This window comes from Urocampus carinirostris, chromosome 5 (assembly GCF_059441175.1).
Source record: "Urocampus carinirostris isolate Australia breed hairy pipefish chromosome 5, RoL_Ucar_1.0, whole genome shotgun sequence".
Classification (NCBI taxonomy): Eukaryota; Metazoa; Chordata; class Actinopteri; order Syngnathiformes; family Syngnathidae; genus Urocampus; species Urocampus carinirostris.
In genome coordinates, this window is record NC_142353.1 from 193,518 (window position 1) to 265,373 (window position 71,856).

The 71,856-nt window shown below is 41.8% G+C and overlaps 2 protein-coding genes and 1 pseudogene across 10 annotated transcripts; all 3 read right to left on the reverse strand.

The window, feature by feature from the left end:
• Nucleotides 1-19,381: 19,381 nt before the first annotated feature.
• Nucleotides 19,382-34,731, reverse strand: gpat4 (glycerol-3-phosphate acyltransferase 4). Of its 8 annotated transcripts, XM_088335281.1 has the most exons (15): nucleotides 34,440-34,588; nucleotides 33,786-33,929; nucleotides 33,638-33,693; nucleotides 33,392-33,530; nucleotides 32,347-32,416; nucleotides 31,965-32,265; nucleotides 29,798-29,872; nucleotides 29,531-29,620; nucleotides 24,087-24,180; nucleotides 23,853-23,968; nucleotides 23,714-23,769; nucleotides 23,502-23,587; nucleotides 23,298-23,426; nucleotides 22,866-22,945; nucleotides 19,382-20,507 (listed from the first exon to the last, which is right to left on the reverse strand). In XM_088335281.1, exons 4-15 carry the CDS (start codon nucleotides 33,416-33,418, stop codon nucleotides 20,399-20,401), a joined length of 1,233 nt encoding a protein of 410 aa, XP_088191407.1. In that variant the 5' UTR covers nucleotides 33,419-33,530; nucleotides 33,638-33,693; nucleotides 33,786-33,929; nucleotides 34,440-34,588; the 3' UTR covers nucleotides 19,382-20,398. The 8 variants fall into 8 exon arrangements, with proteins under 8 accessions (XP_088191407.1, XP_088191408.1, XP_088191404.1 ...); XM_088335282.1 differs by lacking the exon at nucleotides 33,638-33,693; XM_088335278.1 differs by having other exon boundaries at nucleotides 33,392-33,693.
• Nucleotides 34,732-38,041: 3,310 nt separating this feature from the next.
• On the reverse strand, nucleotides 38,042-42,206 carry polr3d (polymerase (RNA) III (DNA directed) polypeptide D). Of its 2 annotated transcripts, none has more exons than XM_088335284.1 (9): nucleotides 42,071-42,206; nucleotides 40,172-40,372; nucleotides 40,054-40,097; nucleotides 39,812-39,966; nucleotides 39,605-39,726; nucleotides 39,378-39,525; nucleotides 38,676-38,923; nucleotides 38,453-38,605; nucleotides 38,042-38,332 (listed from the first exon to the last, which is right to left on the reverse strand). In XM_088335284.1, exons 2-9 carry the CDS (start codon nucleotides 40,331-40,333, stop codon nucleotides 38,219-38,221), a joined length of 1,146 nt encoding a protein of 381 aa, XP_088191410.1. In that variant the 5' UTR covers nucleotides 40,334-40,372; nucleotides 42,071-42,206; the 3' UTR covers nucleotides 38,042-38,218. The 2 variants fall into 2 exon arrangements, with proteins under 2 accessions (XP_088191410.1, XP_088191411.1); XM_088335285.1 differs by having other exon boundaries at nucleotides 40,172-40,367; nucleotides 42,071-42,180.
• A 14,261-nt stretch (nucleotides 42,207-56,467) lies between these two features.
• Nucleotides 56,468-56,637, reverse strand: LOC148364919 (U2 spliceosomal RNA; annotated as a pseudogene).
• Nucleotides 56,638-71,856: the final 15,219 nt, after the last annotated feature.

Genomic DNA, 71,856 nt, shown 5'->3' on the forward strand with positions numbered 1-71,856 from the left:
AAAGTATCTATCTATCTATCTATCTATCTATCTATCTATCTATCTTCAATGTTTCCAACAACTTTCCAACCACTCCATACATTAACATCACCTGCCACAACACCTATCAACTCTGTCATACGCCTTTTCCAAGTCCATGAAAGTCAAATAAACATCCTTACCGTTTGCAAAATATTTCTCACACACCTGTCGTACTGCAAACACCTGATCCACACATGATTTTCCTCTCCTGAAACCACTCTGCTCCTCCATCACCACCCCATCCGTTCTTCCTCTCACTTTCTTAATCACGACTCTTCAATACAGCTTACCAGAAACAGACAACATACTGATACCTCTTGAATTGCTACATTCATACTTATCACCTTCCCCCTATACAATGGCACCACACATGCACTACACCAATCAACAGGAACCACATGATTTAAAAAGAATACATTCAACAAGCGTACTAACCAGTCATTCATTGCCGTGCCACCTTTCTTCAAGCATTCAGCAGTACAACCATCCAACCCAGGCGCCTTCCCCCCTTTAATTTTCTTTCACTGTCTTTTGCCCCTCCCATGTTTCCATAGGCTTCACATTTAAATCACCCAAACCCGGCCATTCTCCCCATACCACCGATCGCCTCGACTCTCACTTCTCTCCCATCCTCCACATTTAGCAACTTCTCAAAATACTATACCCATTTCTTCCTGACTGCACTACCGCGAACCAGCAATCTTCCATCCTTATCTTTCACTTTCTCTTCCTTTCCAGACTTGCTCTTTTTTACTCTTTTCAATTCTTTCCAGAATTATTTTCTCCTTTCCTCCTATCTTTCAACACCATTTATCATTTGCTTTCCTTTTGCTCACTCACAAGCACAGCCACTCCTTCTCTGACTCCAGACTCAAGACTTTCTACCATACATACATCCAAGCTGTAATTTAGCCTTTCCTTTCATCTTTCTTTCACTCAAGGCTAACACATCAACCTTCCTTTTAGTCATCATCCTTCCGATCTCTTGTTTCTTCCACTCGGTCCTTTTACTTCCACATCCTCTTACATTTAGTGACCCTATAACTAATGTTTGCAAGACCTTTCGGTCTCCCAACCCCCCTTTATTTGCCTTGCTGTCTCTTAGGGAGTAGAGGTTTTTTTTTTCAAGATGGCGTCGCATCTGTACGCAGCGGCTATACGTGTCTCTCCAGTAAATCTTTTTACTTTTAGTGTTCTTTAATCTCTCATCTTTTCTTTGATAAATACCTGCTCGGCAACTATCACCTTAAGTCGCCAGGAACTTATTAACCTGGGTCTAAGATTAGATTTCGACTCATTTCCCGACTACAACACCAACAACAACATCCCAAAGGACATACGAAGACCACCGGGATCTCCCTGGGTGATCTGCCCGCCCAACAAGCGAAGGATACGGGGGAGGGAATGTAAACAAAAACGAGGCTCTCAGGGCGGCTTAGCAGAGAAGCTAAAAAGGGGACCACACCGACAAGCGCTTCCGAGTATCTTCCTGACCAATGCCAGATCCATCGTACACAAAATCATTTAACTTGAGCTGCGTATAGCTACCAACAGCTTTGTACGGAATAGCAGTATTTTTGTGATCACGGAGTCTTGGCTTGACCCGCGGATCCCCGACGCTGCAGTCCAGCTAGCAGGACGCACGCTACACCGACACGACCGAAACAAAGACTCCGGAAAAAAAAGAGGTGGGGGACTATGCATTTACGTTCATAATGCGTGGTGCAATAACAGCAGAATCATTGATACACACTGCTCGCCCGATATAGAGTTTCTGGCGGTATCGTGTAGACCATTCTATATACCGCGAGAGCTAACTGTGCTCATTGTGATAGCTGTTTACATTACTCTGGATGCTAACGCTAGCACAGCGCTAAACCTCCTGCTCGCTGCCATCAAGAAACAACAGCTTGCACACCCCGACGGAGCTTTCATTATCGTTGGCGACTTTAATAAGGCATGTTTAAGGACTGTTCCTCCAAAATTCTTTCAACATGTGAACTGTGCAACAAGGGGGGAAAAAACTTTGGACCGCGTATACAGCAACATCAAAAACGCATACAAAGCTTCCCCCCCTCCCCCACCTAGTAAATTCCGATCACCTATGCCTATCCCTCACCCCCTCATACACCCCCATCAGGAGAAAAACAAAGCCTGTAACGAGGACAATACAAACGTGGCCTTAGGGAGCCCTCTCTAAGCTGCAGGACTGTTTTGATCAAACTTGCTGGGAGGTATTTGAACACCATGACCTCCAAAAATTCACTGACACTGTTTTATCGTACATCCGATACTGCACGGATGAAGTCACAGTAAATGGCGGCGCGTCTACTAGACGCTGCGGCTCGAGCTCCAGTTTCAGTGTCCCCTGATCCCTCTTATTTTACCTACGACTCCCTTTGCAATTAAAATAACATCCACTACATCCCGAGGGATATACAGAGACCACCGGATCTCCCTGGAAGATTGCCGCCTGCCGAAAATGACAACGACGGAGGAAAGGCTGAGCTAAGCTAAGAAGGCGACCACACAGACTTTCAGCGCTCCCAACCAACGCCAGATGCATCTGTCCACAATGAGTGAATTGAGCTGCAGATCGCCACCAACAACGCCCGGAATTGGAGGACTTTTTTGGCCAACACGGAGTCCTGGCTTTCCCGACACCGCATTACATCACCGGGTCGAACGAGACGAAGACTCCGGTAAAAACAGGGGATGGAGACTACGCGCTACAATAATAGCGGAACCATTGATACACAATGCTCACTCGATATGGAGTTCTAGCTATGTACCGGGAGAGTTAACTGTGGTCTTTGTGTTTGCTGTATAAGTTCCACCGCTAACAGTTTCACCAGATGCTAACGTTAGCATAGCGCTATATCTCCTTTCGCTGCTAAATATCAGCTTGCACTACCCCAACGGAGCTTTATCGTCGACGGCGACTTTAATCGGGAATGTTTATTGACTGTACTCCCAAATCCTTCAATTGTGGACTCGCAAATCTACTAATTGTGGACTGAGCAATTCGGAAAAACGCTGGACTGTGTCATGTAAGATCAAACATTTGGTCCGGGAACTCTGTTTGACCCTCACAACATGCCCCCCCCCCCTCCCTCTGAAGCGCGCGCCAAAGAGAACAAGGCATCTAGTACTTTGTTCCTTTGTTCTTTGTTGGAGCCGTCCAATTTCGTTGTCACAGCATATCCCATGTTGTACAATGACAATAAAGGCATATTCTATTCTATTCTATTCTAAATAAAAAAATCCAGGTCTACCCAAATCAAAAACCCTGGATGTCCAGCGAGGTGCGCACCCTCCTCAAACACCGCAACACCGCCTTCAGGTCTGGAGACAAGACTCTTTACGGGGTGGCCAGGGCTGACCTGAAGAGAGGCATCAAGAAAGCAAAAGCAGCCTACACAAGGAGGATCGAGCACCTCTTCGCTGGAAATGACCCGGGGAAAATGTGGCAGGGCCTTCAACACATCACCAACTTCAGAGGCCACAACCTGGCAACTGTTGAGGCTGAGGCTTCACTAGCTGCAAATCTTAATCAGTTCTTCGCTCGCTTTGAAGCTGAAAGGCCACAAACAGCCACATCACACCCACCAACAACCAGCAGCAACACACTCACTTTTCAGGAGCACGGAGTTAGGCGTGCGCTGAAAACCATAAACCCCAGGAAGGCAACTGGCCCGGATGGAGTATCAGGGAGGGTACTTAGCGACTGTTCCGATCCGCTGGCTGGGGTCTTCACCACCATCTTCAACCGGTCCCTGTCATAGGCGACCGTCCCACCTTGTCTCAAAACCTCCACCATCATTCCCATCCCCAAAAAGTCAGCAGTGGAAAGCCTCAACGACTAAAGGCCTGTTGCTCTTACGCCTCTGGTGATGAAATGCTTCGAGAGGTTAGTGTCCCAGCACATCAAAAACTCCCTGCCACTCACACTGGACCCCCACCAGTTTGCCTACAGGGCAAACCGCTCCACTGACGACGCCATAAACACAGCACTTCACACCGCGCTGAAACACCTGGACCACCGGGGGAGCTACGTCAGAATGCTCTTTCTGGACTTCAACACCATTATCCCGGAGATCCTGGTGGAGAAACTCGCACACCTAGGACTCTCCCCCTCCATCTTCCACTGGATAATGGACTTCCTCTCCAACCACCCACAGTCCGTGAAACTCAGTAACCACGTCCCTCCCACCCTAACACTGAACAATGGCTCCCCCCAAGGTTGCGCACTGAGCCCCCTGCTTTTCACCCTCTACAGCTCCGACTGCTCACCGACCCACCCCACAAACACTATAATTAAGTTTGCTGACGATACCACCTTGATTGGCCTCATCTCTGAAGGGGACGAGGCGGCATAGAGGGATGAGGTGGAGTCACTTTCAACGTGGTGTTCGGAAAACCACCTCATACTGAACACCACAAAAACAAAAGAACTGATTCTGGATTTCAGAAGAAATAGCAGGAATCCAGAACTACTCATCATAAAAGGAGACTGTGTAGAGAGAGTCCACTCCTTCAAATTTCTGGGCGTGCACATCTCTGACGACCTCTCCTGGTCTGCAAACACCAGAGCGGTGGTAGGGAAGGCCCAGCAGCGACTACACTTCCCGAGAGTGCTCAGGAAAAATAATCTAAAACAGCAGCTGCAGGTGTCCTTTTACAAAGCCACAGTGGAGAGCATTCTAACGTACTGCATTACGGTGTGGTATGCTGGGTGCACAGCAGCAGACAGGAAAAAGCTCCAGAGGGTCATCCAAACAGCCCGGAAAATCGTTGGTTGCTCTCTGCCCAGTCTGGAGGACTTTGCCTGCTCTCGCTATCTCAGCAGAGCAGAAAACTTCATCAAGGACTTTTCTCACCCCGGCCACCACCTCTTCGACCTGCTGCCTTCCGGCAAGCGCTACAGGTCACACAAAGCAAAAACAAACAGACTCAGAGACAGTTTCTTCCCCACAGCCATTACCACCCTAAACAGACACCGCACAAACAACTGAAAACTGTTGCAAAAAAAAAAAAAAAAAAAAACTACCTCACACGAATGTAAAATGGTACTCACGTCTATGTTCTCACACAGGCTGACTGCACTATGTTTGTTCACTGCTCAAAACAGACACCGCACAAAAAAACTGAAAACCTCTTGCCAAACACTACCTCGTACGAATATAATGGTACTCATGTCTATGTTCTTGCACATGTCGACTGCACTATGTTTACTGCTCACCTTGCACAATGTCTGACCTTTTCTTTTTTCTGCACTATGATGACTATGTTTGCACCAATGCATATGCTGACTATTTTTTATGTTTTTTGCACTATGATGGCTTTTGCACCAAATGCAATATTGCACAACCCTTACGATACCAACAGTATTACGATAACAACTGTATGTTACATCCCACATGCCGACATTTCTTGTGTAAATACCATGTAAATTATAACTATAGCCTTATCCCCCTTTTTTATAACCTTATCTTCTCTGTTCCTTTATCTTCTTGGCTCATACCTCACTGTGAATGTGTAAAACTGGAGTGTCATGCCCAATTTTGTTGTCACAATATGTTAACCCATTTTGTAACAATGACAATAAAGGTATATTCTATTCTATTCTATTCTATTCTAGAGATAGAGGAGAGGATCCCCTGTCCCCTCGCTCCCTCCACTTTAGTTGCCTCTTACGACACGCGGACCACGGTGGGAGAATTCTCACACCTCCCAGGGTGAGAGGGCCCCTAACCAGACGACAAGGTAACTGTAGGTAATACACTAAGACGTCATGATTTGAAATCATGCATGGCACGAAAGATTCCCCTGCTTAAACCAACTCATGTCAAGGCCTGTCTGAAGTTTGCAAATGACCATTTGGATTATACAGAGGAGTCATGGGTGAAGGTTTTGTGGTCAGGTGAGACCAAAATAGAACTTGTTGATCATAATTCCACTAAGCGTGTTTGGAGAAAGAAGAATGAAGTGTACAATCCGTAGAACACTATCCCTACTCTAAAGCATGGGGGTGGTATCATCATGCTTTGGAGGTTTTCTTCTGAACATGGGACAGGACGAGTGCACTGCATTAAAGAGAGAATGACTGGGGCTGTGTATTGTGAAATTTTGGGGAACAACCTCCTTTCCTCAGTCAGAGCATTGAAAATGGGTCGTGGCTGGGTATTCCAACACGACAACGACCCGAAGCACCCAAAAGCCAGGCTGTCAGACTCCGAAAGCAGGGAGCATGGACAAAGTGGGAGAACACATTAAAGCGCAAAGTGACCTGGTCAAACATCATGCAAGCAGACTTCCACTGTGTCTGAGTCCTTGTGCAGGCAGTTTTCAATGTCCTACTAAGCCCAGCAAACCATCATGTGTGGCGTAAGAGTTCCCTAAGTTCTGCAAGAGGCTCCTTGGAACACCTCCTCAGTAGCTGTCCAAAGACCCTGGCGGATGGTCACTATCGCAGGCGCCATGACCATGTTCTGAAAGCAGTTGCTGAGAGCATCGACCTAGCAATTAACACAGGCAAATACCATCAAGTTCTGAGCAAGGCAGTCAATTTCATCAAGGCAGGAGAGAAACCCAGGGCTTGTGCACACACAGCAACAGGACTCCTCCAAACTGCCTCTGATTGGCAGTTGCACGTCAACCTTGGAAAACAACTAAGGTTACCCCAGCACATATCAACATTGCTCCCACAAGACAGGTTTATCACCACTGAGGTTTCAAAAACCTGATCTTGCTAAAACTCACAGTCCGGTGGGAAGAGCCCATTGAGGAACCCGATGAAAGGAAACACGAAAAGTACCAGGAGAATGTGGGGCTGGAAATTTTTCTTCGAGCCAATAGAGGTCCGCTGCAGAGGTTATGCTGGACGATCCTACTGCAAAGTCCTAGGAGGGTTGGGTGTGACAGGGGCAGCCAAGAAGAAAGCCATTAAATCAAAAGGGCAGATCCTTGGGCTGCTACTGGGACGCAAGTTGTGGCGTGATCCATCTTGGCTGTGTCGTCTGGGCGTGAGTGTCTGATATTGCGAGACCCGAAACACTCAATGAACTCAAAAGATACTATTTTGATAGTTATTTTCGATCTTTGGCTGGCTAAAAAGCAGTACTGTATATGAATCACATTTTTAAGAGCAAATACATAACTTTTAGTACAGGCCGCGGAAATATGGTTGGCGACCGAGTATATGGCCCTAGTTTAAACACCTGTAATTTAATTAATGTAGAAGGCCAGTTTTCTATTCCTCTTTACTTTTACATTTTCATTTATTGAAGTTAACAAAAAGACTAACAAAGACAATTTGGCTCCCTAAGCGTTGCATGCTACTTCAATTTGTTCACAATTTTGGAAGGCAACAACAAACTTAAAAAACATTTGATATTCACTGTTTCAATTTGCTCCAATTCTAGTGCAACTTTACTAAGTGCAAACGCATTGACCCAAAAACAAAGGGCAAAAAGCCCCCAAAATTTTACAACTAAAAAAGCAGTAATCATCCAAAGATGACAGCTGAGCAGATTAACTCAAGACGTTTGTTTCGCAATTGTCTGACTGCCACGCGATGAGTGATCCTGGAAGTCGTTTGTTACGCTGTCAAAAATACCTACAACTTAACACAAGATACTGTAACACCCCCCACCTCTACGAGTCCACCCATACACACAATCACCCCTAACATGGTCTGCGAATTTCTAATGTTGTTTAATAACTGCCTGCTCCACTGATCTGATTAATCGTGTCCCGCAGGATCAATAAGGACAGAAGATGAAAACAATTTAAAAGGTATTAAGCAGTAGGCTTGCTGCTGTCTGCAAGGAACTGAGGCAAAAGAAGAAAATCAACCATTGCTCAAAGGGTTCGGGGCGTGACAGACCACTGTGAGAGACCCCACCACCTCCCATCCCAGAAGACATCATTACTCTTCTCAGCCAAAGTCATTGTCATTTAACAAAACAAAGGTGTTCCTTTGATTTGCGTCAGTGAGCATCTGATAGGGAGCGATTTGGCTAAACTCACCGCTGAAGCTTGGACAAATAGAAATACTGAGAAAGGAACATTTGCATTAAACAATGCAGAAAATGGATGGATGGAAATTATTGTAAAGATATTTGGGGGAAATACATGTAAAAGCAATTAAAAATCGCTTATTTGACTACAGGAGAAAGCTATCAGGATTGTGGGTAACGCTGGGTAAAAAGAATATACAAACAAACGGTTTACAAAAATCCAACAAGTGAAAATGTAAAGATATTGTGAACTCAAATCCTTACACGAGTATACAAAGGAAGTAAACACGAATTGCCGAAAAATATTCAACAGTTGTTTCTCTACAGAGTAGCCAATTATTATCTCAGGGAATCCATAACATAAAGGTCCAATATTTTTACATAACTTTGAAAAAAAACATCTTTTGAAAGGTATTTTTTATAGAATCATTTAGATGATAACCTTCAAAATTTCCCTTATTTACACGAATTTAAAAAATGTACTATACATATTTTAGATAAATAAATTAAACAATAATTAATATATGAAGAGTTTGTTTTTGTATTATACTTTATAGGAGTCAGTAGTGATAATTTTCCAAGTTTGATATTTCATTTCTGTGTTTTCTAATTTTTCTTTCTTGGGTAAAGTTCTGTTTCCTTGGTTTGATTTTAAATATGTCTTCCTTACGATGAAAAAAGGGGGGTGGGGGGAACATTGGTAGGCACTTAAAAGCTTTTGCTTCACCCTACTCCCTTTAGGCATATGTTTTAAGTATTGTATTATTGAATTATGTAGCTGTTTTACGTGCAATTAGTTTATTTTTCTCTTTTGTTAATTAATGATAGTTGTCACTTATTGTTCTGTACTGAAAAAAAAAAGTCGCAAACAAACATTTACAAAATGAGCCATTTTTTCCAAGACGTTTTGTACAATACTGTTTTGGGGGTCATTTTTAAAAAAAACTACCGTATTTTCCGCACTATAAGGCGCACCTAAAAGTCTTAATTTTTTTCAAAAGCTGACCATGCGCCTTATAACACAGTGCGCCTTATATATGGCTCAATATTAAATTCGCAAGGTCTCGCAACTTACTCAACAGCCGCCGACTCGATTTTACCCCGAACGTGGAGTAGTCCGCAGTGTATGCTGGGATTTATATACCGGCGTTTCATTGGCTAACCAATGTGTCAATCATCATTTGAATCGATCACTATTGGCTGAAGTTATTCGGAGCCTCGGATTGGCTAGATGGCCAAAACAAACCCTGCAATCGGCCGAGTTTAGCAATGGCGTAGCAAGTCCGCGGTGTATGCTGGGATTTATATACCGGCGTTTCATTGGCTAACCAATGTGTCAATCATCTGTTAAATCGATCGCTATTGGCTGAAGTTATTCGGAGCCTCGGATTGGCTAGAGGGCCAAAACAAACCCTGCAATTGGCCGAAAAAGATGTGTCAATCATCCGTTAAATCGATCGCTATTGGCTGAAGTTATTCGGAGCCTCGGATTGGCTAGATGGCCAAAACAAACCCTGCAATCGGCCGAGTTTAGCAATGGCGTAGCAAGCTCTCTAAAGTACGCCATAAAGAAACATGTTTCATTAGTCTGTATTTGTAAATATTCTACTCTCCTGGATTTACTTTACTCACGGTTGTAAGAAGACCATGATTGCGTATCATTATTGAACGTGAGAACTTAGGTGAATTATGCGGCTTTATATTTTCCCGGTATCTTGTTTTAGAACGATCTTGATGTTGCTGTGATGAGTTGAGTGAATTAAACTCAATTCCAAGTGTTTATTGTCATATGCACAGTAAAGTTGTGAGCGAAAAAGAAAATAGAAACATAGAAATGTTTGGTATTTCTTGAATCCCAAGACTTCAACCTTCCGAATGATATTTGAAATGACGCATTTAAGTGACATCGTACGGACACCGCATCCGCACGTGTCTACGACACGTATTTGAATCATCTGACTGTTTTGTCGACGTTCCCATTGTAGCGCCTTATAATCCGGTGCGCCTTATCTATGGAAGATATAGGACCAAAAACTATTTTTTGGGGGTGCGCCCTATAACCCGGTGCGCCCTATAGTGCGGAAAATACGGTACCCAGTTATGGGGGTGGGTTTGGTATGCATAAAACTGTCTGGATTGTTTTCAAATGGGTCTCTTTTTTAAGTTGTAAATAAATGAAAAATAACTTCCTTTTATAAAATATTTTTTGTGCAAGAAACCAATTTTTGGGGTAATATGAAAGATGAGCACTTTTTTGTGTTTTTTTCCCATGGATTTGGGTTGCATGGGTTAAAAAGATGCATGTTTAGGCTGGGTTCACAAATAACAATCCACTTATTGAGACTTAAACACAAAAAGATTCCAAATGTGGGTCCTTAAAGGGACATTGTGTATTATTTAGCGCCTCCCATTGGTAAAAACAAAAACATTCATTAAAAATATACAGTATATTGATTTGAATAACTAGCAAACGCACATGAACCATTATATACACATTTTATTTTAACACATTTTATTTTAAAACTCCTTTTTTTCACACGACATGAGGCTCACGTAAAGTAGACTTACATGTTTGTTTACCATCTTGTTGCGAATGTTACTCCTGAAAACCAAAATCGTAGTGACAAGCTTGGGAAAAAAGTTGAAAAGAAAAAGGGTGCAGTTTGGTATGCATTTTGTATTATAGCTTGTTCTTTAAATGCTTGTTTTTGGTTGGACTACACGATACAGCGACATCTAGTGGTTAATATAACAGGAAAAAATATCATTTTTGATTATAGAAAAATAATTTATTTTTTGTGGGGGTGGGGTTTTGTGCAAGATGACTGCACTTTGCAGCATGTTTCAAAACAAGACGACCCAAAGTTAGACCTTGTTTTGGCAAAACATCCCAAAAGCTAAGTGATCAACCTAAATAGTGCAACGTTTACACCCAGATTGTCTTATTTTTAACCCAAACTATTGTACAATGTAAGGTCAAAATTTGGTTTGGTAGAGTTTTGATACTGGTGGGGAAGCACATATTGTCCTCGATATACTCTGGCCAGCACTTTGTCCATTAATCACGGTTAAATAAAAAAATATTGACTTAAAAGTGATTTTTTTATGAAAACACCATTTGTACTGAAAATGCATGCATGTCGGCACCATTTACTTTTGCAGGTCGTCTGGACGGACTACCCCCTCCTTCTATGACACCCTAAACTCTCTCTCAGGCATGTAACTGATGATCTGAAGCCAACACAAAACAAATTGAAAATCAATACGAGTGGCACAGCTCTAATGAGAATGAGGCTGCACAGCAGTGGATGAGTTTGGGGGTGCAAAATAGTGGAGGATGAAAGTGGCGTAAACTTTGTCCTAGCTGCCACCCTGGCCCACATCTCTTTATTTATTGTGCACAAATGGGCAAAGATCAATAAGTTTAATCTTGACTCAAATGTGTTGACTCGGCCATGTTGAACGCACTTTTGGCCATTGACATTTTCATTTTGACTCTCAGTACCTCAGTCGACTATTGCTGCGACTGACCCCGCTGTCAGATTTTGGGACAAAGAGCTCACCTGGGAGGAGTATAGGTTAATAGATTAAGAAAGACGTTGCCACTTTTAGGATTAGGGCTGGAATTTACGAACAAAACGTCTTTCCTCTGGGTTACTCTGGGTAAATAATAAAAAAAAACATGGCACTATTTTTAAATCAATATGTTAATCAATTTGTTCAGTGCTGCCCTTCCCTACTTGTCGCATAATCGGCAGTAATAACTGTAAGCAGGCCAGCAGATAGATAGATCGATAGATCGATAGATCGATAGATAGATAGATAGATACTTTGTTCATCCCTGTAGGGAAATTCACACTTCCAGCAGTATCCTTTTGTTGTTTATTAACAGATTATCAGGATGGCCTCGGGGCTCTGTGTTGTAGTTTAGCAACAGCGGAGTGGATGACGTCACACGCTAGCCAAAAGTTTGACGTCCCTGCAGCAGATTGAAATCTTTGTGCCCAGAGTTACACCACCTTGTGTTCATGTAGATAGCGAGTCCACCTCCTCTCCGCTTCCTGCAGGCTTTTGTATCTCTGTCTGTCCTAACAGCGCTGAAGCTCCACGTTAGTGTTCGGGATGCTAGACGTGAGCCATGTTTCCGTAAAACACAGCAAACTGCACTCCCCGTACGCTTTAATGTTTTTCACCAGCACAGCCAGTTCGTCGCTCTTATTTGGTAGAGAGTTCACATTTACCATGATTACGGACGGTACTGAAGGCTTATAACGCCGCTAGCTGCTTTGCCTTCACCTTAGCTCCGGCTCAGCTTCCACAATAGGGCCCCCTTATCACGCCGGCACGAGAATTCTTCAGGGCAAGGAGTTGATTCCTCAAATAAACGGATAGAAAGTAATCCAAAGTGTAGTTGTCAAACGGGACGAAAAACACCGAAGATAGAAGCAGACACTTAAAACAAAAAAATCACAAAAAGAGCGAAATAACACCGAGCTGCTGGAAAGGCTGCCGCTCGCAGCGGCGCCTATGACATTGTGTCAAATATTCCCCTTGAGAGGATTTTTCCTGCACACAACATTTTGTGGTGGCCACCTAAATTGAATCACCCCGAACATTAATTATCTCTTTTTCATTTTTGGGAGGGTGGACAATAATCAGATTTCACAATCTCCTTATTGCTGTAGAGAGTGGGTTCCTTGAAGTTAATACCCTTGAATATTTAACATATAACATAACACAACATATATAACATTGTATTCTCTATTTCCATTTGCTACTTGGTCCAACAATATTTAAGAAAAAATATTTTCAGGACAGTAAATATTATACCATGATCATGTAATATTTTTGCTGATGGTCATTATACAATTGGACTTTAATATGTTTTATTTTAACGGTTCTATTTTATCTGGGGTGGTGGTCTTTATTTTAAACAGTATGTAATGTTAAATTAAAAATCGAATCTCTGGAGTAGTGAAAATACCAATAATACAATAAAAATAATAATCAACATCATCATCATCATTATCATCATCATCATCAACTTCATCATCATCATCATCATCATCATACAATAATAACAAAAATTCACACCAAATATGATGGATCCGTTTAAAAAAGACATGTATAACCTATTTTACTTTTTCCCCCTTGAAAACGGCATCCAATCAATGTTAACTTTCTACCTTTATAAATTCTGATTTCGTAATCACAAAAGCGATTGTAACACTGTAAAACTAAGGCATTTAAACTGAAGTATGATTATTATTTATAACCATATGATAATGCAGTCATGCAACTGTTAGTTAGTGTTAGGCAAGCTGACATCCAAAATTATGCAACAAGTATTGTATTAAACCAGAAGCGTTGTGTAAAATTTTTAAAATGTCGTTACAAATTACAGTATTGGTACAATTTTGGATTAATATTCAGGAGTATTAGTAGACTAACATACAATGTAAGATCATTTTACATATAATTTAAAAAGCAACAGAAGGTGGCCAGATTTTTGATCTCTTGAATGTCCTACTGAATTGAATGCAGTAAAACAACCACTTTAATAATGGTACATTAAAGTCAACAAAACTCTATTACATCAAATTATGAAACTGCATGTATTCCCTAAAAGATGCACGTCCCTCACTTATCTGGGTCCGACCTTACACATTTGTAATAAGAACTCTAGTTTCAATGCACGTCTCCTACAGACGCTGCACTTTATTTATTTTTACCCTAGGTAAGAGCGGCATCTAGCGGTAATTGCTGACAACTATTGCACTGATGCATCATCAAAACTTTTCTCACCGTGAAGCTCTTCCGCTTGAAACTGACTGTCCACATAAATGCAGCGCCTGTCAAAATCTCTGCATCGCTGGACTCAATGCTCCTAGAAATAACAGACAAAAATAGAAGCAAAAGTTAGAAACAACAACTTTTTTGTCCGGAAAAGACCATAAAAAATTATTAAAGTCTCAATGTGTAATATTTTTGACCACTAACATGCATTTCAGGTGAATTGGCCGGTCCAAATTGTCCCTAGGTGTGAATGAGCGAGTGAGTTGTCTGGCCCTGTGTGCCCTGCGGTCGGCTGGCAACCAGTTCAGGGTGTCCCCTTCCCACTGCCCGAAGATGGCTGGGATGGGCTCCAGCCCCCCACGACCCTAATGAGGATAAGCGGTACAGCTAATGAGATGAGATGAGATGAGATCGCAGTGTGTTGTCTGGTACAAGCAAGGGCCAGTAAGACATGGCACAGAGTGAAAGCAGGATGCAGGAGAAACATGGCGTCGATCTCAGTGGGGATTCCACGGTTTAAAAGAAATACAAGTTTCTCGACATATGATTTTTTTTTTAAATAACATTAGCATGATAGATAATGTATTTTTGCCTAGTTTTGAAATCAATTAGTTTTTTTACTGGATGAAAGGTACAACCACTAAGAGGCACTAAATATTCAAATCAATTATTTACCTGTAGTGAAGTCCTGGTGAGCACAAAACATCTGCAAGTCTGCAAAGTACTTGGCCACCATGCTTTTAATGCAGTCTGGCGTGCGGAAGAAGTCCAAGGCGAAGCTGATCAGCTGGTGCGGGACGGACCCGTACACATTGGCAAGATCCAGCCACACAACATGGAGGTCGCACTTCTTTCACCTTACCCTTTGTATTTGCTCCCAAATTATGGCAGAGTGCTCCACACACCCTGAAAATCCTGGGACACCAGCCTTCTGGCAGCTGGTGTCTACATAGCTATTGCTTGTGAGGTAGCTGGTCAACCTCTTGGCCATAATGGAAAAAAATATCTTTCCTTCCACGTTCAAAAGTGCAATGCCCCTGAATTGGCCAATTGTGTTAGAGTTCTGTTCCTTTGGGATGAAGATCGTAACCGCTCTCTGCCACTCTGAAGGGATGATGTTCTTCTTCCATGCCACCTGCAGGAGTTTCCATAGGATTTTCAGGACCCCTGGGCAGTACTTGTACAGCTTGTATGATATGCCATTGGGGCCGGCGGCTGAGGCTGCTCTTGATTTCCGAACAACCTCCCTAACCTCTCTCAGTTTGGGGGGAGCAGTGTTGAAGGGGATGACTGGGAGAGCTGGCCGGGGAACATACCCCGGGGATCCCAGCGGGATGGCTTTTGCTGGGTCGCTGAATTGTTCCCTTATATGCTCCTCAAGCTCTTCCTTTGAGATCTCCAGCGCTTCACTCCTTTTGTCTGCCAGCAGTTGTTTTGCATGCTTAAAGGGGGTTTTTGAAAAAGTTGATTCTCTCTTTCTCCTTCCTCTTTCTGCGGCGGCAAATCCGTTCTTCTCTTCTCAAGTTGGTAAGGCTGCCCCTCACCTCTTCCCATAGTGACTTCAAGCCCCCTTTCTCTTCTTGTCTTGCCTTCCTCCACTGCTTTCGGAGATGGTGCCGTCTCCACATCAATTGCTCAATCTCTCGTTCTCTCCTCCCTTTCTGCTTGGGCGCTTCTCGTCGCTTCTCTTCCACCACCCCAAAACGGCTACTGCATTCCTCGTACAGGATGTCTCCTAAGGTGATAAGCTTTGTCTCCACCTGGCCACGGAGAGAATGCTCCAAAAGTAGTTATGTCAGTGTCCAACTTCTCCTAGACTACAGACTGACTGGCTCTTGGCCACTGATGGCTTGCCTTCGTCCCGGTTCTTTCTTCTCCTTGCTTTTGACTGCTTGCTGGTTGTTGCTTGATGTTCCGGGTGTGTTCCTGGTTGCAAACTCCCCGGAGCCACCCTCCACAACCTGCCCTTCCCCCTTTTCTTCAGCAGCACTGGATCCTTTTGCTCTATGGTTTGAGACCTGGCTTTTGGTTCCTAGTGTCTGACCTGCAGATGCAATGCACTGTTTCTGCTGATTCCCTGATGGGCACCTCATCTTTCCTTGGTGGATTCGCAGACCCCTGAAAGATGTTACCTTTTCCCACCCACACCTGCATTTCCAGTATTATCAAATCTTTGTCAAATTCAATTCCAGTCGTTGCCGAAAGGTCTGTCTGTTTTGGCCCTTCTTCCACCCTGCCTCTCGGAGAGCTGTCGGGTTGTTTTCCTTTATTTGACTTCGTAGTGCGTTTGGGTGTCCTTTACAGAACTAGTGGGTAGGGTGACTAGCCCCCCCACTCCCGGTGCAGACTTTCCTGCAGTCATCCAGTCTTTCCTGGTTGTCCTGAATGCCAACTGCTCTTCCACAGTAGCCACTGGATCCTGTCCAGAAAAACAGATGGAAATACAGGATGGTGGTCTTCCTGCTGGGCATTTGTGTCTGACACGCCTCCTCCGGCGCCTTTAGAATGCTCATGTGGAATGTTTCGCTCCTTTAACCCCAGGACATCCGGTGGCGGAGTGATGGCCGGGAAATCTTCCTGCCCACCCAACTGATGCCCTAAGGTGCTGCTTAAAGGCCCCCAGTTCCTGTCATTCATTTGCAGCCACAGCTGCCCTTTTCCGCCTCTTCTGACAGCTCTCCGGTTTCCAGCTCCTGTGCATCCAAGGTCTCTGAGCAGGCGGGAGGTTTAGGAGCCCACAAAACCCCTGCACCCCACCTCCAAGGGGCATACTGTAGTTTTGCAGCTCGCCTCCCTGCACTCGGCTGCCAGGTCTTTGTAGTTCGCCCGTTTCCTCTTCTATGCTGCCTCTATTCCTTCCTCCCAAGGGACAGTGAGCTCAACCAGGAGGACCGCCTTGCTGGCTACAGACCACACCACAACGTCTGGCCGCAGTGATGTTTCGGCGATCTCCCTGGGGGAACTGCAACTGCCTTTTGAGGTCAACTTTCATTCAATTTCCATTGGGGGGCGCTTGGGTTGAATTCGCGAGTGATTGTGCACCCCCAAAAACAGGCTGGTTACGCCTATGCTTTGCATTCCTGGATTAGTTACTCCTTCCAAAAAGATACTCAAGTAACATATAATTATTTAATATCGTCCTAGTGCAGAGGTTTGACGCAATCGTGTGAAACCCCAGGAGAAAGTAAAATCAATCCAAAAAACGTAATTTATTGTGACGTAAATGTTGATAACAGCTTGGAATGTGTGCATGAAATTAAAGTCGTGACGTATCGACGAAATGGCGCTTATTCGAAGTACAGTACAAGTAGGACGTGTAGTTCTGATAGCTAAATCGTTTAAAAAAACATGTTTTGGTAGTTTTGTAATGTTTTAGATTTACATGAACAACAGGCAGTTTACTTACGTTGTCAAAGAATGAGCCGACATTTGCAGTGACCAGAAGCACTTCGGTGTGCAACTCCATCGGTCGGTCACATAAAACACACACTCACACACTCACAACGCGATCAGGCCTATTAAGAAACCTCCTTGGCAGCTTGGAAAGGCTTATTGTGAGAAGCAAAATAGTTAGCGTTTAAAATAAACTAGCAATAAAATATAAAGGTCCTGGGCCGTTTTCTGGTCCAACTTGTTTGCTGAGAGCGGTCTTCGGTTGTCAAACGCAGCAGATCTTCTCACTGCGATCGTCGAGAACATTTTTAATATTCCAAATTGTTCTAGCGGAAATCTACACCTATTCTAGGGTAGACTATGCCAAAACTCAACTTAGTTGCTGCGAGTCTAATGGGGGGGAACTACAGACAGCAAAATCGAGTCATTGGCGCTCCGCCCATTGCTATCGGGGAATCTTCAAGGAGTCTTGGTGTCACTAAGAAAAATTTAACTATGCAAATACGATATACTAATAAAAACATGTCAGTGTATCTTAACAATGCAACAGAAGCACCAAAATGTAAAAGTATCCAAAATGTAAAAGTATCCAAAACGTCGTCGGTTTTGTGCTGATACACAAACGGAACATTTTGAACATATCGCTCCAAGTAGTGTCAGTGTAGTAAACATGCCGCTGGTTTGAAAAATCAGGTATTTTTTATTTTCCTGGACATTATTTGGATGGAGTCTTGTTTGAAATGAATATATATTTAAACAAATATTTGAATTAGTGGTATTTTTTTACATACTTGCAGACTCATCTTCCCCCTATTTTACACGCATTTTGTTCATTTCGGCTGGAAAAATCGATTGGTCTCTCAGGAACAGTGTTCCCTCTAAGCTGCGCGCGTGTGCAATTGCGCACGGCTCGCACATTTTTAGCGCACAAAAAATCTAGCCAGCGTACAAGGGTCCTAAACGGTTCTTCAGGTGGTTTTTGCTTCTTTAATCCCAACATGACCAAATATTATGTAAAATTATGCATAAAATGATTTGAAGGAAGGGGGGAATAGAACAAAAAAGAAAAAAAAATACCAAAATGAAAATGTAATGAAAAGCTGAGAAAAAAGGAAGAGAAAAAAGAAGGAAAAATTTAGAAAAAAAGCCAGAAAAAAAGAAATGTAGGAAAAAAAGTGAAGAACAAAAAGAAAAAAAGTAACAGCTCGAAAAAAAAAAAATTTAAAGGAATTTTTAAAAAGTAGAAAAAAAACACAGAAAAAAGAAGTAACGTTTGTGTTGCATTCAAATAATTTCCAATTATATCAAGTGAATCTTGTTGCCAACATTGTATTCCACTAAAAATGTGATTAAGTACAGTTCTGTATCTTACAACTGACTATAAGCCCCCAAAAATGTTAATATTATGCGACAAAGTATATCAGGAAATAAAGAGAAATGGATATCTTGTGAAAGAAGTGTAAGAACAACGTTTGAAGTCCGTACAACCTTTGCAATAGTACATGAGTCAATTCATTCAAAAGAGAAATATAATTTTGCATAGCTGGAAACCTCAGCAAAATGTAACTTGATGTCAAGTTTTGGACATGTTTGATAATTAATTATCTTGCCACACTTGGGATTATGGTTGCTCACTGTTGTTTCAAGCGTTGCTCACCGACTCTGTGTGAACGCTCAGACCCGTGGAAAATTAGAGGGAACATTGCTCAGGAACCGTCCTTTTGTGGTTCACATCCTACCTCTCAGATAGGACGCATAGTGGTAGATGGTGAAACTTCATCTCAGCCTTCTATTGTTACCTGTGGTGTTACACAGGGTTCAGTGAGTGAGTTGTCAGTCTGTGTGTGCTCTGCGACTTGCTAGCAACCAGTTCAGGGTGTCCACTGCCCACTGCGTGAATATAATTAGGATGGGCACCCGCAACCATACGGAGGATAAGCGGTGTAGATAATGGATGGTTGTGAGAACCCTCGTTTTAGATTTGTGCAGTTTTTACTTCCAACAGGCAATTTCCGGTTTCCATCGCGCTGTTGGAGAGCAGTTCAACTACGACCATTACTCTAGTGCATACAGAGTGCACTGTTTTCTCTACAAGACAGAAAATGTGTTGAGAAATGTGTTATTTGAACAATAGTCAAACACACACGACATTCTTAAAAGGTTTTTTTTAGCAAAAACTGCATGGTGAAAAACTTAAATCCAAAGTTTATCTTAACTCACACCTGACAGAAATCAATGGCAACAACTTTTGAGGAATGTCAGATAGGACATTGATCGACAAATAATGGGACTTATTACAATAGCTTCTTAAGAGTTATGGTATAATGAATTAAATACACGCGCTGCTGTGGTAACATAATAGAGAACCAAGAAGTTTTGTTAGATTGTGGATTACTAGCTGCGCTTTAGCCCAGTGTTTTTCCAGACCTGTGACCTGAATCAGCTGTTCACAAAGAGCTATGATTTAAGCTTTATGCATCACAGTTTTGTTATTTCAATTCATATATGCTAATAGTTGCAGTATTTCTACTCCATAGTGTGAGCATTAACACACTCAGTGGAAAAAGAACCGGGCAGCAACACCCTTCTCTTTGAGACTACTTGTGATTAAGGGCCATACAAATAAACACAGATTGGCTTGATTTGCGGTTGTAACAAATAGTTAATATAAATCCACATAAAACACAGAACTTCAAATTTGGACAGAAACACTCCCAAAAAAATGTTTTAAATGTAACAAACTCGCATCATATCAGCCCAAAGGAAAAAAAACATGCAAAGTCTATAAACATTTGCCTTTTACCCCCCAAATTATAACTATGTTAAATCCCTGTTTAACACAAGAGAAGGGTTAACTTAAAACATGACTGAAATACAAACATGAAAAAATAAACTTACAAGAAAACATACTGACAGATATAATACAGGTGTTTCCTCCACCGCATGGAAGACATTGCTCAATCTCAGAGCACTTGAACATTTATCATTCTAATGCAAGTGAGGCTTTTTCATGTGATTCTGAAGGATCCAAGAACGTTGCAGCAGCATACGTCTGTGTACGACCGAAAAGTTGGGGAACACCAACTCGAGAGGGCACACAACTGACTCCATTAACAGTCAGCGCTTGGCTTAAGGGATTTAAACCAATTTGCCTTCTTGCAAGTCTTTCACGAACGACTGCGATCTTCATGGTTGCCCACCAACATTTTACTGTATAGCTTCTGCTGCTCTTCTTTGAAAGTGTTTTTTACTTTTCCTCTCTTCAGCCCTCCGTCCCTGCAAAGAAAGTTCTTTTCAATCTCTGTAATTTTTGCAGGGTGTACAATTTAACTCCTGTTTGTTTTCTTTAAACTGAAACAGTACATGCCAGCCATTTTAAAAGCAAATCATGAAGCTAGATCTATGATGAATGTGTGCCCTTGTAAAATATTGAATAAGAAAAACACTTGTTATAAAAGGCGATGGCACAGCAAACAAGTCTCCCCCTAAAGCATGGTAAACAAGACCGCAGATTCATGGAAAAATCCAGTCAGTTATCTAATTAGACTAAAAATAGTGGTGTTGGCATGCTGTACTATTTTAAGGGATTGTATCAGCGTGTAAACAGACCAAATCAGATTCAAGTATCAAATTTAATTACCGTATTTTCCGCAGTATAAGGCGCACATAAAATCGTTTTTTTTTTTTTTTTTTTTAAAGCTGACTATGCGCCTTATAATCCGGTGCGCCTTATATATGGATCAATATTGAATTACAAGGTCTCGCAACGAAGACTCAATTTTTTGCGTAGAAGAAGTGCGCTGTGCATACTGGGAAATATTAAACAACGATTCTCTTTTATTTGTGCGTTTGTATAATGATCCTGAAATGGTTCCTATTAAGAGACACACTTACAACGCAGAGTTTAAACTCAAGGCAATCAGTCACGCAGTAGAACACGGAAATAGAACAGCAGCGAGAGAGTTCAACATTAATGAATTGATGGCCAAGTAAGGAAGACTAAACAAAGGTTCTGTGGCAATAAAGCGAGATGGCCACAGTTAGAGGACACACTTGAACAGTGGGTTGTTGAACAAAGAGCAGCAAGTAGAAATATGTCAGTACAATAACTATTCGAATGAAGGCAACAGCGCTGGCACGGGAACTTATCATTAAAGAATTCAGAGGTGGTCCTACTTGGTGTGTGTTTACGTTTTACATTTTACAGTTATTATTTTATTGTTTTTGCACATTACGAGTGTCACTATATTGCGATTGCACTAACGTTTAATTTACCATAACAGTATCAGACGTTTTTTTGCGTGTTGACTAAATGGAGGAAAAGTTAAATGTTATGCCTTGCTGTTGTTCAAAGATGTTAAAGATGTGTCACGAAAATGCTTTACCTCAGAGAAAATAATAAAACAGCTGTTTATTCATTTTGGGAGTGAATGAAGATTGTGGAAAGCTTGTTTGTTATCTATTAATAAAGTTTGACTGACCTATCTGACTGTTTTGTTGACATTCCCTTTAGCGCAGCACCATCTAATGGTTGCATAACGTAACTACATCCTCTACTGTAGCCAAGTCAAGTTAAGTCACATTTATTTATATAACCCTTAATCACAAAAATGTCTCGAAGGACTGCACAGGATTACAATTACAAAATTGCACAATTACCTGATCTTAAACCAGCATGCACTTATAGCGCCTTATAATGTGGTGCGCCTTATGTATGGAAAAAGTTTCAAAATATATCATTCATTGAAGGTGCGCCTTATAACACGGTGCGTCTTCTAGTGCGGAAAATACGGTAAATGTAATACTCATATCCATGATTTTGTTGTTGTTGTTTGTTTGATTACAATATTAGATATCAGCACTGCTGCTTTTGTGATTGCCGCTATAACAGAATGTCTGTTCTTCTTTGATTGTTTACAGGAGGAGTGAGCGATACTGGAAATTTTGGCATCAATCATATCCAAGTAAATACATGGTAGTTAGTATCCATCAATACCAATAACCTTTGCTTATAATTGTCATGATAATTGAATGATTGAACCTTCCCACTTTGAGGTGGTTTATAATACAAAGCACACAGATTTTAGGGACTAAAAATGTTTCATTTTTTAATCAAATAACTATATTACAAAATTAACAGAAAAATTTGTAATAAAACCGTTCCACAAAAAAAGCCAAGCTATGTAATGTCAACTAGAACTAAAATACATCCCAATGCACAATATTTTGAAAATAGAATTAGTAATGCAAATAAAGTGTAAATGGTCTCTCAATGGCTGTGTTGCCATAGTGACAATGAATTTACAGTGCACAGAGTGTGCGCTTTTGCATGGCGGGAGCGGTTGACTGACAGATACGTAGCACAAATCCGCACCATGGCGATCCCGATCATTTATATAATAGGGCATCTAAAAGTTATTTTGAATAATTTCTCATTTATATACATATATCTAAAATTATCATACATTTTAATAATACAGAGACTCTGGTAGGACCAATTAAATCCTGGTGGCCCGCCAGAATCTTCCTATGGTATGGGAAACATTCGAGTGTCACGGTGTGATTCATATTAGTGTACAAATTAACAGCATGACTGATGCAAAATTAAACTAAAATGAATGTTGAAATTCTTACCACAATAGGTCCACTAATCCTCCTTGTCTGGCAATTGCTGCTTTAACCCGATTAGCAAACTGGACAGCATCCTCGCCTTCCTATGGAAAATATTGACAAATGTAACGATTCCAGCTCGGTAGCCTAGATGGAAGGGCGCCCGCTCTGAGACTGGGAGGTCGCTGGTTCAAGCCTCGGCCGAGTCGTACCTAAGACTTAAAACATTGGTACTCATTGCCTCCCTGCTTGGCGCTCAGCATTAAGGGTTGGAATTGGGGGGTTTGGTCACCCAATGACTAAAATGTTTGGCTGCGGCAGCATCGGCTCGCTACAGTTTAACTGTACTGGTCAGGTGTATCGACATTTCGTTCTGTGTGCATTGTTACAAAGAATGACAATAAAAGTAAATTCTATTCTATTCTCAAAGAAAGGTCATTTAATTCAAAGTCATACCTTTCTCGACATAGGAGGAAGGTACCAAACACTGCAGACAATGGCCCAGCTACTCATCATGCGTAAAAGGTAGTTGACCATTCCGAACTTGCTGCTATTCCAGAATGCATCTCCAAACCTGGGATCATACTGCATCGGGAAAGAAAAAAACAAATTACACTCCTCATCCTTGTTTGAAAGTACAGTGGGGGATGGGGGGCTTACTTTGATAGCAACAGGATACACAGTGCCACCGATTTCAAAGCTGCCCTTTTTGAACATCATGACTGATGTGTTGTTAATGCATGTACCTATACCAGGGGGAAAATATTTTAAAAGACTTTCTTTAGCTTTAAACAGATTCAACCAAAATAACAATGGTCAAAACACAACACTATTGAACTTTAAACAAATTCCAATCAATAAAATAACCCCACCTTCTGGAAATATGAGAATGGGAAGTTTAGATTTATCTCGTGCATGGTCACTCAGTCTGTATTTCAGAGGAAAAACATATATTATCTTGAATACCAAATAAAATAGCGGTCTAACCAGACTTATGGGTAGCAGTGTTACCGGTTGGCCACAAGATGTCGGTCTTTGACTTCTGAGCGCTCAAACCAGATGTGTGGGCAGGCTTTCACCATAGATCTCTGAATGACTCCCATCAATCCCCCGTGAATTTGGCCCACCTTAAGTACACACGTACCACATTAGCCATCCTGAGTGGATTTACTGAGCAGATCAACGTAACCGTTGAGAAGAGGGAGAAAAAACTTTGGAGAAAAAGGAAAAAGAGTCAGCACTTGCCATTGCATAGCAGCCATCACTGGCTAGAATTATGACATCAATGGGTGACGTGTGGTTGGCGACACATATTCCTCCGTTTTTGGGTTTATTCTCTCTATGAGTAGAAATTAAGTTCAAACAGTTCATTCATCTGACATACAAGCACCATCAACTCAAGCCACAATAAAAGTCATAACATAGTTAGACATCAACTCTTCTTTTTAAAAAGATCGAAAAAATGTTTCTGTCAAAAAAACTGACTATATACTAATCGAGAGGTCAGATTACAAGAGCATCACTGATTCGAGCATTTGTCATTTTATCACCATGCCACACATTCTGTTAAAATAAACCAAATATCTCACAAAGCATACGTGGTTTCATCTCAATCTTGTTCCGTCCCATAATACAAGTGCCCTGCGAAACATGCCAAATTTAAAATTGGTGACCCTGAATGTTTACAGTTGAGAAAATGTTGGGCTTTACTTTCCCTTAAAAGAACAATGCTGAATTGGCGGACTCAGCACTATGCTACACAGAGCAATCTGACAAAGCTTCTTTTTTTCAATGGAGGGCCATCACATAGTTGTGTGCATTGTCAGAAATACTAGATACAAAAAGTACACAGTTGCAGGCTCTTGCAACCGCCTGTCACAACGACTCATTTCCTGACTGACATCTGACCCTGGCTTGCGGTCCTTACTTCAGAAAAGCCATCTGGCATTTTGTAATCTCATGCAGACCATGATGGATTAGGTATGAAGAGGAAAAAGTATGGGAATGTTCACATATCACATTTCTTCCTCTAATACATTGTATGGAATTTGTAATGACATAGACTCAGCATATTACAATATTAATATACAAAGTGAGCATTTTTTCTTAAGTCATGGATGTAATGTTTTTGATTAAAAAAAGAGCCAAAAAATCAAGTTCAAAGGGGGGCTGTGTCTTGTTGGATTTGCAGTGGTCTGATGCTCCATCTATTTCCATATTAATTTGTAGTGTTGAGATGTTTAAATCGTGTTGTAACAAAACCAGCTTTAGACTTCTCTAAAACAAATCTCTGACCTGCCTCATGTGTTCTTTGTTCTTCATAATGCTTTCTGCACTTTAAACATGCATGAAAACTTTAAGTCTGTATTAAAAAAATGTTGTATTTTTTGTTTGTTTTATAAATCTAGATATTACCTGCCCCTATTTATACAATATGCAAATTACTATATTGTTATTGTTCGGACATATATTTTGAAAACTTATGCAATATATATACTGGACTGTCTCAGAAAATTAGAATATTGTGATAAAGTTCTTTATTTTCTGTAATGCAATTAAAAAAACAAAAATGTCATACATTCTGGATTCATTACACATCAACTGAACTATTTCAAGCCTTTTATTATTTTAATATTGCTGAATTTGGCTTACAGCTAAAGAAAACTCAAAAATCCTATCTCAAAATATTAGAATATCATGAAAAAGTATACAAGTAGGCTATTGGCTGCGGCTGCATCGGCTCGCTACAACGGGTCAGGTGCAATCGACATTTCGTTCTGTGTACATTGTTACACAGAATGACAATACAAGGAAATTATTATTATTATTATTATTATTATTCAACTAATCACCTGAATCATCTAATTAACTCGAAACACCTTGCGAGGGTTTCCTGAGCCTTAAAAACACTCAGCTTGGTTCAGTAAACTAAATCACTGCTGATCTGACTGCTGTCCAGAGGACCATCATTGATACCCTCCATCAGGAGGGTAAGTATGCTGACGACACAACAGTGGTGGGCCTCATCAGGGATGACAACGACCTGGCCTACAGAGAGGAGGTGGAGCAGTTGGTGGGCTGGTGCAGGGACAACAGCCTGGTCCTGAATGTCGACAAAACTAAAGAGATCATTGTCGACTTTAGGAAAAACCAGCCCAACCATGCCCCACTTTGCATCAACAACAAGGCTGTGGAGGTTGTCAGCAGTATCAAGTTCCTAGGGGGGCACATTACAAACAAACTCACCTGGTCCGTAAACACTGCATCACTGGTTAAGAGGGCACAGCAGCGCCTGTACTTCCTGCGGAGGAAGAGGAGAGCCCACCTGCCCCCACCCTCCCTCATTACATTCTACAGGGGCACCATAGAGAGTATCCTGACCAACTGTATCTCTGTGTGGTGTGGAGGCTGCAGCGCTACCGACTGGGGTAGTGTGAGGAGGGTAACGAGGACAGCAGAGAAAATAATCGGGACTACACTTCCCTCCATTCAGGACATTGGCCAGAAGCGCTGCCTATCCCATGCTAAGAACATTACCGGGGACCCCTCTCACCCCCATCATGGACTGTTCACTCTGCTAGCCTCTGGGAAGAGGTACTGCAGTGTGCGGTGCAGGACCACCAGGCTCCGAAATAGTCTAGTCCCCCTGGCCATTAGACTGTTAAATGGTCAATCTAACATATAGTTAACTTAAATCTAAACGGCTGCTAATCTGACTTTTGCACTACTGGCAGTTTTTTTTATAGCTTGCCACTCCTTGCACATTGCTCTCTGCACTATTGTAATTACAGCGTTATTGTTACAGTGTTAATGTTACTGTGTACCTGACTTGTTAACCTGACTGCCCATTTTGCACATCTGGTTAGCTACTCTTCTTGCACTATCGGCACTATGGTAAAATACTACACGTAGCCAAAATACAATACAACATTATTTATATCTGTACATTCAAGGAAACTGTGGGGGTCAGATGCATCGACATTTCGTTCTGTATACACGTGTACTAGAATGACAATAAAGTAGATCTGAATCTGAATCTGAATCTGAAAGACACAAAAAGAAATTTCTCAAAGAGCAGGCTGTTCACAGAGTGCAGTTTCAAAGCATATCCACAAAAAGTCTGTTGGAAGGGAAAAATGTGGCCAGAAACGCTGCACAACCAAGAGAGATGACCGCAGCCTTAACAAAATTGTGAAGAAGAGCCGCTTCCAGAATTTGGGGGAGCTTCAAAGACAGTGGGCTGAAGCTGGAGTCCAGGTATCAAAAGCCACAGTTCACAGACGTGTCCGGGAAATGGGCTACAATAGCCGTATTCCCATGGTCAAGCCACTTCTGAACTCAAGACAACGGAAGAAGCGTCTGACTTGGGCTATGGAGAAGAAGCACTGGACAGTTACAGAGTGGTCCAAAGTCCTCTTTTCAGACGAAAGCAAGTTTTGCATTTCATTTGGAAGTCAAGGCGCCAGATTCTGGAGAAAGGCTGGAGAAGAGCAAAATCCAAGTTGCTTGAAATCCAGTGTGAAGTTCCCACAGTCAGCAATGGTTTGGGGAGCCATGTCAGCTGCTGGTGTTGGTCCACTGTGTTTCATCAAGTCCAGAGTAAATGCAACTGTGTACCAAGAGATTTTAGAGCACTACATGCTTCCATCTGCTGAAAAGCTCTATGGAGATGAGTATTTCATTTTCCAGCATGATCTGGCACCGGCCCACAGTGCCAAAACCACCAGTAACTGGTGCACTGACCATGGCATCACTGTCCTTGATTGGCCTGCTAATTCCCCTGACCTGAACCCCATCGAGAATTTGTGGGGTATAGTTAAGAAGAAGATGAAAGACACCAGACCTGCAAATGAGCTGAAAGCCGCTATCGAAGCATCCTGGGCATCAATAACACCTCAGCAATGCCACAGGCTGATTACATCCATGACACGCCGGATTGATGCAGTAATCCGTGCAAAAGGATTCCCAACCAAGTACTGAGTGCATCAATGGACATTTTCAAATGTTTGATTTAGTTTTGCTGTTATAAAATTATTTTTTTACTTGGTCTGAGGAAGTATTCTAATATTTTGAGATAGGATTTTTGAGTTTTCTTAAGCTGTAGGCCAAATTCAGCAATATTAAAATAATAAAAGGCTTGAAATAGTTCAGTTGATGTGTAATGAATCCAGAATGTATGACATTTTTGTTTTTTTGATTGCATTACAGAAAATAAAGAACTTTATCACAATATTCTAATTTTCTGAGACAGTCCAGTATTCCCTGTGACTGTCTGCCAACCAGTTCAGGGTGAACCCCGGCCCACTGCCCAAAGATAGCTTTCAACGCTGCGGCTTATGCTGAGCAGTAAATTTAAGAGTGAGACAGGTGAAAAATATGTGTTGAAGTTTAATGTAACTTGGCGTTTTGTGCATGAATAAAACTAGCATGAACAGTCCCTCAACATGGAAAAGGTGTCAAACGAAAGGGGGTGGCTTACTATCATATTGAGAATAATTTTACAATTTTGTTTATTTGTAAACGGAAATACTGTGGCAAAACAAACAGATTACAAAAAGCAACGTCCAACGAGGCAGAAATGTTTTAATGAAATGAAATGATCTGCATTTATATAGCGCTTTTCAAGTCAATGACTTCCCAAAGCGCTTTACAATGTGCTCCACATTTCCCAATAGCGGCCTTGCAGCCATGTAAGACGCTAACCTGCTTATTGGGGGTATTAGGGGTTCAGTGTCTTACCCAAGGACACTTCAACATGTAACACGGACAAGCCGGGATTCAAACTAGGATCCCTTGATCCCAAGACGAGCGCTCTCTACCTCCTGAGCTACTACCGCCTTAAGCGGATTTCTAAATCTGCCGGCATTATCGCGGGTAAACTGGAGTAAATATTTTACATGGTTGAATTCTATGGATTGTCCTTGATGTTATAAAGCTAGTTTTGCAGACATCAAAGAAGTTAAAGACAGCCAGGGGACATAATGGCAAGTTACACACTGGCTTTTTACTTTCCACATATCTTGTTTCAGACTGATCCTGATGTATAGTTTGAAATGCTTATCATATCTTGAATTCCAATAGCTTAAGCTTTCCAATGATATTTGGCATGAAGTATTTAGGTGACATGTGAAATTGTATACACCCATTTGTTCATGAAAAGTCCGGCAGCCCACTGACAAGCCATCAGAACGTTAAGGGGTTTAGGGTACCGTATATTCTTGAAACGCTTTATGTGTACCATCTTTCTTTGTAAATATCTCATGTTTCAATGTGGACACAACCGGCTTATAGTTAGGTGCGCCTTATGCATGAACACAATGTTTTTTCCTTGAACATTTACTGGGTGCGTCTTATAATCAGGTGAGCTTGATAGTCTGAATGTTACGATAGTTATATGTAACACCACTTTACGGCCACAGCTATCATTATCGAGGATAAAATTATTATCTAACATCTCCCCTGGTACTAAAAGAAGGTAACATCGGGTAAATAACCATCTTGTAAAGACATTCAACATTAATGCAGTAGAAGTATGTTGTGAAGGCAATTACTCAAGTTCTGACAATAACAAGGAGTCTGACTGCATCCACCTTCAACAGCTATACAGCACAATCATAAAGTGCTGCACAAAAACACAATCTAAAACTCAATGCGTAGCACAATTACTGGATAGCAACATTTCTCCCTACCTGTCATGGTACGTAATGATGGCAGTAAGAGCTCTGACACAAATTCGGTTGCACATAAGGTGAGCCTTTTCACTGAGGACGCTTTTCATCCTGCAAAAAAAAAAAAAAAAAAAGAACATAGAATTGGAATGGCTCAAATGATCTTCCACCCATTGTTCCACAATATAGTGTAGTTCAATGTGATGTGGCATGTATATAACAGCTGAATAAAATGTGGCAGCAGTTTAGAAAAAATAAAATAATTTGATCAATTAAAAACAGACATACCTTCCATTGGGCAATAAGCCTATAAGTGAAGTGAGAAATACCAGGAGGCCAACTCCAGTAAAAGCAAGAGTTACTCTGAAACAGGGACAGATGTACATAACTGACAAGATCGGAACACATAAAAACAAGAAAAAAAAAGAGCTATCGTGTAAGTAATAGGAAGCTTTAGATTATCTGGCAAAAGTAGGGTGTGTAATTTGAAGTTTCCTTAACAAGAAATATACTTTATTTTAAACTTTTTAAGCACCAGTAAGGTGAGTTTAAAGAGAGTAATATAAAAAAATATTACCGGGCCTATCTGACTATCATCAATGTTCTGGCTACAGAGCGCATTTGGCTGGGGTAAAGGAGGCGGAGGGGGGTGTTTCACGTGCATGCTCGAAGTTTTCCTTTTTTCAAGGATGAAAATGGTGGAAGTAAGAAAAAGACTATCGAAGACAGGCCAAATGCCAACCCAAACCATCAAAAGGATAAAAAAAAGGGTTTATGCGAGTGTATTTAAAAGAGACATGTACGTGCACATGCCATATAAGCAACTTGATGATTCCAGCCCAAAGATGGCGTCAGCAAGTAGCATATATTAAAGTTAGGGACAACACCTTTTAGTACTCTTCTTAAATAGATCCTTTATACTGCTAAGTGAATGCACATTCCTGATATCAGCTTGTGAAAAAGCTGAAAAAATGGTGTAAAGAAAGATTTGAGATATGTAATCAGATACATGCTTGGCAAAAAGCACCTAGGAGAATGATATGTGTGTGAGGTCAGTTTGAATTTCCCACTGGCAACAGGATGTGCACAATACAGCAAGACTCAGCAGTGATTCACTGTGTGTATGTGTGTGCGTGACACATTAAGTGTATTTTGTCAGGACAATCATAAACATCGCGCGCAATCATGAAGTTGCCGCGTTATTCACACATTTTTAAACACAGTCGCATGCTACTTCACTCTCCACAGCTACAATTTGGTTTAAGGCAGAAATCACAAGGTGGCATGCATCAAAATGCCTCCCTGATGCTCAGCAGCAATGTTTATTTAAATTCTTGTAAAATGAACAGGAGAACTTGATTGAACGAAGGAGTAGTTAACCTATCATTTTTTTTCTATGTTCTATGTACTCCCAACGGTTTAATAAGGCCCCCCCATTATTATTGTTTGCAAAATACATATTAAGCATCAATTCTGCTGAGTTTGTGGATGCCACATAATCAACTCCAAAAAAGTATTCTGTAATTGGCTGTTTCTGAAGCCCAGAACAACTCGTATGTAATTTTCTGTTGAGTATAGGGGGTAATTTGCTGGCCTCCAGAGATAGAAAAGAGTGGTGTATTTTAACGCATAGTATTAATGTGAATTATTGCTAAGATATATTTTAGATTTAGTTTCCTTTTTATTGTCATATGCATTTAACTGCTGTAAAATGATTAAAACTATCGTTATTTCCTCTGAAGCGAAATCAATAATGTTACTACAACATACAATTCATACAGATTACCCAATCGTTATAGCTGAAGTTTACTGTGAGGCAGCAGTGAGAGAAAAAGGAAGAAAGTACTGCTACTTGCAAATCAAAGCAATCCAGAGTGAAAGAAGACCAACATTGACCTAACAAGGCTAAAAATTGTTAGGGCATAACAGTTTCTGATAATCCTCATGAAATTAACTGTTGGATTTGTACATATAACCATCTCTCACGGAACATTGTGTGTTCCTTCATTCTTTGTTGGCAATAAGTTCCATGACTCGGACAATAAACTTTTTTATACAAATCTTCAAGAAAATAAACTCAACAATCCCTCCCCCCAGAAAACTAAGTGGGGTTAAATTTGTCCTCTGAATTTTTGTTCATTTTGAGGGAGCGCAGCAATTGGGAGCCATTTATCCAATCACTTGTTAATAGTAATACATGCAACGCTAGAGAGCAAAGTGTAGAAAAAAACAGACCTGGTGGTGCAGTTTTAAGCCTAAAAATGGCGTTGTAGCGGTATCAAATTGTTCACTAAGAAAAAAAATCATAATAAATAAACTGCAAAATAACAAAAGGAACTACGTCTTCAAAATAAAGAGACACAAGAGAAAATACGCTCCTCTGTTACTGGAACTGCTCAAGTTGTGTTTAAATATTAGCTTGGAGAAAAAAATATTTTCTTTGTAAAACAAATACCTGAGAGGTAAAAGGATGCCGTAGCGAATCAGAAGGCCCAGTCCCCACAGCACAGTCAGCCTCAGGCTGATGTATTGGAAGTTGTAGTTGCTACGTGTCAGAAGATTCCAAGATTCCAACTCCTCTGCCGAGAACCTCTTGGTCACTTCATCGTCCATGATGCTCTCCACTCCTCTTCGAGCAAAGTAAAAGATGTCCGACATATCAAACTCTGATGCGGAGTCCAGGTCTCTGTTGCTGCCACTGCACCGAATCTCCATAATCTCTTCCTCTAGTGAAGTGGGATGCTTTGCGATGATAGCTAGTTGTACAGAGGCAGGTTGTGCAGCTGATACAAAAAAAAATACCACACTAAATAAAACAAATCAATATTTTACCTTACCATTTGAATAGGGTTTATACAAGGGATGATTCTTTTCTTTGGCCCCTCTCTCCATCCTCAGCGTGGCCCACTAAAAAAAGCAATGGGAGAGTACAGAAGACTTAAAACAAATGAAAGACTAATGTTCTACATCAGTCATTTAGAACCACAGCGTTATATTACACTGGAGAACACATCTCATTATTTGCAAGATTTACAAATAATCATTCATTCATCATCCATTGTTGCAGTTACTTCAATGCAAAAGTTTTCCATTGGGAAAGAAAAGCCTCAAACCTCCACTGGAGAAAGGAAAAGAACAAAGTCCTCTAAAGCATGAGCCAAAATGTTCATGAAAAGAGTCATGTCAGCAACCCACACAATGGATAAAGCAAAATCAGTGTGTGTGACTAAAAAAGGTGTGTAGACAACACTCACATTCCTCTCCAACTAAAAGGGAAGAATATTTTGCTCTAGACATCCTTTATGTGTTACAGTGCAAAATCAGAGCTTGCTATTATAAAAAGCAGAATATCTAATCACAAAGAAAAAATATTGTATCAGAGAAATCTCAAGTCATTGTAGTACAGCTTCATCTTTTTACAAACAACTTTAACTGCCTACAATTTTAAAAGTTGTTTTCCAAAATGTACGTAAAGAATCGCAGATGTCCTTAAATACACATTTTACATTTTGAAAGAAGGCTACTTTTGATGTATTTAAAGTAGCTGGCGCATAGACAGGCTATAGTTAGGGATGGCTACAACCAGCTTCACCCCAGGTTGCATAACAGCCGGCTACAGTGTTAATCCATAACCTTTAAGTACCACTGAAAGTAATGAACCCCAATTGCATGCCTGATAATAGTACAAAAGAACATTAAAAGTCAAACACCATATATCTTTACATGCATTTTATGTAAAAAAAATAACTCAGTAGTTTACATTCTATAACAATAAAAATACAAATTATATGAAAACCTGGCCTTTAAATGATCATTAAGTTATGTTTTAACGTCACTTAAGTCCTTAACTTTTGAGTAACTCGTTTGGGTGGCAATCCTTACCTCGAATACCTTTAACAATGATTTCATGTAGAGCCGTCTAATGCCAAAAGACACCCCAAAGATGGCAGGCACAATGATGAAGACCAGCAGCAGCGTGAACCACACAGTGAAGGAGATACCCAGGAGAATACACACCAAGCTGTCAAAGGGGTTAAAGTACAGCTCCATACTTTAGAAGGACAAGTATTGAGGTCTTCTGGACCATCCAGAGTCAGACGGGTAAAGTAAAAGTCTCTATCTTCCCACCTCAGCCCAAAATGTCCCTTATCTGGTGTCAGCACAAGTTCTCCACAAAGGCAAAGCTAGGGTGGAGAGGTACAGAGGACCTAGGCTCATCTTAACGGTTCCTTATGAAGCAAATATAGTAAAGTAGAAGTAACCAATCCAACCGTACTCTAAGTGATCAAAGTGTCGCTGTGGTCGAAACAAGAATCCCAGACAGTGTGTGTGGATAATAAAGACAACAAAGAATAAAACAACTGGGATCAGCAGGCGGGTCGCTGTGACGATCCGTTCTGCTCCTCAGTGGGATGATGGCCTGGAAATGAGACATTAGGGTTGTTTACTCCTCAGGATCAAACATACGGGTGGAACTATCAATCGCGGTTTAATCAGTAGAGGTTGGTGGTTGTTTGAGTCATTGGGAATTTAGAATTGTTAAAATGCCTTAATCTTCTTTTGAGGATTAGCAAGCTTAAGGAGTTAACAGCTTGTTGGAGGCCCCGTTCATTGATGATTCAGCGGGGCAGCTAACGCCGAGCCTCAATCAAAGCCAGCTTCTTACCATCAGCAATTGCGCTAGCATTTAACCATTCCTAATTGGTAGCAGAGGTCGTTGTTGTTTATTAACGCCAATATTATTTGCAAGATGGCTTAATGTGCACTTAAAGCTTTAACGATCCGTATGCTACACTCGAGCCAATTCAAGCATTTTGCTATCGGCCGCTACTATGGACGAAATGCTAAGCTTAGCTTTTGTTGACAACGTGTGCTAATGTTCATAATGAGCAAGCCACAATTAACAAAAGGCAAAAAATAACAATAATACCTTTGAATACGACAGCTGAGCATCTTTTGGCTTTGTCAGTCTGCTTGAAGTCAAACTCCATCCAGAGGAAAACGTGAGCATGACAACGGGGCACTGGTTGAAGTGGAGCTCAAAAGCTTCGTGTTTTACAAGCAGCCAGTCATGTCCGTCTCTACGGCGACACTGTGTGCTCAAAAGTGCCTGATCCATTAATTATGAATGATTTTCGCACCGTTTACTGGTAAATGGAATCAGTTCGATCTTTACAGTCAGGAACCCCAAGTCTCTCCAAGATGACGTTGGTTGAGACAACCGATCAGGGTTTTACCCTCGAATTTTGGGGGAAAATCTCAAACTCCTTGTCAGCAGTTGACTTAGATGGCTGTAATCAATGTGATTAAAAACATAATTATAGAACACCATGTAAACTAAAACCACCTAAATTAGGAAACGATCAGTGTTTGGCACGTTACTTAAAAAAGTAGTTATAGTTATAAATTCCGAACATTTTTCATCCACCCATAAAAATAAATTAGCGTCTTTGGACACATTGATACCATGAGTATAATGCATACCTGCCAACCTGTACATTTTTGCCGTACAAAGAACGTTTATTGTGCATTTTAAGACGTGTACGACGTACAAGAAAATCTGTAAGGAAAAACGCAAATTTGTCAATTATGGGTACCATCCGGTATACACCGACTATCACGAAACGGCAAATAAATCAAGTCCTCTATAGTAGCCTCTATCTCGATATGTTTTTTTTTTCGTTGCAAACGAAGCGAGCGGTTTGATGCTACTGTGCGCATGAGTCTGTCACCTGGGGATTTCCCATCATGCATCATTCCGTGGTAGTTGTGTAGTGAAAGGAAGTCCGTCCCTTGTTAGAGAACCGGCTTTTTCGGTTTAACTCATTAAAGAGAGCCGGCTCTCAAACGGCTCACTTGCTTTATGCATTATATTACGAATTATTATGTTGTATGAAGAAGTTAAGAAAAAAGGAAGTATAAAAGGAGAAAATGAAAAAATACAGGTGTGTGGTTATCCCTTTAATCATTATATTACCAACAATAATTTAATGCAGAAATTGAATTAATAATTTGAATAAGAAAATTCTACTTAATTGTATTTGCATGTATTTTTTCTTTCTATAGTGAACGTCCAAGCTACTTAATTTTTGAACCTTTTTTATAATAAACCTCATTCATGTCGAGCAACTCAGTATCTCACAACAAAATGTTAATAATATATGTAACGAAACCCATTTACAATATAACATTTTGTAAGGGAAAATACAAGTTTGTTAGGGCATGGCGCCGTGGAGGTTGACAGGTATGATAATGCTGTATACTGTATAATAATTGAGACTGTCTTTTTACATAAGTTTGCATAATAAGACAGAAATAATACAACTATGCTATCAGGAATAGCCACTAAAGAGTTGCTTGCTGTAGTTTCAGCCGGTCTATTTTTTTCGCATGTGATATCTGGATAGCGTAACTCTGGTGGGCGTGGCTCGGAACTGTGTTGGATCTTTTATTTGTACGCCGAGCCTGATGTGGCCGTGAGATGGACACCAATTTTCTGTAGTCTAAGTGAGTGTTCTTAAATTTCTTCAGTGATGTTCTCCCTTGGAAATACATTTTTAGTCAAGTACCCCCTGACACAGGCAAAACAGTTTTGGGAGAAAAAAAAGCTCCAGTGCTGTAAAGTCCGATTTATTCAAGCCAAATAACAGTGAAGCTGACAAAGACATACATATGGCAAACATTGCGTGTACAAACAAAGAAAAACAGAAGACGTTGACACCAGAAGACATAAAAAGTGAAAACTCAAATGGGCAAAATGCTGCTAATAATAAAATAAAATGATATGTATGAATAACAAATCTGTTCACAGAATTAAATCTATAACACGTTTATAAATATTGTTTGGTTTACCAAATAAACTTCATAAATGAAAAATTAGCTCACAAATAATAATTAATGTTAACTCTTTTAGGATAAAAAAAGACTGCATTTAAAAAGTCATCACTTTGCATTGAACATTTGACTTGAATTGAACAGAACGTGACGGAGTGATTTATGAAAAGGGGGAAAAAAAAGACAAAATCGGGGAAATGAGGAACCAAAAAGAAAAAAAAAGATTATACTACATTTGTAAAAACACATGAACACAGAAAAACGAATTACATTTTTTTATAAATCTACAAAAACACAAAATCTATTTCAACCTTTTATTGCTCAACAAATGTAGAGCCAATGTAACCCACCCCAGGGTATTTACACCTCTAGATTCTTCAAGGAGCTTGGAGAAACAAATAAACGACGGAATTAAAAACTAGAACTTTAGTAAAAACCATTGAACATTGAACACTAAAAATGCCAGGTAGATATCATATTTATTAGTAAATCACAATGACCAGCGCCTGAAAATCATGACAAAAAGTTAACGGACACCAGGGCAGACAACTCTGAAAAGTTCCTGCCCAGCCATAAAGTTGCCTGCCCAATTTTTCACAACTTGAAACACAATAAGACGACTAATCGCAAAAAAACAAAACATTATTGCAAAGTATTAAGGATTGATAATCAGAATATATAACAGAACAGCACTTTAAAACTAAGTTTATTATAAATCTACTCATAACATTCATTGCATGTATATGACATTGCTGTTTTCAATCTGTAAACATATATTTACTCATCTTCATTCATGCAATGTTTGCATTGCCTTGTCTGCTACAAGCCACCTGAACTCCCCTTTCCACGATGCTTTTAATGTATGTTTACGTTTTGTAGCGTCATACATTTTGTTAGCTTCTTTTGAGTATTTCTTCTGGGGCTGAGGTTTTGGCTTGATTCCTAACTACTTATCCATTTTTCTTTGGGGTGGCAGTAGCTCAGGAAGTAGAGCGCTCGTCTTCAGATCAAGGGATCCCAGTTCGAATCCCGGCTTGTCCGTGTTACATGTTGAAGTGTCCTTGGGTAAGACACTGAACCCCTAATACCCCCAATGAGCAGGTTAGCGTCTTACATGGCTGCAATACAAGGCCGCTATTGGGAAATGTGGAGTACATTGGGAAGTCATTGACTTGAAAAGCGCTATATAAATGCAGATCATTTCATTTCTTGTGTTCTCTGTGCCTCTACTTTGGAAAATGATAAGACCTTATAAGGCTCGGGAAAGTCCGAAAGCAGGAAGTTATTTGAAGCAGGCTTCTGATTGGCAGCCGAGTATGCAAATTGCCAAACAAACTGAAATTTCCAAAAGCAAACGTTTGATTTGATAGAAAAATAGTTTTGTTTTTTTCCTTGAAAAGGTTGTCGGCCACCCAGGCGGAGACGTTTTGTAAGTTGTACGCCCGACGTAAAAGATGCACGCCCCGGGCGTCCGGGCAGACGTTGTTTCAGACACTGCAATGACCCATGATTTATTTTCGGACCCAGTACCCAAGCTACTCAATGGGTTTTGGGGGGCTATCAGTTGCCCGTTGGCACCGATTTGAAGACCCCTGCTCTAATATCAGTAGTAAGATTAACGAAGTAGTAGTAGTAGTAGTAGTGACAAGAAGATATCATAATTGCCTTCTTTTTGTTTTAAAGAAATACAACATTAGGTAAATTTTTAAAAATAAATTTTATTCACACATTTACAATTGTAAAATGGCAACTCATTGTATTTATAAATCTTGAAGCAAAAACCATTATTGTCACTTCAACTTCAATCCCTTAGTGTTAGCACACTTTAATTAGACACAACAGTGCAAATCACAACCAGGAATGCATCAATTATCATTACCTACTTTCCAGTAGAGATTTAAAGTTTGGTGAGCAAACCATTTTGTTTTTGACATTTCCCAACACAGTTAAGTCACCTGATCGTCCCTCGGCGTCAACTGAAACCAGTTCCTGTAACAAATTCAAAAGACAAATGGCGGAGTGGAGTTCTTGTTCTATGGTTCTATGATCCAACAACAAATAGTGGCTTATACAGAAGAGAGTAATTTCCCTTGCCAAGTCATTCGATACCTGAAGGAAAGAACATGATGCTCCAAGCGACACATCCAGTGTGATTTGACCCAAAATGAGCTGCACTTGACCAGACTTTCGCACCAGCATTTTTCCAATAAGACCCTCACGCAGATCTTTCAAATTACAGTTGTTCTCTTCATTTGGCTCCTCCTGTAAAATATTCCAAATTAGCCACACAAAATCAATCATAGGACTAGTCCGCAGTTGCGACATTAGCTACCTGAGGTTCTGCTTTTAGGAGAACTGACTGACCGTCCTCAGACTTCATCTCAGTCTTTATCGGCTTGTACTCCTTGGTAGGTGGCTGACCGGGCAGTGTGTCCGGAAGCTGCATGAAGAACAGCTCCTCACCTTTACTTAAGCTCCACTTGTTCAGAAGATCTGGCAGAAGATCCGGCTCAGGCAGTTGAGGAGGCTTAAAAGCACACTCAGTCTTCTTTAAATCTTTATCCTCAGACTCCTCCTTCACTAAAAATGAAAATATTATTTTTCAAATATCTAAAGTCTTTCGGTGCTTGGTGGTTAAATCAAAAAATTGCGATGATATAGGGTAAAAATAAAATAATAACATACATTGTGAAGCAGCATTTGTTCTCCTGCCAACAAACACAATAGGATTCTCACAGATGAATTAAATATCAGATGTGCAAGTCTATTGTTTAGTTCTAATTAATTCCCTAAAAACAAAACTGTTAGCGCTACTGCATTTACGGTCTCACGTTAACAGTAAACATTTATTTGATTTTACCGTTTTTCAAAGTGACTCCTGTATTGTACATTAAAGGTGGTAATTAATGCGTTAAAGTTTATGTTTTGCTTTTTGTCTTATTGTGGGAAGCCAATTATTTCTTTATGAAAAAATAAATGTGTGGTAATAAATGTGACTTTTAACTGCTAAACCAATGATCAATAGATAGCATACTTTTAACCGTGAGTTCATCCTCATCTATTTTTTCAATTTTAGTTTTAGGAGAATTGAATTCCTCTTTAAAACTCCATCCCGACACAGCCAGAGGAAGTTGAACCGGGCAGCTCCGCTTTTCACCCCTAAGGACTGGATCATCTATAAACTGAAAACGTGTAGTGGAAAATAATCAAACTAACAGCATTTAGAAAGTAACCTATTAATTACTTTTCTTGAATACTCACGCCATCTTTTTCCAGTTTCCGAATTATTTCTTTGGTTTCCTCCTCAGTTTCTCTGTTCTCTTTTTTAATATTGATGATTGGAGGTGGGCCAGAGTTTGGGGTCTCACGTTCACTTTCGTAACCTATTTTAAAATAAACCACAGGAGTCAGTTAAGCGTCTGGTATGATCCAAAGCAGAGACATGACATACACAAACTGCAGACTGACCTTTTCTTCTGATGAGCATTTCTCCTGGGCCCTGCTCAAAGATAGAATGTGACTGGATGATCTCTGGACGACCGCGCCCCCTGCCTCTCTCTCTCGGACCTCTGCCCCGGGGTAACTCAATCCGGTCTTTCTTTTGCCTTCCTTCATCCTTGACTCTTATGAACCAGATTTAAATTTAAAACAGAACAGCTATTTCACATCAACCCATACCATGATCCATCTTAGTCTTATTGTGAACTTACCCTTCTTTGACCTTTCGACCAATAATGTTGGGTGTAAACGTTTTCTAAATGGAGGAAAATACAAGATCTTATGGAAAGGTGAGGAACAGAGATTCAAGTATTTGCTGTGAGTAGTGACCTTTTTCACCCCCCCCAGGGTGAGATCTCTGGAACGCATTCCAGGAAGGCGACCGGCACTGATGGTAGCAGTTTTTCTGTGGCCCATAAACTGGCTCATCCCGACCCCCCCTGGTGGTGGCACGTGATGAGCACTGGGATCCCCTGCACCTAAATCAGTCATCGTTTCAGTGGTGGGCCGTCAAGGCTTGCGAAGCCTTCTCTGCAAAAAATATTTGAATTGTGTGATGTTAAATATATTCTGCCCATGAATACTTAAATAATTCCAAATTATCTGTCAGCTTCCTTGCATTGCTTTTCCCCTGGTTACGCTGTTCCTAGATGAGTGCTTTTATATTTAAGCATCTAACCAATCATATTTAAGCCATTACTTATGCCAGAATAAAAACTACCCGGAAACCGCTCCCATCACTTGAGTTAGAGGTGAGTTTGACACTGATGGAATTGTTCAGGATGTCCATAAGAAGCGTTCCAGCATACCACATACATTCCAAAACACCACAAAAGGCAAATTACTGTATGCGTCGCATAAAAGTCTTGGCGGCAACCTTGTGACGTAGGCATTTAGAAATCCTTTGTACATGGCAACATGAAATTTCAATGGAGAAGTAACATTCCAATATCAGTCCAAGCTCTTAATGGCAAAGAATAAATTTGCGTTAAATTCCATTCATTTAATTCAGAATCTAATTCGGTGGTTACCGATTTGGCCAGTAGGTGGTCCTTACGACTTTCCACCCGAATTAATTTGACATAGCCTATATTGTCTCTAGCATTTATCATGAATAGAGCAATAGTCTAAATGTATTTTAATTGTAGCTTTAAAATTATCAATTTCTCGGTTCATTGATATGGATAATGGTTGATCAGTCCAGAAAGAAAATAGTAGACACACACAAATAAATAATGCACGTGTTTGATACTGACGAACTACATTTATTTGCATGACGAGGAAATTGAATCAAACGAAAGGAAAACAAAAAAAGCAGCTATAGCAAAGCAAAAAAACTATTGAGATTTTACTGACAAGACATTGTTGACACAATTCTGAGAAAGTGGGAATGAGGGAAGAAATTGGGGAGCAACAATAAAATTACTGATCCATGAACGGTGTTAAAACAATATTTAGATGTCTTTTGAGACTTTTTGTGACTAAAGGCTATACAGATAAACAAGCCTGAACTTTTCTACAAAGATAGTGTGGAGTGATGATGCCACATTCAAAATAAATGGTTCGATTAACAGACACATTTGCACCAACTGGGGACCTGAGAATCCACATGTTATGGTTAAGCACTATGATAATTTACCAGGATTTAACTGCGTTTTCATACTTTCTGTAGCATTTAAGATTGAATTTATTTTCTTCAAAGTCAATTATGGCTGCAATCACTCAGTTAAATCGATTCAGTCTAGAAATAAAGAAAATAAAAAACGGGTCATCAGCTGCTAAAACGTGTACACATTTTAGGGAAATCCTGTATGTTCCATGTTTAGAAAAACTATTAAATTCAAGATACCCTAGTGACGATCCGTTTGACAGAATGTTCTGTGAGAAAATGGTTATTTTGAAGAACAGCCAATTGGTAATATTGTGAATTAATACATTATTGTTTAGACAAGCCAGGATAAAAAGTAGATATAGCAAAGCAAAAAAAAACTACTGAGATTTTACTGACAAGAAGTGCCAAATAGAGCTCATGCGGGGTCAACAACACAGCAGATATAGACACGTTGTCAAATGCCACCGGCATACATTAGCTGCTAGTGTATAAAAATGGCGTTTTATGTGCTAGTGACTAGCACATAAAACGCAATTTTTTAAACTTGTCTTTTGGCACATTAAACGCCATGTTTTGAATTTGTCTTTTAACACAAACACACAAGACTAGCCACTTACGTCAGTTGAGATTGTAAATCTTGAGAAGGCAAAATGTCCACACTTGTGGGAAGAATCGCGAGACACAGTTGAAGTCTTTGCAGCTTACTCACACGCTGTCATATGTCACTTCCGGGTGTCGTGAACTGCAAGCCATCTTGTAATTTTAAAGGTTATTTAGTGCCTCCTGTTCAGTGTTGTGCACGTTACTTTAAAGAAAATAATTGATTTTATATACTTACTAGTTTGTCCAAAAAGTAACCGAGTTAGTAACTGAGTTACTCTATAGTAAAAGTAATTAGTTACGAGGGAAAGTAACAATTTCCGTTACTTTAAAAAGAAGTTGTGTGTCAGAGAATTTGAGATTTTCTGCGCAGTGTTCGAGTCAGTTCACTAGACAGGTAGTTGTGTTCTAGAACCTTATAAAATATATTTCACCTCACTAGCAATAGATTTATCCTGCACTTGAAGTGCAACCAAAGTAAACAGTAAACAAAATAATAGAATAACAACCAGCAGTAAACCATATAACGCGAGTTTAATAAATTAATACTAACTTGAGTACAGTAGGCCATTGTAGGGATGGGAATTCAACTATTTTAAGAGAACTGGGTTTTTCAGATTGACTCACTAAAAAAAGCAGGCTCTTTCGGCTCCCATATGTCTCTTTAAGGTTTAGTTGGTGTCTAATCCATATATATTCTCATTTATGAAGTATAATCATTAATAACTTTAAAATGAGAAAAATAAAGTAAAATGAACACTTGAACGTTAACACTGATAAACACAGGAAACATACACAATATTTAGACATTGACCAAGAAAAAGATAAAATACAAAACAATTGTCACCTTTTTTAATACCCAACCAATTCAAAGACGACAGCACAGAATCCCTGACAAAAATTTTCATTTTGACCAATCACAAGTATGGTGTCGTGTAATACACTCCCCTTCCTGCGGTGTCGCTGTATACTAATGTGCAGCCTTGTACTTGTGCTTGAGAACTACCGAGGAAGAAGTTAAGCAAACACTCTTTGAATGTACCGTCCGTGCCTGTCTTGAATCCTACCAAAACCCTACTTCATACACAACATATTGTGCGCCTGCTGATTGCCGCTTCGCCATCACCCTCATTGACTATTACAGCCGATGGCCTGAGATTGCCTTCTGCTCAAATGTTACTTCTGCCTCTGTTATGACTTTTCTTTCCATTGTGTTTAGCAGAGAAGGTAATCCACAGGAAATTGCTACTGACAATGGCCCTCAGTTCGTGTCGACCGAGTTTGAAGCATTCCTTAGTGACAGGAACATAACACACCGTCACAGCTCTGTGTACTACCCACAGGCCAACGGTGAAATCGAGCGTTTCAACAGTCTTCAAGGACTGTCTACAAACAGCCAACATCGAAGGTAAACCACTGAAAGCCTTATTCACTGAGTTTTTACACACTTACAGAGCCACACCACATGCCGTGACTTTAGTGTCCCCCGCTGAACTGTTGCATGGTAGACAACTGAATACAAAGCTTCACATCACAGGTCTTCACTCCATGCGTCCCACTGCTGACAAAGGCAACATGCTACAAAACATACAAGTCAAGTCAAGTCAAGTCATCTTTATTTGTATAGCCCTAAATCACGAAGAGTCTCAAAGGGCTTCACAGATTATTACACTATATTACACAGACTATTTTTCAGCCGACGAGAAGAGTAGGCTATTCATATGCTATGGAGTAGAAGTGAGTTTTAAGTTTAGATTTAAACATTTCCACTGAGGTTGCAGATCGGATCTCAGGGGGAAGAGCATTCCACAGCACCGGTGGAAGAATGCTCTCAAACCACCAGAACACTTCTTTGCTCTTGGGATCACCAGAAGACCGGCACTCTCAGATCGTAGGCTTCGGACCGGGACATAGGGGCAAATCAGATCTGAAAGATAAGAGGGAGCAAGTCCATGTATTATTTTGTACAATACTAAGAGAACCTTGAAGTCACATCTATGGCTAACTGGGAGCCAATGCAGGTTAGCCAAAATCGGTGTTATGTGATCGTACTTTTTTGTCCTAGTTAAAAGCCTCGCTGCGGCATTTTGTACCAGCTGAAGAGACTTGATTCTAGACTTCGGGAGACCAGAGAGTAGTGCATTACAGTAATCGAGACGGGAGGTAACAAATGCATGAATTATAATTCCCGCATCAGACTGAGACAGTATTGAACGGATTTTAGCAATGTTACGAAGATGGAAGAAAGCGATTCTAGTAATTTTCTTTACATAGATAGATCAGATCTCAAATATGACACCTAAATTTTTAACTGAGTCACTCTGTGTGATGTGACATTTGTCAATGTTCACAGCAGTTTTTGAGAATAAGTCACGGCATTTGGATGGACCAATGACTAACATTTCGGTCTTTTCAGAGTTAAGACGCAAGAAATTGAGTGACATCCACTCTTTTATCTCAATGAGGCAGGCCTCCAAATTTCCACAGTTTAGTGTGGGAGATTCCTCCAACGGAAGATATAGTTGAGTGTCGTCTGCCTAGCAGTGGAAGCTGATATTGTACTTGCGAATAATATCACCTAATGGAAGCATGTAAATGCTGAAAAGAAGGGGGCCAAGCACTGAACCCTGCGGAACACCGTAGGTAACATTAAAGGGCTCAGATGTCATTTCACCATATTTAACACAGTGCGTCCTATCTGAGAGGTAGGATCTGAACCACAAGAGGACGGTTCCTGAGAGACCAATCCATTTTTCCAACCGTTCTAGTAGGAAATTGTGGTGCACTGTGTCAAAAGCAGCACTAAGATCCAGCAGCAGCAAAAGTGATGAAGCGCCAGAATCCATTGCCAGTAGGAGATCATTTGTTACCTTGATCAGAGCTGTCTCAGTAGAGTGGTTAGCCCTGAATCCTGATTGCATGGATTCAAAAAGGTTATTCTCGGATATGAAAACATTTAGCTGCTGTGCCACTACTTTTTCAAGTACTTTAGAGAGGAAAGGTAGGTTTGACACAGGTCTATAATTACTTAAGATTTCTGGATCAAGGTTGGGTCGTTTCAGTGTGGGTTTAATAACGGCGGACTTAAAAAGCTGCTGGAACTACACCTGAGGAGAGTGATATGTTTATAATATTTAGAACTGAAGGCCCAAGGACGCCAAAAAGACTTTTAATAAGTGAACCTGGGAGCGGGTCGAACTGGCAAGTTGTCGGTTTGGCCGCATTCACCACCTGTTTGAGATCATCAAGTGACAGTTCACTAAAACCGGACAATTTCCCAGGACAGCCACCCTGTCGTGCATCTGTAGATTTCAGCCGTTTAATATGTGTGGTCTTAATAATGTCTTTAGCAATTTCTTCCTGTATGCATTGAATCTTCTTAGTAGAGAAGACCATTAAGTCAAGCGATGCTACAGTGTCAAAAAGGGCTTTGGGATTGTTCTTTTGAGACGCAATCACCTTCGAAAGGTAAGCCGATTTTGCAGAGGCAAGGGCCGCTTTATACTTTAACAAGCTGTCACACCAGGTTTGATGGAAAACCTCAAGCTTGGTAGCGCGCCATTTTCTTTCCAATTTCCTGCATTCTTGTTTAAGGGTTCTAGTTTCATCAGTAAACCATGGCGTGCGTCTTTTAGGACGTGATTTTAGCTTTATGGGCGCTATTGAATCCAGGACACTAGTCAGGGTGGTATTGAACTCATTCATGAGTGAGTCAATCGAGCCATTGTATGAAGGAAAGGACGCAACTGCTCCAGGAAGGAGTTCAAAGAGCTCAGAAACTGTGCCAGTGCTTATATTGCGTCCGCTAAATCCTTCAGCTTTTTTAACTCTACATTTAGCTAGCACCTCAAATGTAACTAAATAATGATCCGAGATAACGGTAGTACACGGTAACACCATAAGGTTTGAGGTTAAAACTCCTCGAGTCAGAATCAAGTCTAGCGTGTTCTCATCTTTATGGGTTGGCAAATCAATCAGTTGATTAAAACCAAATGCATCAATTAGAGACCTAAACGCAATAGTAAGTGAACTGAGTGGGGAGTTCATATGAATGTTAAAGTCCCCCATAATTATAATTTTGTCTGCATAGGTTACTAGTTCAGACAAAAGTTCAGCAAATTCGTCTAAGAAAGTTGTGTATGGCCCAGGTGCGCGATAGATAGTTATTACATAAATTGACAATAGAGAGGACCGCATCACAAGAGCCTCAAACGCCTTGTAATTATTAGAGGTACGAGGATTAAATCTGAGCGATTTTTCAGAATTTAGCGCAACACCACCACCCCTTTTCAACGTGCGTGCTATTTGGCTACTCTCGTAGTCTGGGGGAGAAGCATAATTTAGCGCTAAATACTCATCCGGGCGTAACCAAGTTTCACAAAGACCCATACAGTTAAGTTTATAATCACGAATAATGTTATCAACAAGTAAAGCTTTTGGAGCAAGCGATCTAATATTTAACAGACCAAATTTTAGCTTTGCTGAATCATTTGACTTAGCTGAACTCTTTGTAGTCTTTGTCGAGATCTTCAAAAGATGCCGCGGTTGTGGCTTTTCGTGTGCGCTGAGTGTAAAGCTTCGGTTGTCCGGCGAGGAATGAATGGTGAAATTAGTTACATCCTCGCGTCCATCTTGCTGCTTAGACTTCGCACGCTTCACACATCTACCTGCACGGCAACCACGCTTCTGTTTTCTGTCCTTACGGCGCCGTTGTCGTCGTTTATTAAGAGGAATAGCTGTCCACAAGGATGCCGGATCTCTTTGAAATTCGCTCGGTATATCATAGGCGGTATAAAAAGTGCCCGAAAAGTCGAAATTTAGACGCCCACCCAACCGAATAAGTTCGTCCCTACTGTTAGTGTTTTTGGCCACACATGTGTCCAAAAGTGAAAGCAAAAAAGACAAGAGAACGGCAATAAATGGAAGATTAGCTGGAGAGCAACTAGCCCCATGCATGCATCCATGCGCCGCCATGTTGACTATCATACAGTCCCCTCTTAACATCCATACTCATACTCTTGTTGTTCATCACTCTCCTCAGAGCAGCCAAAACCTTGCTTCCTTTATTCACTCTGTGCAATACCTCACACTCCATTCCACCAACTGCAGCCACATCACAACCCAAGTACCTAAAGCTTTCAACTTCTTCCAACACCTGTCCATGCAACCTGATTTCTAACGTCATGCCCACTCCATCACGTGAACATTTCATCATCTAACTCTTCCCAACATTGACACGTAACTTACGCCTATCACATACTCTTCCAAACTCTGTTACCAACCTTCTCAATGTTTCCTCAGAATCAGCCATAAGCGCTGTGTCATCTGCAAACAACAACTGACTTACCTGCCACATTGTTCCACTGTTGTCCATCATCTCTACAACTCTGCCAAAAATCTTGCATTCACCTCTCTCACCACACCATCCATGTACACATTAAACAGCCATGGTGACATCACACACCCCTATCTCACACCGGTCAACACAGGGAACCACTCACTTGTCTCACTCCCTACTCTTTCACATGCTCTGCTGTTCATTTACAAACTCTTAAACCATCCAACCCAGGTGCCTTCCCCCCTCTCATTTCTTTCACTGCCTCTTGCACCTCCCATGTTTCCACAGGCTTCACATTTAAATCACCCAACATGGGCATTCTCTCCATACCATCGATCGCCTCGACTCTCACTTCTCTCCCATCTTCCACATTTAGCAACTCCTCAAAATACTCTGCCCATCTCGTCCTGACTGCCGTTAACCAGCAATCTGCCATCTTTATCTTTCACCTTCTCTTCCTTTCCAGACTCACTGTTTCTTACTTTTTTCACTTCTTTCCAGAACACTTTTCTCCTTTCCTCAAAGTTCACTCCTATCTTTTGACACATTCATCATTTGCTTTCCTTTTCGCTGCTTCCACTGCCGCTTTTACCAACCTTTTCTTCACTTTATATCTTTCATACGCATCGCCACTCTTATCTTGCAGCCACTCCTCAAAGGCATGTCTCTTTTCTGCCACAGCCTCTGATACCTCATCATTCCACCATTCACTTCCTTTCCTAATACCTCGACCAACTTTTCTCATTCCACACACTTCTTTTGCACTCCTCAACACTGCCTCTTTAAACCACTTCCATTCAATTTCCACACCCTCCATTTCTCTTCCACTAACCCGTTAATACTCTTCCCTTATCCTCTCTTTAAACTCTCTTTCCTTTTCTGCCTTATTCAACTCTGACATTTTCACCTCTTCCCTCACACTCTTCTTATAACTAGCCCTCCACGATCCATCTATTCTCAGTTTTCCTTCCACATAAAAATGATCAGACATACCATACACACTAGCTGTAAACACTGACGGTGATTAGTTGGACTGGCATAGGTTGGGTTGTGGGTATTGCGGGGGTCGGCTCATTACACATTTTCCGTTCTGTTATGCCCTCTCCTGTTTAGTTTGAGTCGGAGGAAACCTGTACTTGCCCATTCTGAGTGTAAGAATGTTTTTGTTCTGTTTTGTCCCGGAGTTTTGGACGACTTTTATTTTGTTAAATAAAAGTTATGATTGTCAACGCAAATGAGTTCTCCCTTCCTGCCTCCTGCCTCTGTTCTGGTTCGCTTTACCCCGTGACAGAATGAGCCAGCCAAGAAATGAACTCAGCGGACGATCCCATCCGACTCCCGTGCCTGCCTGTCCGACCCCCCCTGCCGAGCGCCGAGTCCGATCCGTCCGACGCCGATGGCGCCTGCCTCTCCTCGTTCCTGCTTGTCCGGAGGAGGGAGCGGGGTTGCCCCAATCGAGAGCGTCGACCCATTCAGGGGTGCGAGGGGGGTTTTGGGTATTGCCCCGGGAAGATATGACGCCTGCCTGTTCGACTCTCCTGCCTGCCTGTTCGACTCTCCTGCCTGCCTGTTCGACTCCCCTGCCTGCCTGTTCGACTCCCCTGCCTGCCTGTTCGACTCCCCCTGCCTGCCAGTCCGACTCCCCCTGCCTGCCAGTCCGATTCCGCCTGTCCTGTCTTGCCGGTTCGATTCCGCCTGTCCTGTCTTGCCGGTTCTAATTCCGCCTGTCCTGTCTTGCCGGTTCTAATTCCGCCTGTCCTGTCTTGCCGGTTCTGATTCCGCCTGTCCTGTCTTGCCGGTTCTGATTCTGCCTGTCCTGATCCCGACTCTCCTGTTTTGCCTGTCCTGATTCCAACTCTCCTGTTTTGCCTGTCCTGATTCCGACTCTCCTGTTTTGCCTGTTCTGATTCCGACTCTTCTGTTTTGCCTGTTCTGATTTTGCCTGTTCTGATTCTGTCCAGTTCTGATTCTGCCTGTTCTGATTCTGCCTGTCCTGATTCCGACTCTCCTGTTTTGCCTGTCCTGATTCCAACTCTCCTGTTTTGCCTGTACTGATTCTGACTCTCCTGTTTTGCCTGTTCTGATTCCGACTCTCCTGTTTTGCCTGTTCTGATTCTGTCCGGTTCTGATTCTGCCTGTTCTGATTCTGCCTGTCCTGATTCCGACTCTCCTGTTTTGCCTGTCCTGATTCCGACTCTCCTGATTCCGCCTGTCCTGATTTCGACTCTCCTGATTCTGCCTGTCCTGTCTTGCCGGTTCTGATTCTGCCTGTCATGTCTTGCCGGTTCTGATTCTGCCTGTCCTGTCTTGCCGGTTCTGATTTCGCCTGTCCTGTCTTGCCGGTTCTGATTTCGCTTGTCCAGTTTGCCCGCCGGACCCCCTGCCGAGCGCCGAGTCCAGTCGTCCGACGCCAATGGCGCCTGCCTCTCCCCGTTCCTGCGTGTACGGAGGAGGGAGCGGGGTTGCCCCAATCGAGAGCGTCGACCCATTCCGACTCCGCTGCCGATCGCCTGTCCGACCCCCCCTGCCAAGCGCCGAGTCCGATCCGTCCGACGCCGATGGCGCCTGCCTCTCCCCGTTCCTGCGTGTTGGGAGGAGGGAGCGGGGTTGCCCCAATCGAGAGCGTCGAACCATTCCGGGGTGCGAGGTAATAATTTTTCTTTTTTTGGGACCTCTGGAGCTGTCCCTTAAGGGGGGGCTCTGTCGTGTCCAGCATGGTCGCCATGGCGACCGGCTGGCCCCGCCCCTGGGCACCGGCTGTAGTAAATCAGCTAATTTGCATGTGTGCTACTTAAGGTTGGGTTGTGGGTATTGCTGGGGTTGGCTCATTACACAGTTTCCGTTCTGTTATGCCCTGTTTAGTTTGAGTATGAGGAAACCTGTACTTGCCCATTCTGAGTGTAAGAATGTTTTTGTTCTGTTTTTTTCCGGAGTTTTGGACGACTTTTATTTTGTTAAATAAAAGTTATGATTGTCAACGCAAATGAGTTCTCCCTTCCTGCCTCCTGCCTCCGTTCTGGTCCGCTTTACCCCGTGACACATACATGCTAACCTTTTGACAATGAAAGGCAGTAGATGTTATAGCACACACAATTTTTCACACCCGAAACTTAATACATCTCCAGAATATAGAAAACAAACAAACAAGATGTTCTTGTTTGAAACTAGCAGTGGCAAACTTTTACCAAAAGGGAAATCTAATGTGATTGTTGGAGCAGCTTATTCATGCACACGGACAAAAAATAAAGCAGCCGGTTTTTAAATTTAAAAAATAGGTTGATTTGAAAGAACAACAATGTTTTTCGACGGAAAAAAGTGGTAGTCTGACGCTTAAAGTGGTACTGTTGGTGAGAATGTGACATTTAATGGCTAACATGAAATTAAATTTTTTACAAAAATTGCATGAATTTTAATCATATATATACGATACATCAAAGTATGTATTTTTTATAAATGTAATTTTGATGTAGCCATTTGTAAATTCTGGTCTTTCTGAGAAGCCTAGTGCAAGGTTTTTAAAACTATTGGATTATATTGTTTTACTGTTGGATGTCATCAAAATCTATCGTTGTGTACTCCAAACCACGGACAGATAACCTTTGTGGTTAATTTATCTAATAAACCCCTGAAACATACCGATGCCCCGCCAGCGGGCTGTCAGACTGTTGAAAAGCAAAGTTATCTTCACGACGTCTCCAGTCAATAAAATATATCATGCCACATATTGGAAAACTTTCGGGATTCAATATATGATGACCATTTTAAAACATACTGATCACAGAAAGACCACGATTAGTCTGAAATTCAATTACCGTATTTTCCGCACTATGAGTTATAGGACGCACCCCGAAAAAATAGTTTTTGGTCCTATTTTTGACATACATAAGACGCACCGGATTATATGGCGCTACAATGGGAACGTCGACAAAACAGTCAGATAGTTCAGTCAAACTTATTACCCCCTTAACATTCCGAAAGCTTGCAAAGACGCAAATATGTGTTGCGAACACGTGCGGATGCGGTGTCCGTACGATGTCACTCAAATGCATTGTTCCATCATTCGGAAGGTTAAAGTCTTGGGATTCAAGAAATGCCAACCATTCCTTAGTTTCTATTTTCTTTTTCGCTCGCAAATTTACTGTATATATGACAATAAACACTTGGAATTGAGTTTAATTTAAAAATAGGCACTCCATTCCTTCCATTATCTGCACTGCTTATCACAGAAACATCGAGTTCAGTCTGAAACAAGATACAGGGATAATATATATAGCCAGAGTAGCTTACCGAAGTCGTTGTGTTCATAATAATGTGCAGCCGTGGTCCTCTTATAGTCGTGAGTTTAGTAAATCCAGGAGAATAAAATATTTACAAATACAAAATAGTAAAAAAATGCTTTCTGTATGCCGTCAGCCACGTGCTATACGCATTCATCTTTTTCGGCCAATTCCAGGCTTTGTTTTGCCGTTCAAGCCAATGCCAGCCTGTAAATGATAAAAAGGATCCGCCCCTTGACCTCCGAATAACTTTAGCCAATAGTGATCGATTCAACTGATGATTGACACGTCTTTTTTGGCCAATTGCAGGCTTTGTTTTGCCGTTCAAGCCAATGCCAGGCTGTAAATGATAAAAAGGATCCTCCCCTTGACCTCCGAATAACTTTAGCCAATAGTGATCCATTCAAATGATGACACATTGGTTAGCCAATAAAAAACCGGTAAATAAATCCCAGCATACACCGCGGACTACTTTGCGTTGGGGGGAAAATCTAGTCGGCGGCTGCAAGTTTGTTGCAAGACTTTGCGAATTAATTTTGTTCCATAAATAAGGCACACTGTATTATAAGGCGCATGGTCAGCTTTTGAAAAAAATAAAGGCTTTTAGGTGCGCCTTATAGTGCGGAAAATACGGTAGTCTGAGATAACCGAAAACTATAAAGGTATAGGTATAAGGTATAACTCACCTAAAAAGTGTTGCAATAATTCACTCATGAAGCCATGAACAACATGGTCTTGTTACATTCATGAGAGTCCATGGAATCCAACTGGATAAAATATTTAGTCCCTAAAAAAAAAGGATGGAAAAAAAAAGGCACACCTAAAGCCATTTCTTCACCATTTGACATTCTCTGTCATCAGTTCGTTTTGCACCATAATTCCTCTTCAAAAGCAAAACAGACTCGTGAGATGATTTCCAATATGGCTGTTAGCCTCTGACATTCTGAGTGACACCACGCTCGGCCAATTGCAAGCTTATTTTCATGGTCCTTAGCCTACCATAGCCCATTAATGCCTGTATTAAGAAAACATACATGACCTACTTTTGCACCAAAAATCTTTAGCCAATAGTGACCAGTGTTGGGCAGGTTACTTTAAAAAAGTAATTAGTTAGAGTTACTCACTACTTCTTCCAAAAAGTACCTGAGTCAGTAACTGAGTAACTCTATCGCTTGTTTTACTCTCGTTTTACTCTTGCCTTATTGTTGTGTACTACTATACAGGACTGTCTCAGAAAATTAGAATATTGTGATAAAGTTCTTTATTTTCTGTATTGCAATTAAAAAACAAAAATGTCATACATTCTGGATTCATTACACATCAACTGAACTATTTCAAGCCTTTTATTATTTGAATATTGCTGATTTTGGCTTACAGCTGAAAAAAACTCAAAAATCCTATCTCAAAATATTAGAATACTTCCCCAGACCAAGTAAAAAAATAATTTTATAACAGCAAAACTAAATCAAACATTTGAAAATGTCCATTGATGCACTCAGTACTTGGTTGGGAATCCTTTTGCACGGATTACTGCATCAATCCGGCGTGGCATGGAGGCAATCAGCCTGTGGCATTGCTGAGGTGTTATTGATGCCCAGGATGCTTCGATAGCGGCCTTCAGCTCATTTGCATTTGTAGGTCTGGTGTCTTTCATCTTCTTCTTAACTATACCCCACAAATTCTCGATGGGGTTCAGGTCAGGGGAATTAGCAGGCCAATCAAGGACAGTGATGCCATGGTCAGTGCACCAGTTACTGGTGGTTTTGGCACTGTGGGCAGGTGCCAGATCATGCTTGAAAATGAAATCCTCATCTCCATAGAGCTTTTCAGCAGATGGAAGCATGTAGTGCTCTAAAATCTCTTGGTACACAGTTGCATTTACTCTGGACTTGATGAAACACAGTGGACCAACACCAGCAGCTGACATGGCTCCCCAAACCATTGCTGACTGTGGGAACTTCACACTGGATTTCAAGCAACTTGGATTTTGCTCCTCTCCAGCCTTTCTCCAGACTCTGGCGCCTTGACTTCCAAATGAAATGCAAAACTTGCTTTCGTCTGAAAAGAGGACTTTGGACCACTCTGCAACTGTCCAGTGCTTCTTCTCCATAGCCCAAGTCAGACGCTTCTTCCGTTGTCTTGAGTTCAGAAGTGGCTTGACCATGGGAATACGGCTATTGTAGCCCATTTCCCGGACACGTCTGTGAACTGTGGCTTTTGATACCTGGACTCCAGCTTCAGCCCACTGTCTTTGAAGCTCCCCCAAATTCTGGAAGCGGCTCTTCTTCACAATTTTGTTAAGGCTGCGGTCATCTCTCTTGGTTGTGCAGCGTTTCCGGCCACATTTTTCCCTTCCAACAGACTTTTTGTGGATATGCTTTGAAACTGCACTCTGTGAACAGCCTGCTCTTTGAGAAATTTCTTTTTGTGTCTTACCCTCCTGATGGAGGGTATCAATGATGGTCCTCTGGACAGCAGTCAGATCAGCAGTCTTCCCCATACTTGTGATTTAGTTTACTGAACCAAGCTGAGTGTTTTTAAGGCTCAGGAAACCCTCGCAAGGTGTTTCGAGTTAATTAGATGATTCAGGTGATTAGTTGAATAGCCTACTTGTATACTTTTTCATGATATTCTAATATTTTGAGATAGGATTTTTGAGTTTTCTTAAGCTTTAAGCCAAATTCAGCAATATTAAAATAATAAAAGGCTTGAAATAGTTCAGTTGATGTGTAATGAATCCAGAATGTATGACATTTTTGTTTTTTTAATTGCATTACAGAAAATTTAAGAACTTTATCACAATATTCTAATTTTCTGAGACAGTCCTGTATGTACAGCAACTTTGGGTGTCCTGAAACGGGCTTTGATATACAATGTATTGTTGTTGTTGTTGTTGTTGTTGTTGTTGTTGTTGTTGTTGTTGTTGTTGTTGTTGTTGTTGTTGTTGTTGTTGTTGTTGTTGTTGTTGTTGTTGTTGTTGTTGTTGTTGTTATTATTATTATTATAGTAAAACCAGGGAAAGTAACTATTTCTGTTACTTTAAACATAAGTTGTATGTCAAAGAATTGAAAATTTTCTGAGCAGAAATTTGAGTCAGTTGAATAGAGAAGAACAGATGGGTGGGTGTGATGTAGAATATTGTATTATTTTTTGCACCCCACAAGCAACATATTTATTATACACTTGAAGTTAAACAAAAATAAAGAGTAAACAATGTAATAAAATAACAATCTGCAGTAAACAATAACGCCTTTATTCCCAAAACTGATAGTGACCGATTCAAATGTTGATTGATTGACACATTGATTAGCCAATGAAATTCACAACATGAATTTATGCAATTTCATGGGGTGCATTTAAATCAGAGACAAAAATAAACGTGCGTAAATGCAACCCGGGATCCATTTTGATGCGCAATTATCATGCGCAAATGTGCACAATCAGTGATTGACTTGTGGAAAGAGAAGTCAGACATTTACAAATCTTTCACAATGTCTAGAAATTGCCTAAAGTAAATTACACAGGGCAGGGCATTTAGGGCTGTAAACTGGTTATCTCCAAATGGCCACTTTTGGAAACGCTTTTACATATGTTTAGTCAAATCGTGTAAAATACAATGTTTAGTTTTTCAGATTCTGATCAAATTTGACCTGGGACCAAATAAGGCTTCATGCTCTTGTCCCAGTTCTTTCCCAGCTAAGATGCCCATGCTACACTCATCTGCAGGCATTTGATTGCAAATAAAAACCTATTTCTGTGTGATACAACTCAGTGTTAGTAGCACTTGCAGTGATTATTTATTTATTACCTTTCAAAAGAGACCAAAACCGTCCATATTCTCCAAACGGTTCAAGAACAGCATTGATTTTCCTTTGGATTCGTCTTGCACAGGGATTTTAGGCGAATTGTACAGGCTTGTTAAGGGGTTACCGTTTAACGTTTTTTAGGTAACAAGTTAAGCACAAGAGTGAAAAAAAAAAACATACGAAACAAGTGACTAGCAACATCATTTAGCTTTGTTTGGTCTTGTGACAAACCAAAGCTGCTCGTAGTACCTTGTTTTTTTTGTGTCGTTTTTGCCCTTGAGAAGGTTGATAATGGAGTTTGGAAGAGTGTGTGATAGGCGTAAGTTATGTGTGAATGTTGGGAAGAGTAAGGTGAGGAAGTGTTTACGTGATGGAGTGGGCATGGCGTTAGAAATAAGGTTGCACGGACAGGTGTTGGAAGAAGTTGAAAGCTTTAGGTACTTGGGTTGCAGTTGGGGGAATGGAGTGCGAGGTATTGCACTGAGTAAATCAAGGAAGTAAGGTGTTGGGTGCTCTGAGGAGAGTGATGAGCAACAGGAGTATAAGTATGGATTTTAAAGGGGGCTGTATGGGAGTGTGATTGTGCCAACTCTGTTGGATGGTGAAGAGACTTGGAACCTGAACACAGATTTGAGAAGGAAATTACCGTAAAATCCGGACTATAGAGCGCACCTGATTATAAGCCGCACCCACTACATTTTAAGAGGATAACCGCTTTTGTACTTACACAAGCCGCACCTGTATATAAGCCGCATGCACCCACATTAAAACATGTTACACAATCACAAAATTAACCCAAATCCTACTTTGAGTCCTACGATTTTAACTGAGGGTGGGAATTTGTAGAGGTTTATTGTTCTATATTCTTTATCAATCATCCATTATCCGTTATCGGTCAAATCATACTATACTACAAAGCCAAGAGGCCGAGACACTTGCTCCCAGCCAAGAGGCTGAGTCAAGGTCCTAGCCACAAGGCCAAGCAGTGATCAGTGCGAATGTACCGATCCCGGAGGTACTGCAATACCGGGCCGATGCGTGGAGTGGACAGAGCAAGCTCTTATTCCATCTCCCATTGTAAAAATCGTGAGTGATCATATGCACTGAATTTTTTTTTTTTTTTGGTTTGAACAAATTTAATGACACTAATAACAGAAAACAATCATGACAATCTCAACAGCAATTAAGCACATTCACAATATAAGTCGGCTCGAACTGCAGATTAAGTTACGATCGCAGTTTTTTTTTGCTGGATATGCGATCATCCAGACATCAAGCGCTCGATGTTTATTAGCCACGGACTGCTATGTCGACAAGACCCAGCGGCCTACAAGGCAGCGAAGCAGAGTGGCAAGACAGCGGCGTGACCGCCGAACAAGGACATCAAGCGCTCGGTGCTACGACCACTCGACATCAAGCGCTCGGTGCTACGACCACTCGGGAGTGTTTATTAGCCACGGACTGCTATGTCAACAAGACCTACAAGACCAGCGGCCTACAAAGCAGCGAAGCAGAGTGGCAAGACAGCGGCGTGACGAAGAAGCGGGCCGGGCTAACAGCTAGGCTAAAGGCTAACTCCTCGACGAAGCGGGCCGGGCTAACAGCTAGGCTAAAGGCTAACCCCTCTAACATTCGCTCTCTGGACAATAAACTGGACCATTTAACAACTGGAAGAGGCATCGAACCGCGAGATGACGAACTGCTGCGCCAAAATTCTGACGAAGACATGGTTAATCTTATCTAACCCGGCTAACGCTCAAGGAAACTGTGCGGGTCAGATGTATCGACATTTCGTTCTGTATACACGTGTACACGAATGACAATAAAGTAAATCTGAATCTGAATCTGAATCTGATTATATTTCAATATGACGTTTTTAACAGCAAACACAATGTGAGGTTTGAACAACCCTTCTCGAAAATCTTAATAGCAATCAAGCATATTCACAATTTCATTATATAACATCTTTGTTAGTGTCAATAGATCCGTCCAGGCCAAAGTCGATTGTCTTTGGTCTGAACAAATCCACCGACACCAACAGCAGCAAAACAAACACGACAATCTCAACAGCCATCAAGCATATTCACAATTTTGTTATATCTGACAATATGACGTGACGATATGACGTTTTAACATTTTTTCCTGACATTTTCAACATCAATTAAACAATTTCAGAGTTATTATCTTTTAACAGTAGTTAACCAACGTGTAAAGGGCAATACTATTGTGCAAGGGTAAAGCTCTGCCATCCCACCCTCCCAAGCAGCATCCTTCCAGTCCTCTGTGTGGGTCCTCTCCCTTCTTACTTCTACTTTCCACAACCCAGGCCGTTGCTGCCGGGACCCCCACAGTGTAGCTCCGGTTCCCCCCTCCGGGTGGGTGCAGACGATTCTTCTTTATGGCTGCATCCTAGGCCCGCCGCTCGCAGATTGTATGGTGTCTGCAGCCATTTGGAGCACAGCCACTGGGCGGATCTGCCTGCACCTCCATACCAGCATGTTTCTAGGGGTCCAGATGGCGTCCTTGATGGCGGCGGGAGTGAGCCAGTCCCTGGCAAAGTCGTTCCGAGACCTCCTCGACCGACTCACCCCGTAAAGCACGTACTGTGCATCAGGGACCTCCCCTGCTGGCAAGTCCAAGAACTTTCCTAGTTGGTCGGCCATTGTCCACAAGTCCTCGGCAGCGTTGCACTCACAAAAAAGGTGCCTCATCGACTCCTGGGCGCCACAGCCAGGTCGCTGACATTCCTCGGTGGTGCATTACGGCTCTGACTGGGAGATCCTCATGAGCCACCATCCATGACAAGTCTCGTAGTCTGTTTGGGAGGGCAGGATGATTCACATTGCTCCAAACCGTTGTAGGTTCGCCAAACGCAAGCCCCCGCACAGGACTTACTGTTGCTCGCTCTTGCACAATAGCAATAAGGGCCCTGTGGTTTTGTAAAGTGTGACATTCTTGTGTTTCCAAATCAAACTTCTTTAAAAAATCCCGAATAGGTTTTTGGCTGGACTTCCGGTGGCGCAATGAGGTAGACGGCAGCAAGGAAAGTAGCTCTGACAAAAATCACTAAAGAGTAATGTAATACTTGGAGAAAGACAGAAAAGGTATAAATTGTGACTCATATTAAAGACAAATTATTCAATAAAACATGGTCAAGAAGGGGAAACTTGTCGAGGAAAAGTGCGCTAACGAGAAAAAGATCGAGGGAGCAGAAGGAATGGCATCGGTCGACGAGGGACGTGACTCGGCCATCCTCCACGAAATCCGTAAATTACGGCAAGAACACACTGAAGCAGCAAGGGATAGCAAGATTGTGATGACAAGACTGGAAAAGAGCATCGAAGAACTTCTGGAGCGCACTGTGTTGCTGGAGCGGAGGGTGGAAAGCATGGAGGAGCTACATGCTAACACGGAAGAGCGAACGTCAAAACTAGAGCAATTAACAGTCTCCTTGCTCCAACAAACCACCAAACTAGCAACAAAGTGTGAGGACTTGGAGTCGAGATCACGACGGAACAACATTAGGATACATGGGATTCCCGAGGGTGCCGAGAGAAAAGACACAATCGGCTTCATAACAAACTTTATTAAATCGAACATTCCGACAACCGAGCATATGGATGTGCGCATTGAGAGGGCACACCGCTCACTGGGGAACAAGTTTCAAGGTAAAGCACTGCCACGGGCAATTATCGTACGTTTCACCGACTACATAGTGAAAGAATCCGTAATGAAAGAAGCATGGAAGCAGAAGACAACGTACGAAGGCAAGACCGTTTACTTCAACCAAGATTACACCACAGAAATCCAAAAAAAGAGGAAACAAGTAAGGGACGTTATCAAAAAGTTAAAGGAAAAGAACGTAAAGGCACAATCACCATATCCCGCCCAGCTGAAGATGTTTTTGGACTCAGGAATAAGAACATTCTCTACACTGATGGAGGCAGCAACATTGCTAAAAGAAATGGGGATCGAAGTGGAAGAGGACAACACGGAGACACTGCAAAAGATGTTGTCAAAGAACATTTGGACCACAGTGACCGGAATCGAGAGGAAGACAAGGGAACACCCCCATCATAGAAGGTGACTTACAAGCTCCTATGGAGCAAAACGAAGCCATATTCGGATTTGGGGAGAAAGAGTAAGGACCATATATGCCCTTTCTATTATAAATTCAATAAGTTAGAAGTAAGTAAAATACCAAGTAAAATTGTTATCTTTAAATTAAAACAATGTATGTATGTATATATATTGGCATAGAGCTACTTTAAAATATTTAGTTAGTTATAACTATGGACGACGGTACAAAAGTTGTTCACGCACTGAGTGCATATTTCCAGGAGGGTAGCCACAACTCTCCAATTGGACTCTTGGAAGACATGGTTTTTTTTTTTTTGGGTGTGTTTTTTTTCTTTTTGGTGGGAAATTATGTGTGCTTGTCAATATGTTTGTTAGTAATTTGGTTTGTTTTGTCAATGGAGGTGTTAGTAATTAATGTAGTGTTTCTGTATGCTTCAAAAATCAGTGAGACTCAATACAAAGCATGAGCAATCTAAATATTGTTTCATATAATGTACATGGGCTAAACCACCCCATCAAGTGTGGTAAATAGACTTGCATTTGTGCATACACTGAAGTCTATTGACGTCAGTGAAAAACTCAGTTCGGGAAGTTCTTGGCAGACAGTTGAGTTTGCTTGAAGATAGACTGCGAGTCTCTGTATACACTGGGCAAGGAACGAAGATCTCTGTATACACTGACGTCAGTCTGTTTGGAGGAGCCATCTCCTTGTCTCCTAATAAGGAGACAAGGAGATGGCTTGAACGAGAAAAACAAAATTCCTTTAAGTAATACGTGATATCGGACCGCCTTTTGGGGTGTACAAATAGCGATGTTATGCCTGGAGCTTTTTCGAGATCTTCATTGACGCATCAATAAAGTCATCTCCCTCCCATGTCGCGCTGGCTTTTTGTCCATTTTCCTTATCCACATAGGAGAAGGTTTCTCTCAGATCATAACCTACGTTTTCTCTACAACATTATTGGCGCCCTGAAACGTGGTTTTGGCACAGGAAAAGTGGTCCGTCTCGGATGAGCAGTCGAGGTAAGAGAAGTTTTTTTTCCTCTCTTATTTCGGTTTGCTCGTGTGAGACTGGGAGCCGGCGACGTGGGAGCTAAATTATGAAAATTCGTGCACGTGGATTCCGTCTATAGTCAGGCCCAAGTTCGGACGGATGAGATACATAGACTGAGTTGTGATTTTTATGTCCGACGGGAGTTCTGAGCTCAGAGAGTCCTGTTTGTTTTGGGACATAGGCTGCTTGAAAACGGAAAAAGGCTAATTTAACCTGGATAAGAGGTTGCAGCGGCGTCGGTATTTGTATATTTATGATTGTCTTGAGATCTGTGTAGTAGCGGTGATGAGACGTCGTCATTTGCTGAAGTGTCAGTTCGAGAGTAGACGATCTATATATGGTTAATACGGGGCATGTTTTATGTGTTTCCCTAGTCGATTTAGGATTTGTGAGGCTGCCGTGCAAGGTACGCTTAAAAAGAAGTGTGGTGCATAGTAACTCGCAATGTTCTAGAATCTGAGAGGTTATACCGGCGTTAGAAAAATGAGCAGTTAATCAGATGTTGTATTATTAAGATATATTCGCATAGAACAAGCGATACGAAGAATGTATGTGTGACATGAGTCAGGCTTGCGCTAACAAGTGTATTCTTTTACATTTTACGGTCTTGTATGTGCGTTAGTGTCTTGCTTTTTGTGGGTTATTCTCGTGTGTGAGTTGAGCACACGCTCCGATCACCCGCCACCCCACCCCCGTCTTTCCCCCGTCTTTCTGTCCTTTACTTTGTGTAACGTTATGTTTGAGTTGTTTGACTTACGGAGGGGATCTTGGAAAGATAAATGAAGAGTGGAGTGATTACTTTTCCTCGTCCGCAAGGACGTAGTGGTGATAGGGGAACTTAAGAGCGCAGAATGGGCTTATTAGTGCGTGAGAACAGGAAATAAGAGTACTGCGCGATTGGTGTATGTGATAGATATGAAAAACTTACGGTACTGGGATATAAATTAAGGTGAAAGACTCGTTGAGCGCTCCGTCTACGTGTGGCTGTGAATTTGAGATCTGTTTCCGTTGAACACTCTGACGCTCTGAAGTTGAAGATTCGTGTGCGAAGAGGGCCACTCGAGTGGGAGGAGCTGGGTCCGCCCTAAGATGAATATTCATGAAAGGGGTTGAGCTGGAATGAACTGTTTGTGTCTGAGCAGAAGCAGACGTGCGAGCAGAAGAGGCCCCCCCCCGCCCATTCTGAGCCTGAACAGCGCCCTCGTTCGGAAAAATCAGGACACGCGTCCAAATCAGCCTAAGTTTGCAAAAGCAAGGTCAGTGACATTAATTGAATAATTATGAACATTCTTGTGCCAGTGAAGCTTTTGGGATTGCGCCATCCGGACAAGGCCGAGCAGATTGAAAAGGTGTCACAAAAGTGGGAGAAGAGGACGAAGGATCTTCAACCTGCATGGCCGAAAGGTGGTACGTTCGATACATACTCTTGTGATGTCATGGAAGTCAGGATTATGGACTACAAATCTGGAAAAAATAACAAGAAACGACAGGAGAAGAGGAACACAGAAAAGGAGATTTTGAAGCTGTTTAAGACTGAAGGTGTGCATTACAGAGAGAAAATTAGGGAAGGACTGATTCGACTAAAAGATAAATCATTGAATGCTGAAAAGACAACTGGATCAGCTGGGTTGTATCCAACTTTGGTCGGAACAATGAAAATAAATGGGGATTTCAAGTATGATGGAGAAGGAGACGAGATGAAATTGCCAACAAAAAACTTAGGGAACGCACCAACAAGTCCTCAACATCCTCCTATCCCAAAGCATTGTAGCACGGAGAGAAAGTTCGACGCAGTGGAATGCAGGGAACCGCTCGACTGCTATGCGGAGAGAAATGAAACGGTCAAGGGAAAGTCAGGTGAATCTTTTTGGGTCGACATGGGAACCGGAGGTGTCCGTCAAACAAGCCAGAACATAGAACAAGAACAACAGCGTGCGGTCCGAGCTACCATCAGAGAATTGGAAGAAGAAATAGACAATCTTCACGCAAGAGCTGAGGCAAGGGAGGACGGTGAAAGACCTGGACCGTCAATGATTGCGACTGGAAATTACGACCTAAGATATAGGCCTAATATCCGGCCGCCAGAGAGGTATACAGACCCTGGTCAGTTTCCAATTCTAATCAAGGGAAACAAAGGTCAGTACATCCCTTGGCAGACGCTCGACCTCACGGGTCTGATTTCCCGATTGCCAGACATACATGAAGGTGCGGGGAAGTGGATTCGACGGTTTGAAGAAGAGACTATTGGCAAGCTGCTAGCCATCGGCGATATCAAGTCAGTATTGGCACAATGTGTAGGTGCCTCAACGATGCAGAATATTTTGCGCCATAGCAACAATGGATGGATGATCGATGTGATGGCGGATGGAACTGAATTTAACGCCTACCGTGCAGTGGTGTGGAAAGCATTACGGGATGAATACCCTGCCAAGATTGATCCAAAGGCATTAAAAGGTGAGACTCTCGGCGAAACTGAGAATCCAGCTTCATACATCGGCAGACAGCTCAAACGATGGAAACAGGAGACAGAGGAAGAAGTGGAGAACAGCCCTATACTTTCGACTCTGTTTCGCAATGCAGTCATTGGAGCCCTGCCAATACAAGTTCAGAGTAAGCTGGAAGATGCCGTAGGGTTAACCTCAATGCCATACAGGGAGTTCCGTGACCATGTTGTCCACGCCATTGAGAGATTCAGAAAGGATCAGCAAAGACAGCAGGACTTAGAAAAAGCTGAACAACGGAAACTCACTCAGATGCAGCTCTCTGACCTGCAGAATAAAGTTAAACTGAAGACTCAAGCACCTGTACTGGACCAAACCATCCAGGCAAGCGTGACGGCGCCGCCCATCGCTCCATCAACCCAGCAACCACTTCCGGTTGTTAATGTTTATCAGCAACAGCCATTTGGCCGGCAACCCTACGGAGCAGTACAGGGCCAGATGCCTGCCTGGGGTCGAGGTGCCCCAAGAAGGAACGGGCACGCGCCCACAGGCCAAGTGCTCGTGTGCTGGAAATGTCAGGGTCCTGGTCACTTTGCACGAAACTGTTCAGCAGCCGGTCTAGGGGGATGGAGAGGAACAAAGGGGGGCCCGTCAAGACAAGGAAGAGGATCTCCAGGTTCAGGTCCAAGATATTGGCATTAGGGGGGCCCAGAGAATCCTGTGGGGGAGGCCCAATTCACAATTCATGCAGGGGAAACTGGCAGGGAACCAATAATCCAGGTCAAAATTGAAGGCAACAAAATCCCAATGCTAGTTGACACCGGAGCTACATATACCTGCATAAGTTCAGAGTATGCCTCGAACCTCCCCATGTCCGGCAAATTCATAAGAACAATAGGATTCTCGGGATCAAAACAAACCATTCCAATGACAGACCCAGTGAAAATCTCTACTGAAGAGGGTGAAATTATGATACCCATTCTTGTGTCAGAAGAAACGCCAGTAAATTTGCTGGGAAGAGACGCTTTGTGTAAGCTTGGAGTCAAATTGTGGTGCACTCCTGACGGGGTGTATCTGGACAGGATTGGACTCAAGAATCAAATGCTACAACAAAGCAAAGGCGCAAAGGTCTATTGGTTGGGAAATCTACAAGAACCTGTAAATAAAATTATGAAAGTATGGGAACCTGTCATCAAAATACAGCTACCAGAGGCATTCAAACCAACGACAGAGTATCATTGCACTATGTATTATGACTCGTCCTGCAGTATGGTCTACGAGGAAATATGGGACAAACAGACAAAGAACATCACAGTAGAAGTTTTGGTCGACTGCCTCCTGATTGGCCATCAGGGTGCAGCTCTGAACATCAAACCAAATGACTTCACGTCGCAGTGGTTCGGAGTGCCGGAATCGGAACCACATATTGCATTACTAGTCAACAAAGGATTCAAATCTAAAGACCTAGGTCCCATGGTGAAAGCAGCAAAGAGCGTGAGATGGATTGAGACTGAAGATTCGGAAATGACAATCTCAGACGAAGATGGTATGGTGAAAATACCATGTGAAATGAAAATGGATGCGAAACCTTGGGTGGTTACCATACCAGAGGCGACACAAGCTGTTCAAGATGAAGAAAAACAAGAGGACGTATTGAGACAAGAAATGCTGAACCATGTTCCGAAGGAGGTGTGGTCAAATCATGACACCGATGTGGGATTGGTGAAATCAGCAAATCCAGCTGAAATACAACTGAAACGGGGAACGAAATTGCCGTTTCGACCGCAATATCCGCTGAAGCCGGAAGCGGAAGCAGGGATACAAAAGACGATCGACGGGCTGCTCAAGGCTGGAGTACTAATTGAGATGCAAAGTCCATGCAACACTCCGATTTTTCCAGTTCTCAAATCGGACAAGTCTAAATATAGATTGGTACATGATTTGAGAGCGGTAGATGAAGTTGTCCAAGATTGGGCAGCTGAAGTTCCAAATCCAAGTACTATCCTCACAAATGTGCCTCCAAACGCAAAGTACTTCACAGTAATTGATCTTTGTTCAGCATTCTTCAGCATTCCGTTATCTGAAGACTCATGGTATCTCTTTGCATTCACATACCGAAGGAAACAATACAGTTACACACGGTTGCCACAGGGTTTCAAGCATAGTCCTCATATGTTCAACCAAGTACTGCGTAATGACCTGGAAGGCCAAGACATCGAGAGTACACTGATACAATATGTTGACGACCTGCTAATCTGTTCAGCAACGCTCGAAGAATGTCATAGAGACTCGATCAGAGTCCTACAAAGACTGGCTGAAACAGGACACAAGGCTTCAGAAGCCAAACTACAATACTGTCAGCCGCGAGTGGAATATCTGGGAAGACTCATTTCACAAGGGAGCATTGCAATGACACCAGAGCAGCTCGAGGGAGTCAGCAAAGCTCCGAAACCTCAAACGGTCGGACAAATGATGACCTTCCTTGGAATGACGGGATTCAGTTCCGAGTGGATTGAGGACTACGCACGGAAGACCAACCCATTGAGGGACTTGATGAAAGAAGCAGGAACGACGATGCTACGAGCAAAATTGCAATGGACAGACACTGCAATGGATGCTTTCGAAAATATCAAACAAGAAATGCGCCTTCTCTGGCAACACCGGACTACACAAGACCATTTCTGCTGTACCTAGCGAATCGACACAATATGTATGCTTCAGCTGTGTTAATGCAAGAGACGTGCAGTGGCAGACAAAAACAGCCGATTGCCTACTACAGCACCAAACTTGACAATGTGGTGCAAGGATGGCCGCCATGTTACCAAGGCTTGGCTGCAGTTCATTATGCATATGAGAAGGCCACAACAGTAACTATGGGCTATCCAGTGATAATTTACACCCATCACAAGATTTCAGGACTGATAAATCAAGGCAAGTTTGTTGTCACTCAGGCCAGATGTCTACAGTTCATGCCACTGTTGACATATCCGGACATTACATTGAAAAGATGTAATACAACAAATCCAGCTAACACCATACCGTTTGAATTTGAGGGTGAAGCACACGAATGCGTTGCGGACACAATGAAGTACACCAGGTTGCGACCGGATTTGGAATCCATTCCGCTACTGGGTGCAGACCTGACGTATTTCGTTGATGGATCATGCTTCCGAGATTACCGGGGAAATCATGCTGGGTACGCAGTTGTCAGGCAAGAAGCTGAGCAATATGTGACGCAGAAAGCAGAGAAATGTGAACAGCCATGTTCGGCTCAGTGTGCAGAACTAAAAGCCTTGACAGAAGCGTGTAAGCTAGCAAGAGGAAAAACTGCAAACATATACACCGACTCGGCATATGCGCATGGAGTTTGCCATCATTTTGGAACCGTTTGGAAGCAGAGAGGGTTTAAAAAATCAGATGGGAGCCCAATTCATCATAATCAACAAATTACGGAACTAATGTCTGCTATGATGTTACCATAGAAATTGGCCATCATCAAGTGCCAGGCACACAGAAGAGGAGATGATGCAGTGATACGTGGGAACAATGCAGCGGATGAGGCAGCCAAAGAAGTGTCAAAAAGCAAAGTTGCTGTCCTCGCTCCTATGGTTTCACTAGAACCAATGGCAACGCCAGACGATATAATCCTGATTCAAGGCGAAGCGAGCCTGAGCGAAAAGACACTGTGGAGAGAAAGGGGTGCTACCTGTGATGATAAGGGACTTTGGAGATCGCATGAAGGACTGATTATTGCTCCAGTGTCACTGCTGACTATGTTGATATCAGACGTGCACACGATCGACCATTGTGCAAGGGGAGAAGTTGTGAAGAAGCTGAAAAAACAAGGTTACTGGTCTCCGTATTTGCAGGCCACGGTAGACGAAGTGCTCAACCAGTGCGAAATCTGTGCTGAAAGAAACATCAGGAAGTGTGTACGGGCACCGATTGGCTTTGTGCCAGTCCCACAGGGACCATTTAAGCATTTAGTAATTGATTATGTAGACATGATAAAGACAGTCCAAGGAAAACGATATATGCTCGTCGTGATCGACCGATTTAGTCGTTGGGTGGAAGCAGTGCCATCAAAAGATCTAGGTGCGGAAACAGTAATTAAGTTTTTGATTAGAGAAGTTATTCCGCGATTTGGCATACCGTCAGAAATAAGTTCGGATAACGGTGCGGCATTTGTTCAAAAAGTCGTGAAGGGCATCTTACAGAAACTACGCATTAAACAACGGTTGGGTGCGGTGTATCACCCACAAAGTCAAGGAATGGTGGAAAGAGTAAATGGCACATTAAAATCAAAGATAAACAAGATCTGTGCAAGTACTAAGCTAAACTGGGTAGATGCGCTACCATTGGCGTTGATGAGTTATCGTATGCAAACTCATCGGATCACACATTTAACACCGCATGAAATGCTAACAGGCAGACCAATGCCAGCGCCGCATTTGAGAGGTCCCTATAAAGGGCCGCCGCTTGAGCAACTACAAACTGAACTGAGAGACTATATGAGACAATTGACGGCTATCCAGAAGGCCATCTACCTGCAGGTGAAGAGGCAAGAGTCCAAGGTCGAACAACCATTCGAGAGGACAGTGGTCCCAGGAGATCTCGTGTACATCAAGGTGTTTCGACGAAAGTGGAACCAACCGAGGCGTGAGGGACCGTACACCGTCGTAAGGGCAACGCCGACCGCTGTCCAGGTCGAGGGCAGCTCAACCTGGTACCATCTAAACCACTGTACCAAGGCTCGCGCTGCCACCGTCGACGAGACCAAGCAAGATCAACAGGGCAGTAACGTTAAATTAGGAAAACAAAATGTGGATGACAAAGCTGTGTGTGATAATAAATTGTCTAATATGGTTGTTACTAGGAGCAGAGCTCGAGAAATCGCAGCGGCGAATGGAAATTGCGGATCCAAAAGTGCAGCCGGAGATCCCGACAGCGGCGATGCAGTTGCAGACCATGACCCATCAAAGAGACAGCAGCCCGGTTAAGTGTGACACTACTATACAACATGCTGAAGCAATTGAAAATTTGGAAGGTACAATTCGTAATAGAAGACAAATTGGAAGTACTAAAATCCCGAGTACGATGGGATTAATCCGACAAAAGAGAGACGTGGAACCAACCGAAGTGCCGACTGTATACCGAAAACCAGATATGTTAACAACAGTACAGACTAACGTAACGGATAACAAGCCAAGCTTTAACAGCTGGTGGTCTAGTTTGTGGGTCACTCCAGCACCTAAAGAGATGATACCGACGGTAACAACACACCCAAAATCAGAGATATCTACACCCAAGGCAACAACACCAAAGGGTGAGGTTACAACACGCCAACGGCCGAAAATGAGTACACTAGTAGTTCGTAAAATACAGGAAAATGTTACAGAGGGTAAACGGCCAGAGCAATCACATTTAAACGAGGGGGTAACCGTGACTCCTACAATAAAACGACCAATTGAAGTAGAGACTCAAAATGATACAGTGGGTAAGCCAATTGAAGTTAATCCTCAAAAAAGTATGGCCTACGAAGACTATTGTGCGGATGGTGGAGTTGGCAGTCAGGACAGTCGCCTAGTCATGAGTGACTATAGGCCAAAAAGTTTTAACCCAACGGACGAACTTGGGTGGGAAACCGCGAAGTACAACACATGGTATAGATGGTTATGGTATACTGCGAGAGTCATGACAGATGAAGAATGCATAGCATGCTCGACAGCACCACCAGGCGTTTTAATTGTAATTCCAGAAAAACATAATATGAAGACGTGTGCAGAGGAGCAGCGACGGATTTGCAAAGACCCAAGATTTGCTTCACAAATAGTTATAGTTAAGCCAGTTCCGCTGCCAATGTGTACGATGGAATGTAGATTTATTTCTGGTGCAAAAGGTGGACATTATTATCCAAGGCTATCGGGGACACCTGAGAAAATTAGGTATAGGATGTTTAGAGAATTTCAACGATCAACTGACCACAAAGTCCCTCCAAAAAGATATCGGGTAGATAGAACTGCTGAGTATGAATGTTATGCAAGTGGTGGATATAGCTACAAGGGCATAGATGGACACGAGGTAGGAAACACGACAGTGAAGTGTAAGACAACTTGGGTTATATCCTGGTTTCCACACGCAAATATGTATCCTTTATTTCCAGATAAACCAGTATGGTTTGAAAATCCGGGTGAGCAAGATCAGACATGCGAAAACGTAACAATGACAATTCCAGACATACGTTATTTGAGGGATCAATCAGTCGCAATAGCAGACAGTTACTGGATGTGTGGAGGTGACTATTTAAGGAGCAAGCTTCCACGTAATTGGGCAGGATTGTGTACACTTGTGAGAATGAAAGTACCGGTCCATATAATGTATAAAGGGGTTTATGAGCTACTAAGAGTTTCTAGGGAAGCCAGAGTTAAGAGAGCATATCTTCCGGATGGACGAGTATATCTAGATGCCATCGGACAACCGAGGGGAATTCCAGAGGAATTTAAAGCTAGGAATGAAATTAAGTCTGGATTAGAATCGATATTTATCTGGATAACTCCGAATAAGAACGCAGAATGGATTAATTACATTTATTACAACCAACAACGTTTTATTAATTACACTAACGAGGCCTTTAGTGCAATAGGAGAGCAATTACATGAGACATCTAGGATGGCCTGGCAGAATCGTCAGGCCCTCGATTTTCTCTTGGCCAGTAAAGGAGGCGTGTGTCATATGATAAAGGAGGAATGCTGTACTTATATACCTTTAAATACAGCCGCAGCAGGAAGCTTCACAAAGGCGCTGTCAAAGATTCGTGAGTTGAGCAATGAAGTGACAGTAAATACTGAAAAGAACAGTATCTCTTTTGATTGGTTCTCGTCTACATTTGGGTACTGGGGTGGTCTGTTAGCGAAAGGGGGAATTCTTGTACTAACTGTCGTAATAATTATGTGTTTGTTGTGTTTCTGTGCCATACCTATTCTTAAAAGAGGAATGCTTAAGACTTTTGGAGAACAAATGACAGTAGTTGCTAATACTAGGGTGGCAGAGGCTCAATTAGCACAGTTAGTGATTGAATACCCAAGCTTATTCCTTAGTGAGGAGGAGCAGATGACTCAACTAAATTCAACGCCTTGAAGTTTATCTGGCAACATTAACAGTGAGTCTATATTACTTTAAATAATGGAGCATCTGCGGAAAGAGACACATATGATGATCTGGACCAAATACAATATCAAGTACCACTATTGTTAAACACGCAACACACTATATAGCGCTAGGAATAACGGCTACAAATATATATTGGTTTCTGATTGTGTTTCTTTTGTTGGTATGTCACACTGCCGGGGAGCGAGCTGCTGACTGAGATGGTCGGGATGCGTCGTCGCGTCCGGGTTTCGGGCTGCATGGAAACTGAGCGTGATGCCTGCTGGGATGATCCCCCACTCCGACATCTGACTTCACGACACCCGCTGACGAATACGGCGAAGCACGTTCTTCGAAGTGTTTACGGGGGTCAGGCCTAAGGCCAATATGTATACTGTATCACTATCTAATCATGCACGTATATATTGGAATATATCAACAACTATAACCGGGAGTTTGCACTGTTGTGATCACTTTTATCACTTATCGGTTCATATATACATATACCTTATCATGTACTGAACAACTATTCTACGTGTATAATCCAGTATGTACGGATAAAGATAAAATGCGTAGGGAGACTGGTGCATGGGGTGAAATGTTCAAATCAGGTGTTTGGAGTGTCGGAGGTTTTTGTAATTGAAACATGAACAATGAAAGTTAGAATAATCACAGCAGGCTGACCGCCAGAATTTTATTTTATTTTTGATTCGCATAAACTCTGTCCGTGTATTGATATCTATGATTTGTAATACTTTGCCACTACTCTGTATTCATTTTCGATTTTAATTTCTGTTCAGAATGGGAGGTGGTCCTCCCAAAGGGGGGATTGTGGTAAATAGACTTGCATTTGTGCATACACTGAAGTCTATTGACGTCAGTGAAAAACTCAGTTCGGGAAGTTCTTGGCAGACAGTTGAGTTTGCTTGAAGATAGACTGCGAGTCTCTGTATACACTGGGCAAGGAACGAAGATCTCTGTATACACTGACGTCAGTCTGTTTGGAGGAGCCATCTCCTTGTCTCCTAATAAGGAGACAAGGAGATGGCTTGAACGAGAAAAACAAAATTCCTTTAAGTAATACGTGATATCGGACCGCCTTTTGGGGTGTACAAATAGCGATGTTATGCCTGGAGCTTTTTCGAGATCTTCATTGACGCATCAATAAAGTCATCTCCCTCCCATGTCGCGCTGGCTTTTTGTCCATTTTCCTTATCCACATAGGAGAAGGTTTCTCTCAGATCATAACCTACGTTTTCTCTACAACACAAGAGAAAAAAGATATTGAATCAACTCAAGACATTGCAGAGCTCAATAGCCTTATTACAAGAGACACATTTGACCGAGATTGAACATAAGAAGCTAAAAAGAGAATGGGTGAACCAGGTGTTCTACGCATCCTATGGTAAAAGGAGGGGAGTAGCAATTTTACTTGGAAAAGGGGTGGCGTTTAAAGTCGAAAAAGAAGTGAAGGACAATCTGGGGCGATATATAATGATTATAGGGTCAATGGCCGGTTGGGAAATATCAATAATGAATGTTTATGCACCAGTTGAGGAAAAGGGGACTTTTTTTCAAGTATTAGCTAAAGTAATAACCAACTGTGCGAAGGGAATGTTACTTATAGGAGGTGACTTTAACACTGTACAGAATTGCAAAGT

Coding starts and splice junctions, on each gene's coding strand:
- gpat4 (XM_088335276.1), bottom strand. CDS start 34,628: ATGGATCAGGCACTTTTGAGCACACAGTGTCGCCGTAGAGACGGACAT. Junction 29,621..29,797: donor GGCTTATTGCCCAATGGAAG/GTATGTCTGTTT, acceptor TTTTTTTTGCAG/GATGAAAAGCGTCCTCAGTG. Junction 23,588..23,713: donor CATTCTCATATTTCCAGAAG/GTGGGGTTATTT, acceptor CCCCTGGTATAG/GTACATGCATTAACAACACA.
- polr3d (XM_088335284.1), bottom strand. CDS start 40,333: ATGACTGATTTAGGTGCAGGGGATCCCAGTGCTCATCACGTGCCACCA. Junction 40,098..40,171: donor CCCTGGGGGGGGTGAAAAAG/GTCACTACTCAC, acceptor TCCTCCATTTAG/AAAACGTTTACACCCAACAT. Junction 38,606..38,675: donor TCCTAAAAGCAGAACCTCAG/GTAGCTAATGTC, acceptor AATATTTTACAG/GAGGAGCCAAATGAAGAGAA.